This window comes from Helianthus annuus, chromosome 5, assembly GCF_002127325.2.
Source record: "Helianthus annuus cultivar XRQ/B chromosome 5, HanXRQr2.0-SUNRISE, whole genome shotgun sequence".
Taxonomy (NCBI): Eukaryota; Viridiplantae; Streptophyta; class Magnoliopsida; order Asterales; family Asteraceae; genus Helianthus; species Helianthus annuus.
The window spans coordinates 50,257,636-50,329,724 of record NC_035437.2 but is presented as its reverse complement, the minus strand read 5'-3'; the positions used below and the strand labels follow the sequence as shown (position 1 = coordinate 50,329,724).

General features: G+C 37.6%; 5 protein-coding genes across 7 annotated transcripts; 2 read left to right on the top strand and 3 right to left on the bottom strand.

Moving 5' to 3' along the window:
- Nucleotides 1-44,119: 44,119 nt before the first annotated feature.
- LOC110940740 (L10-interacting MYB domain-containing protein) lies at nucleotides 44,120-49,148 on the bottom strand. 3 transcript variants are annotated; one of them, XM_035990488.1, is made up of 5 exons: nucleotides 49,006-49,148; nucleotides 45,356-45,672; nucleotides 45,117-45,259; nucleotides 44,797-45,028; nucleotides 44,120-44,716 (listed from the first exon to the last, which is right to left on the bottom strand). In XM_035990488.1, exons 2-5 carry the CDS (start codon nucleotides 45,669-45,671, stop codon nucleotides 44,217-44,219), a joined length of 1,191 nt encoding a protein of 396 aa, XP_035846381.1. In that variant the 5' UTR covers nucleotide 45,672; nucleotides 49,006-49,148; the 3' UTR covers nucleotides 44,120-44,216. The 3 variants fall into 3 exon arrangements, with proteins under 3 accessions (XP_035846381.1, XP_022040745.2, XP_022037990.1); XM_022185053.2 differs by having other exon boundaries at nucleotides 45,117-45,672; XM_022182298.2 differs by lacking the exons at nucleotides 44,120-44,716; nucleotides 44,797-45,028; nucleotides 45,117-45,259; nucleotides 45,356-45,672 and adding exons at nucleotides 45,752-46,426; nucleotides 46,502-46,864.
- Nucleotides 49,149-49,759: 611 nt separating this feature from the next.
- On the bottom strand, nucleotides 49,760-51,231 carry LOC118492103 (protein ALP1-like). The gene is made up of 2 exons (XM_035989890.1): nucleotides 50,730-51,231; nucleotides 49,760-50,628 (listed from the first exon to the last, which is right to left on the bottom strand). Exons 1-2 carry the CDS (start codon nucleotides 51,229-51,231, stop codon nucleotides 49,760-49,762), a joined length of 1,371 nt encoding a protein of 456 aa, XP_035845783.1.
- Nucleotides 51,232-51,684: 453 nt separating this feature from the next.
- Nucleotides 51,685-58,293, top strand: LOC110940739 (protein S-acyltransferase 24). Its single transcript, XM_022182297.2, has 13 exons — nucleotides 51,685-52,065; nucleotides 53,827-53,967; nucleotides 54,095-54,207; nucleotides 54,297-54,376; nucleotides 55,394-55,557; nucleotides 55,659-55,797; nucleotides 56,556-56,655; nucleotides 56,737-56,794; nucleotides 56,906-56,983; nucleotides 57,076-57,174; nucleotides 57,261-57,339; nucleotides 57,415-57,563; nucleotides 57,685-58,293. The coding sequence occupies exons 1-13, from the start codon at nucleotides 51,814-51,816 to the stop codon at nucleotides 58,102-58,104; spliced, it is 1,872 nt and encodes a 623-aa protein (XP_022037989.1). The 5' UTR covers nucleotides 51,685-51,813; the 3' UTR covers nucleotides 58,105-58,293.
- A 519-nt stretch (nucleotides 58,294-58,812) lies between these two features.
- Nucleotides 58,813-62,540, bottom strand: LOC110940738 (protein PHOX1). The gene is made up of 2 exons (XM_022182296.2): nucleotides 60,069-62,540; nucleotides 58,813-59,295 (listed from the first exon to the last, which is right to left on the bottom strand). The coding sequence occupies exons 1-2, from the start codon at nucleotides 61,993-61,995 to the stop codon at nucleotides 59,147-59,149; spliced, it is 2,076 nt and encodes a 691-aa protein (XP_022037988.1). The 5' UTR covers nucleotides 61,996-62,540; the 3' UTR covers nucleotides 58,813-59,146.
- A 5,548-nt stretch (nucleotides 62,541-68,088) lies between these two features.
- LOC110943302 lies at nucleotides 68,089-68,912 on the top strand. The gene is made up of 3 exons (XM_022185052.1): nucleotides 68,089-68,278; nucleotides 68,369-68,662; nucleotides 68,773-68,912. The coding sequence occupies exons 1-3, from the start codon at nucleotides 68,089-68,091 to the stop codon at nucleotides 68,910-68,912; spliced, it is 624 nt and encodes a 207-aa protein (XP_022040744.1).
- Nucleotides 68,913-72,089: the final 3,177 nt, after the last annotated feature.

Sequence of the window (72,089 nt, the reverse complement as noted above, 5' to 3'; positions counted from 1 at the left end):
GATGCAACCGGTGTGTAATGAGTGACTTGTTTGATCATGTAACTGATGATTGATAGTAAAACTGATGTTGTCAGTAATCATTGTTGGAAACATGAACTTGTAATTATAAACGTGCATAAAATCTAAACGTTAACTATGTGATACGTGATTTGGATATGTGATTGTGAAACTGACTACTCTTGGTAACCACAGTAGGGTTTGGTTGACCAACTGGGAACGGGTAACGTAACGTAACATACCAAGCAAATCTAAGGTGAGTTCACTGCTCTTTTCCCAAGCATGCATCCCGGGGAGGGATATCTGGTAATTGTTCTGGGGCGGAACATAGGGTTATTACACTCATTTCTATCATTAAGACCCCTTACATCTACCGATAGTTGCCGGGGAGGCAACGAGGTTATTAGTTGATAGCACTATTAGGTTTGGCACCCTCACACCGTACCGGGGAGGACGGGCGTGAACTAATTACTATTAGTGGGGTGACTTCATCTTGTTTCGAGTCATGTAATAGAATAGATAAACCAGGACACGTTGTTCGAGAGAAACGGGAAACAGGTCTGAACCAGCCACTTCACACGAAGTGACCAGTTCGTGCGACCTGGCCAGGTCGTGCGACCTGGACCAGATCGTGTGGACTGATTCGTGCGATCTGGATTTCCTATAAATAGGTGAGTCTTGGATTTCATTTGCAACGTTTTGATTCCGGAGATAAAGTGCTGCCGAAGTGTCGAACGATCTGTAAACACTATCAATCAATACAATCGACAGTTAAAGTGATTCTAAGTGCAAATCAAGCTGTTATAACATCAATACGTCTGATTCCGCCTTTCGTATTGATCGAGATCTCTTCTGAACGACTCGTTTGATTGAATCCCCGATCCTACAAGTGGTATCAGAGCTCAGGAGGAAGAGTTCTTACCATTTCAGCTTGATTTCTTCAAAAACAACTTCTTTCTACTCATTTTCTACACTTTTTCTTCAAAATTTCAACGAATTTATGGTTAAAATGATCCGATTTTGGCATATAACACATAAAACTGAGTTTTAATCAATTCGTGAACAAATCAAAACCTAATTCAACCTAAAAATTGATAAAATTGACCATATCGTGCGAAACACTTGTCAGATCGTTCGAGATACTGTCAGGTCGTTTGAAAATATCACCAGGTCGTGTGAAATTGGACTCTAGGTCGCACGAGGTGTTCAGTTCGCTTGAAAGTTCACCAGATCACACGGTTTGATTCACTCAGCTCGCACGAAGTGACTCAGGTCGTTTGGAAGTTGTCAAAATCGTTTGAAAGTGTCTTCAGGTCGTACGGAGTGTCAGGTCGTTTGTGGCTTCCAGTTCGTTTCAAATCGTCAGCTCGTTTAAAATTCTGATTTTGTAAAACTTTTCACCGAAACATGGAAAACGAATTTTACAATGCGTTTGCTACTGCTCCAGTCGCTCCAGTTACAGTTGCTGAAACTGTTGGTATCGAGACTGAAACGGGAACTTTCCAAAAGCCTCCAAAGCTTATGTACATTGAGGATTTTAAAGGGTGGCAAGACCGTTTTGAAAACTGGGTGCAAGCTAATAAGTTTGATGCATGGGTTTCTTTAGAGAAAGATTATACTTTACCGAAAGATGACCTTGGAAATGAAAAACAATTAAGTCAATTTTTACCTGATGAAAAATTAAAATACACTAGTGAAAAAATGATGATTAACATTCTCCAACAAGCGGTAAAAGAAGATATTTTTATTTTGCTTCAACATGAGGGAACTGCTAGATCAATTTGGAAAGTGTTGATTAAAAAGTTTAAGGGTAGTGCACTAGTGCTGATATGATAAAAAATAAACGAGCATTACTAAAAAAATCTTTTGATATGTTTACATCTCTTGAAGGTGAAACAACAAGAATTATTATTGAGAGATATTGTCATCTTGTCATGGAAATGAAAAGATTGGACATCAAGAAATAAGATGATGAATGGGTTGATAAGCTAGCCGATGCGTTACCACATAATGAATGGGGAACATATCTGTTGCCACACCCCGACCACGTGGAACAACAAAACGTGGCGGAAACGTCAGGGAGTGTTGTAACAGAATCATTGTTTCATAACACATGGAAATTGAAATATTGTTTTATTGAATAAAAGAGTTACAATGTCTTGACAATCAAAGAAATATAACATAAATAACTAGTCTTGCATCTTTTAATTGTCACTAAGGCCCAAGTCCGCCTAAATGTATCTTGATAAATCCTATGCATCATATCCTGAAACACATGCGAAAATAGGTACGTCAGCATAAAAAAAATGCCTGTGAGATACATAGGTTTTGTGAAAATAAGATTCATGACTTATGTTTAAGAAAATGTTTAGTCATGAACCTTGTAATTTTCTTTGTCTTGTAAATCATTTGAAAAGTGATAAATAAACCAAATGATATATATGTATAAAAGAATAATACATGGTTAAGTAAATAACCAAGTGAAATGAGTTTGTATTAGATAAGTTGTTTGTAAACAATGTATTGTGAAAAGTATGTTATTTGTAAAAAAAATGTTATATGTCTAAATTGAAATGATTCAAATAACGCTACGATATGTAATACCATACAAGCACTTATATATAGGAAGTACCAGCGGCGTATCCACCATGCTTGTATCATATTACACACGCCTCGTTACTTAAATCACTTACTCAAACCAAACCACCATTGTAAAATGTTTATGTATAATCAAATGTCAAAATGTTTGTGTGAAAACCATGTCTAATGTCTATGTCTAATGTAAATCATGAGTTGTGTATATCAATGTCAAAATGTTTATGTCTAATGTAAATCATGAATTGTGTATATGAATGTCAAAATGTTTATGTCTAATGTAAATCATGTAATGTGTATCCAAAATATAATGTATGCTAAGTGAAATATATCAACTAAACCATATGTAAAATGCACAAAAACAAGGTATTGAAGTAAAACATGGTTTAAATCAAAGTTATGTTTTGTGGAACAAATGCATACTGTACTGATATAAACATCTATGCGGTATTGTGAAAATGCATACATCCAAGCCTTGTGACTATGGCGATAAACCCCTAAACGAATTTAAAGGTCTATCTTGTGTAAATGTATATCGAATTCGGTCATTCCTTCCACCCAAACAAACCTAGGGTTCAGAAACGGGAGTTGTCAAGTCCTATGGTACCACTACCTACTAACGAACGGCGTGATCAATGTTAATGAATGTACATTGTCTTATTTAAACAAACCAAATGTCATACCAAAATGTAAACATGTGATGAATAAATGTACTAAGTATGCACACAATGGGCATACATAGCATAAAATGTAATGTAAAATGATGTACTAAGTATGCACACAATGGGTATACATAGCATAAAATGTAATGTAAAATGATGTACTAAGTATGCACACAATGGGTATACATAGCATAAAATGTAATGTAAAATGATGTACTAAGTATGCACACAATGGGCATACATAGCATAAAAACAATGAAATCATGTACTATAAGTGTACTATTGAACATAACAAGCATATGATATGAAAGCATGAAAGGCACGAAAGTAACAAGTAGGCACATGTGTTTCACCCCAAAATGTTTGGAAAACAGTAAAAGAGGTGTCGATGTACTTACTTGAGATTGCATAGAAGTCCTTGTGTAACAACCAAACAATGCTAGAGGTCACGGATATCAAACGACACCTAATATAGGTAACTATGTTAATATACCGGACCTAAATCGGAGGATTGGATAGAATGAGGGTTCGTAAACCAAACGAGTATGGAGACTCGTGTAATATGGTTTAACAAAGCCTACATACTAAAATGAAACCTAATCTAAGTGCTTACGACCCATTACGACCCGTTTAGGTAGCTTATGCTCCTTTAACACGTTGTTCGCGTAAAACGCGTTCGGAACGCCTAACTAGCCCTATAATAAGTAAAATATGCCTTAACATATCTAATATTGTTGCCAAATCAGTTTAGATATCAAAAGTTATGTTACATATGCTTAATATGAATTTTGGCGTAAAAAGGGCATTTTGGTAATTTACCTAAGGCATATAAACTACCTATCATACAACTAAATAAACATCGTGACCATAAGGTATAACCTCGAAAGGTTATTCCCTATACAACTATGGTCACCTAAAGCATTTAGTCGGATCCTAATGATCGACCAAATGGGTCGGGTTCGAATGTATAAGCGATTGTTTAGATCGCTTACCTTACGACCCTATATAAGCACTAAACTAAAAGTGACGAACTAAGTATGTTAAAACATGCTTAACTAAGTTTAGAAAATAGGTTTGGTATCAAAACAAACGGTTTTGATACCTATGAGTAGTTTATTTACAAAATACGCAAGAATGCGCATTTTGGCCGAAACTACGACTCGTTACTGAGCCTAGATAACGTGGTAATCAGTAGGTATAGTCACTATGGACTATAACCATCGTGATCACGCTCACGTTATGAAGTTCAAACGAACTTCGCATTGACCATAAACTGGTCAATGCAGAAAGTCAAACAAAGTTTGACTTTAGGACTCGAAAAGCGATAAAAGAACGAAAGAACACTTACGAAGGGTCCCCGAAAGCTAATCTTGATCCAGTAGCTCAGGTATGAAGCAACGGCTTCAACTTAGAGCTTTTAGATCAGATTTTGTGGGTTTTGAAAGAATGGGGGGTATTTATAGGATATGCAAGACCGTTAGGATCGTTTATCGATCTACGTGCTTGAATTTTGTCCGTACAAGTGTCGAAATGTTATTGTATCACATTATGACCCCAACCCTAGAGATTTGCAAGAGGCATTGCCCTTTGGAATGTTGAAAGGCTACTAACAGCTGTGAAAACGAATTTCTGCATATCTGGGAAGGCCTCGCGGCCCGCGTAAGGTTCAGACAGGGCTTACGCAGCCCGCCTGGATGTTCTGATCTGCAACCATCTTTGAAAATGACAGTTTCAGTCCCTGTTGGTGTTTAAAGCCTTTTCCGATATATTTAAGGCCTGTTAAGCCAACTTTAAGGTCCTAAAATGATGCTTAAACATTGTGGACATGAAACATGATCAAAAGTATGCCGGATGTCGGTTCGTTTGGTCGTACGATCGTGATGTTCAGTTAATTACGACGGAATGCGCATAAGCGCGAAAAACGATCCAAATTGCGCGACGAATGGATTTTTTTCTTGTGCCAAACACTAAAATAAAATATTTTAGTGCTTACATAAATTTTTGGATGTCCGGATGTATTCAGAACGTAAGTTATGCGCGAAAGTGCAAATTATGCACTTTTTGACACTTTTAGTCCCTGAATTATCCAAAAGTTTATTTTAGCATACCAAACACCTCAAAGCCTATTTCTAAGCTATGTAAAGGATATTTATGGTATGTTTAACTAATGGTCATGTTCCGGAATGTCTGTTACAGTTCAAATTGGCATACTTTCGCAGTTTGTCAAATTTAGTCCCTGTAGGCGAATTAACTTGTTTTTGCCAAACCAAAGCCTTCAAAACTTATTTCTAAGTTATGTAAAGGTTATTTAAGGTATGTTAAGTATATGTTGATGTTCCGGAGTATTTGTCGCATTAAACTGGTTATATTTACGCATCAGTGCGCGTATAACCTTCCAGAAAGCGATTTAGAGCCCAAAATCGAACAAGAATTGATATGTGCAAATGATACACATATTTGTACAAATCCCAAGTATGAAATACAATATTTCATTGGTTTGGTATTTGTTTGATGGTCGCAGTAACCCAGGTATCACAGTCTCCCCTACGTTAGGAAATTTCGTCCCGAAATTTATTCAGAGGAAACTTGTGAGAGCTTGAAACATGAAGTTGAAAAGATCAAACAACACTGGTTAGCGTCCTGAACTTCTAGTAACTTTACAATAACATCATGCTTGTAATGTGAGAGGGACACTTATATACAAGTATATAAAGCGTCATTGGTGCGTCCACCATACCTCTATTACATTGTTCAGATTTCGTTATGGTTGTCACTATCGGTTCTTACACATATTAAGTCTTACTGTGGTTTCCGTACACTGAACTTCGTAATTATGTATGCATCCATAATTACGTAATTCCTTGCATGGTCACGTAGTGCATCTTAAAATGTGTAGGGGAAGAAAAACAATGAACGAGCCTGTGATGATTGTGACTAGACCACCATAGGGTCCCTTTTTATTAAATCAATAAATGATTTTAATAGACAACCCAGGAGTCTTTTCAGCTTATACCATCACATGTCATTCTTAACCAGATTTTTGAATCATCTTTTTGACTAGACCACTAAAAGGGTCTCTTATGAATCGTGGAGTGGTACTATACAATCCAAAGGTCTTAACTATCATGTAGAAGCCCAATAAGGATTTAAGGTAGTACCTTTTTTAATATCCTTCTACGAATCCCTCATATGAAGATACGAAAGGTTCTACAAGGATTTGGATAACGAATATCCAGAGTATACAAAAACACAAAAATGCATAAAAGAAAACACAAAATGCATAAACACATAGTCACATAACCACAAAATTGTTTAACTTGATTTGTTATCATTTTGTTAATTTGTTCTGCTAACTGTGCACATGTATTCAAAGCACACCAGGTATCCAATCAGTGGATTTTGATTGGTGCTTTAAATATTTCTAAGAATCTAACTATAAAGATAGAAAGATTTTAAAGAGAAAATTCGATTTCGATTCTAAGGAACCGAAATGTTCGAATTAAGGTACACAAGGAATCCAATTAAGGACTCTGATTTGTATGATAATCATCCACAAGGGTCTAATTGTGGAGATAAAAAGATCCCATATGGATTTTAGAAGTTGAAGATGTTTCGAAACCTTGCACTGGACGTGTTTAAGTCAAAACATGAAGTAAAATGCTTATGAGGTTGAGATGCTCAATATGCCAAGGCAACATATGAAGCGGAATTTGAAAGTTAAGTCAATGTATGAGGATAAATATTTTTGAAAACTATGCATGGGGTTCTAAAAAAAATGTGTTCAATGTTTTTGAAACCTTATGCATAATACTCTTGAAATCATAAAGTAGATGTACTAGGTAAGTATATTTATAAAAATGTTTTAAAATCATGCGAGATGAATTTTGAAATTATGTATAAGGTTTTTTTTGAAAACATGAATGATGCTTTTGAAATCGTGTACTTGATATATTACTTAAAATTGTTTTCAAACTATATGAAATATTTTGAAATCATGAGGGTTGTTTTTGAAAACATAGACAAATCTTTGTGCATTTGTCATGTTAAGTAAATACACTATATTAAAAATGTTTTCGAACTATATATAGAATGTTTTGAAATCATATCGGTTGTTTTGAAAACTTATGTTATGCATGTTGAAGAAATCAGAACGTAATGGGTATGAGATTTGAGAATATCCTTGGTTATCTAACCAAGGATTCAAAGGCATAGAAGCACGATTACTCATAATGTCACTTTATTTCCTGTACTTCGTTTCTTAGAATAAAACGAGTACTTAGAATTTACCAAGGAAATCATGAGTAAACGCAAAAATGGGAAAAATTTTCACAAAAGTAGTTTGCAAGGAACATAGTTCCTTAATGTAGGCATCATAGGGGAATGCCATACATACATGTAACTATACTTGTATATCAGAATTGCGAACAACAACTTTTATTTATGAACGGGACAGATTGTTTCACATTACAAGTAAATAGAAGAAACAAAAGCATAAGACAACAGCATCTTCTAAACAGCCAACTGCTCATCCGTGGGTTGGATTTGCCTTAGCAAGCTTCGGGCATTTATTCACGAACTGACCCATCTTGCCGTAGTTGTAGCACGATCCAGGCGGGAAGCGAGCTTGAGCAGGATTCGCTTGTGGTTGGGTAGCAGCAATGTTTATAGCAGCTTTGTTTTGGATAGCAAAGCGGCATATGTTAATCAGATGTCCCCACCGTCCACAGTAGGTACATTTGAAGCAGGGTAAGAGGTTTGAATGATGACGGTTGCATCGTTTGCACAAAGGAGCAGTTCCTTTGTATGGCTTCCTAGCAGGGGGTTGAGCTGGTTGGTTGGGGATGGCTTGACCATTGTGAGCAACCACGGCGAAGTTCTAAGAAGCCTTTCGCTTCTTTGACCTCTTAGGGGATCCAGTCTGTTCATCCATGGTCTTTGATTCCTTGATTGGTTTCTTGGCTGGTGGTGCAGGCTTGACTTCTACTTCCTTTGGTGGCCCTTGAGTGGCTTCATTGTTGAGACGAGACATGGCAATGCCTAATTCAACAGTCTTCAGAATTACTTCGCCTATCCGCTGGGCAAATTTGGCAGTCTGCTCGGATATCTGCGCATCGTTGCGATGAAGAGACATTCTGGAGGAAATGAAGGATATAGGAGGAAACAAATGAAATGTTATCGGTAAATAAAACAAAATGACAACGCATAGAAATTGCGATCATTTGTTTGTTACCTAAGGCAAACAAATGAGACGGTGATTAATCAAAGTAAGCGGGTCATATTAATGTATCGCGAAGACATGCTTTAGCCTATAAGTGGACACTCACCCCAAGAGTTCCCAGGTAAGAGTGACTGGTCCGATTATGTGGATTTGTACGAACACTCTAGCCTTAGACAGAAAACTCAGAGTACAGGCATCCACTCTTCTAGATTGCACGTGTTCACACTATAAGACCCAAACTTTGACGAGGTTTTGAAAATTCAAAGGGGTTCAAAACCATATAACAGAGGGTTCAAAACCTAGTAATCAATCATCCTAGAACAGATGATTAGTTTTCAAAGCGGTTTTGAAATTCATGTTCTTGTTGCGGTTGTCACTTAAGGATAGGTGACGGTGTTGTTTTATGTCTAAATGCAAGTAAACTCGCGTTAGGGTCCTAGGAAGGTTATAGACTAGGTCAAAGCATTACTAATAACCTAATTCCCTATAACCATGAGCTCTGATACCAACTTTTCTGTCACACCCCGACCATGTGGAACAACAAAACGTGGCGGAAACGTCGGGGAGTGTTGTAACAGAATCATTGTTTCATAACACATGGAAATTGAAATATTGTTTTATTGAATAAAAGAGTTACAATGTCTTGACAATCAAAGAAATGTAACATAAATAACTAGTCTTGCATCTTTTATTGTCACTAAGGCCCAAGTCCGCCTAAGTGTATCTTGATAAATCCTATGCATCATATCCTGAAACACATGTGAAAATAGGTACGTCAGCATAAAAAAATGCCTGTGAGATACATAGGTTTTGTGAAAATTAGATTCATGACTTATGTTTAAGAAAATGTTTAGTCATGAACCTTGTAATTTGCTTTGTCTTGTAAATCATTTGAAAAGTGATAAATAAACCAAATGATATATATGTATAAAAGAATAATACATGGTTAAGTAATAACCAAGTAAAATGAGTTTGTATTAGATAAGTTGTTTGTAAACAATGTATTGTGAAAAGTATGTTATTTGTAAAAAAAATGTTATATGTCTAAATTGAAATGATTCAGATAACGCTACGATATGTAATACCATACAAGCACTTATATATAGGAAGTACCAGCGGCGTATCCACCATGCTTGTATCATATTACACACGCCTCGTTACTTAAATCACTTACTCAAACCAAACCACCATTGTAAAATGTTTATGTATAATCAAATGTCAAAATGTTTGTGTGAAAACCATGTCTAATGTCTATGTCTAATGTCTATGTCTAATGTAAATCATGAGTTGTGTATATCAAAGTCAAAATGTTTATGTCTAATGTAAATCATGAATTGTGTACATGAATGTCAAAATGTTTATGTCTAATGTAAATCATGTAATGTGTATCCAAAATATCATGTATGGTAAGTAAAATATATCAACTAAACCATACGTAAAATGCACAAAAACAAGGTATTGAAGTAAAACATGGTTTAAATCAAAGTTATGTTTTATGGAACAAATGCATACTGTACTAATATAAACATCTATGCGGTATTGTGAAAATGCATACATCCAAGCCTTGTGACTGTGGCGATAAACCCCTAAACGAATTTAAAGGTCTATCTTGTGTAAATGTATATCGAATTCGGTCATTCCTTCCACCCAAACAAACCTAGGGTTCAGGAACGGGAGTTGTCAAGTCCTATGGTACCACTACCTACTAACGAACGACGTGATCAATGTTAATGAATGTACATTGTCTTATTTAAACAAACCAAATGTCATACCAAAATGTAAGCATGTGATGAATAAATGTACTAAGTATGCACACAATGGGCATACATAGCATAAAATGTAATGTAAAATGATGTACTAAGTATGCACACAATGGGTATACATAGCATAAAATATAATGTAAAATGATGTACTAAGTATGCACACAATGGGTATACATAGCATAAAATGTAATGTAAAATGATGTACTAAGTATGCACACACTGGGCATACATAGCATAAAAACAATGAAATCATGTACTATAAGTGTACTATTGAACATAACAAGCATATGATATGAAAGCATGAAAGGCACGAAAATAACAAGTAGGCACATGTGTTTCACCCCAAAATGTTTGGAAAACAGTAAAAGAGGGGTCTATGTACTCACTTGAGATTGCTTAGAAGTCCTTGTGTAACAACTAAACAATGCTAGAGGTCACGGATATCAAACGGCACCTAATATAGGTAACTATGTTAATATACCGGACCTAGATCGGAGGATTGGATAGAATGAGGGTTCGTAAACCAAACGAGTATGGAGACTCGTGTAATATGGTTTAACAAAGCCTACATACTAAAATGAAACCTAATCTAAGTGCTTACGACCCATTACGACCCGTTTAGGTAGCTTATGCTACTTTAACGCGTCGTTCGCGTAAAACGCGTTCGGAATGCCTAACTAGCCCTATGATAAGTAAAATATGCCTTAACATATCTAATATTGTTGCCAAATCAGTTTAGATATCAAAAGTTATGTTACATATGCTTAATATGAATTTTGGCGTAAAAAGGGCATTTTGGTAATTTACCTAAGGCATATAAACTACCTATCATACAACTAAATAAACGTCGTGGCCATAAGGTATAACCTCGAAAGGTTATTCCCTATACAACTATGGTCACCTAAAGCGTTTAGTCGGATCCTAATAATCGACCAAATGGGTCGGGTTCGAAAGTATAAGCGATTGTTTAGATCGCTTACCTTACGACCCTATATAAGCACTAAACTAAAAGTGACGAGCTAAGCATGTTAAAACATGCTTAACTAAGTTTAGAAAACAGGTTTGGTATCAAAACAAACGGTTTTGATACCTATGAGTAGTTTATTTACAAAATACGCAAGAATGCGCATTTTGGCCGAAACTACGACTCGTTACTGAGCCTAGATAACGTGGTAATCAGTAGGTATAGTCACTATGGACTATAACCATCGTGATCACGCTCACGTTATGAAGTTCAAACGAACTTCGCATTGACCATAAACTGGTCAATGCAGAAAGTCAAACAAAGTTTGACTTTAGGACTCGAAAAGCGATAAAAGAACGAAAGAACACTTACGAAGGGTCCCCGAAAGCTAATCTTGATCCAGTAGCTCAGGTATGAAGCAATGGCTTCAACTTAGAGATTTTAGATCAGATTTTGTGGGTTTTTCAAGAATGGGGGGGTATTTATAGGATATGCAAGACCGTTAGGATCGTTTATCGATCTACGTGCTTGAATCTCATCCGTGCAAGTGTCGAAATGTTATGGTATCACATTATGACCCCAACCCCAGAGATTTGCAAGAGGCATTGCCCTTTGGAGTGTTGAAAGTGTCACACCCCCAAAATCCACACGCGGAGTACCACCGCTTGGGAGCGTGACATGACCAGGATCAAGCCACCAATCATATCGAACATGTAGTTAATGTCAAGCATAATAAATGTAAACCAATTATTCAATACGATTGATGTTCCAACAAAACATAATATAAGTAGCGGAAGCGTAATAATGATATCCAATGTATGTAAATAGTTCAAGTGTTGTAAGTATAACATAACATCCACGATCCAATCTCCACAACGACCTGCTCCTCCCTGTGCAAGCTCCATGTATCTAACAATCCTGCAAGGCATGTAACAGAGGGTCAACAACTAGTTGAGCGAGTTCACAGTTAACTGTTCAGTAATAGTATAGTGAGAGTAGTAGTATGTTCGTTCGTTCTGTCGTGTATCGTATTAGTTTCCATCGCGGCCTCCCAGGCAGGTATGCGAAGATATTAGGGGGATGTTCGTCCCGTGTATTCTAGACTAGGTTTATTTGTATCGCGGCCTACCAGGCAGGTGTGCGAAGATTAGTAGATTATAGTTCGCGGCCTTCCAAAGGCAGGTGTGCGAAGTCAGTCATAATATCGCGGCCAACCCTTGGCAGGTGTGCGAAGATCAGTTCAAAAGTGTTACTAGTCTAGTAGTAGTTCTAACAGTGGAGTATGTATAATAGTTCCTCAAATCACATCACTACGTTCCCGTGTAGATAAGCACCAGTAAATAATCAAATCCCATTCCCACCCTGGGAACCCCATGCCTTGGCTGTGTGAACTCACCTTGGTTTGCTCGGTATGTTATTGCTTCTAGGGTTTATAAATCTCTAAGTCCGTAACACACGACCTAGGATGCGTTGCACATGATACGATGTAAGTGTTTGCATCAAATTAGGGTTTGCAAATCGTTGGCATTCAGACAATTGTGTCATGTGTGTTTATTGTGTACATGATGATATCACATAGAATGTTCACGCATGTAGAATCATACAGTTGCATTCAGTGTCATACAATTATATATAATCATACGTCACACAAACAGTTAATCATACACAGGTAGTTCATGCGTCGCGTCTTTGATTACACAGTTTAATCTAACGTGTATATTAATCCAGTGACCACTATTAACACACTTAATGCATTTAACCGTGTAAATAACTTCACACGTTTAACGAAGTCAGGGAATCAAAGTATCATACACAGCTTAACAGGATTAGCATAACATATCATGCAGTTCGTTGTTTCACTGATCATTACACAACATCAGACAATTTCACATCATCAGGCAATCATGCAACATCAGACAATTTCGCATCATCAGGAAATCATACAACATTAGACAGTTGTGCAACATCAGACAAGTGTGTGTGTGGGGTAAAAGTCGGATAGGGCCACCTCCCCCTTTTCATTCTAAAAACTCGGACATATATGCTAATCAATAAACTCGGTCTACAACCATTCAATAAACTCGGATCCTTGGGGTGGCTTTAAAAGTCGGACAAGGGGGAAACTCCCCTTTTAAACTAACTCGGACATGATCAACCATTTAAACTCGGACCCCTCACTAACTAATTAAACTCGGACCTTGTTTGATCTTGAATAAACTCGGACCCTTATGAGTGAGGGAAACTCGGACAGAAGCATGACAAGAAACTCGGAACAATTGCACCATATAAGAAACTCGGACTTCATGTGGCACTCACAACCTCGGACTCTTGTATGCAATTAAAGTCGGACTAACATTTAAAGGAATCTCGGGCCATATGAATTTGGTATACTCGGCCCAAAGGGAGCTTAATAAACTCGGTCCAAGGGACTTAATAAACTCGGACCTACACATACTCAAACATTCGGACTTCAAGTCATGTATATATACCTCGGACTATTTGCAAGGTTATAAACTCAGACAATGTTCACTTTATAAACTCGGACATATTCAAAAGTCGGGCAAGATTTCATGGTTTAAAACTCAGACTTATCATGAACATTATCATACATTCATATGCACTGACAGTTACCGTTCTTTGGTTTCACGATCTGGAAACCCTAAATCACACATTTAGCAGAGCAGAATTCAATTAACAGTTATATCATACAAAGCATCTTGACCTAAGCATACGATTACACCACTGATCAATATTATTTCACAATATTCATGATTCAATCAACATCCACAGAACTATCATATATGGAGAACTAGGGTTTTTAACATGAATCACATAATCAAGGATCAATAACAATCAAACAATCACAAACAATGATTAAACCATTACCTTGATTCGATTCTAGATGGATTGGCAATCAAACTTGATGCAAAGAACTTGTGAATCCAAGAATGATGAGAAGGTGTTGTAGAGAGGATTAGGGAATGTGGGTGTACGTGTTTTGATTCTTGTGATGATTAGGGAATGATTAGTGAAAGAGGTTAGGGTTAAGTATTACTAGAATTTCACTATTTGTCCTCTACATCCTCAAGTATTATATTTTACAATAGTACACCATCTCATAACAATTTCATAATTTCACCACCAAGTTCATATAGTTATCAATTTCACAATTAACAAACAACCATGCACAATCAAACAATCAAAACATATATAATTCCATGGCAATCAATTGTGCAAATAAACGACTAGATAATACGAGAGCGTGCAATAAATGCGAAATAGAATCTTGGAATTTCGAGTTGTCACATTATCCCCAACTTAAAAGAAATTTCGTCCCGAAATTTGGTATGCACTCACTGAGGAAGCTAGGTAAGGTATATCGTTCACTGGTTTTTCCTGGGGTGTCACAGAAAGGCTGCTAACAGCTGTGAAAACGAGTTTCTGCATATCTGGGAAGGCCTCGCGACCCGCGTAAGGTTCAGACAGGGCTTACGCGGGCCGCCTGGATGTTCTGATCTGCAACCATCTTTGAAAAATGACAGTTTCAGTCCCTGTTGGTGTTTAAAGCCTTTTCCGATATGTTTAAGGCCTGTTATGTCACACCCCCAAAATCCACCTGCGGATAACACCCGCTTCGGGGGCGTGACTGACCAGGATCCAGCCACCAATTATACCGAATACTTAAGTTGATAACAAAAGTAATGCTTACTATTCATAAGCTTAGCAAATATTAAGTTCAGAGTTTAATGTTTTAAGTTCAAAACAGTAATAAGTAGCGGAAGCATAAGTAAGGTAGTTTAAAACAAAGTTCATGATTCAAAATAAGGTAACACCCAACACAAGGGTGAACAGACACTACACGTTCCCAAGCTGCAAGCTCCATCGTCACTGGTTACCTGCAAAGCATGCAGTAAGGGGTCAACAATAATGCTGAGTGAGTTCACTAGTTGTCCAGTTTTAATTACCAAAAACTTTGTTTCACCGGTTAATTTATCCGTTTATACATGCCCTGGGGAGCTACCCCAAAAGTTAGCGACTAAACTGTTTTTCCAATACCGAACACTAGGTAACCGTTGCGTATCCGCAGGATGCCCCGATGTCAATGTTCTATCATCATTGACGAATATCTGAGTACATTAGTTCACGCCCGTCCCAAACCAGGGCACGGTGTGAGGCTGGTAAACACCTAAATAGCGCTATCAACTAATAACCCGCTCGCCTAACCCGGCGACTAATCGGTATCTGTAGTAGGGACTTGAGTGATAGAGTTTCGTTTAGTGCCGTTAGTTGCAATCCGTATAAACAGTAATTAACCAAAAGGTTTCCCAATACCCGGGAAGGAAAAGTAAGTTTTGTTCCCAATGACTAGGGAAGGTATGTAAATGGTATCCCCTTTTACCAGGGGATAGGATTGTTTTAGTCTCGTGTCCCAAACCACCGGGACGCATGCTTTTAAGTTGTGAACTCACCTTGGGTTGCTCGGTAGGTTTAGGTTACTTGTCAATCACGTTGGTCACCACGTCCTAACATGGTTACCGGTATAGGTCAGGTTCGGTGTACAAGCATTCACGTAAAAGCACATATAGGCACGTAACATACATACAGGTAAACAGTCATTGGGTTATTGGGCCGGCCTAAACAATTAAACAGTCAACAGCAACACATAGTCCATTTAACAGATAGCCCAAGTTAACACAAAATGGCCCAATAACCAAAATGGACAGCCCACTCGCAACCAGCTGGTCTCGAGTCGCAACCAGGTGGTCTCGGCCTGTCACGTTATGGTTGCGAGTCGCAATCGTGGTCTCGAGTTGTCACGTGTTGGTTGCGAGTCGCAACCGTCGTAGTCTCGAGTCGAAATCTCGTGGTTTCGACTTGTCATGCTTTGGTTGCGAGTCGCAACCGTGTGGTTTCGAGTCGTAATGCCGTCGTTGCGAGTCGGAATGCTGTCGTTGCGAGTCGGAATGCTGTCGTTGCGAGTCGTAATCTGTCACTTTCATATACACGTGATGATGCAGAAAAGACAGTCCAAATTGTACATATGAAATCAGACCCATATTTGGAAACAGCCAATAAGGTTTCTACAAACACTTTTCCTAATTTTGACCATATACAACAATAGATCAAACATTACCATTTTAAAATCTTCAAACTATCTTCAACAAGTTCATCAAGTTCATAGTTTTTCCTAGGGTTTTCATGTTAACATAATCACACATTTTTGGACCGAAAATCACCTATTTCTAACAAGATTAATATGCAAGAACAAGTAAAACATACACTTAGTGGCATTAACATAACTCGGTTGGCCCTAAACATCCTTAAACCATTATTCCATAACCATTTAAGCATGTTAGCAAGTATCATACATAGGGTTTAACACACATAGTCAAAACTTCACAATCTTCCTAAAAATCATGCATAGTATTTCTAACCAAGCATAATACTTCTAGTTCATTTAACCAACATAAATCTTATACACAAAAGATACACAAAGATAACACTAACCGGTTATGAAAGGAGGAGCCGAAATCAAAGAAAAGAGAACCGAGAAGATGGAGTGTCCGAATTGGTCTTGACCGAGTTTCCTTGTCCGAGATCCTTGAGCTTGAACCGAAAGTTTGGAAGAGTTTGGATGTTGTTGGCTTGGGGTTTTTAGTTGAGAGAAAATAGAAGAGGTGTGTGTTTGTTTGGTGTAACAAATGAAGGAAATGAGGAGGAGGTGGGATATATATATGGGGTGTTTCGGGTTGGGCTTGGGGGTTTCGGCCCAAACCGGTTACGGCCCAAGGGCCACTCGAAACCAAGAGGCCCACTCGCAACCGCCCGGTTGCGAGTCATGGTCTCGGGTCGTGGTTTCGGCTCTCATATAAATATATACATAATACATACATATCACACATATCATGCAAAAATCACGTTTCCATTTAATAATATATATATACACACAAAATATTACAAGGTGATCGTTCGGAAAAACCTCGAGTGTCACATTATCCCCAAGTTTTAAGAACTTTCGTCCCGAAAGTTGAAGCAGCAACTGCCAAGCTAGCGTGTTTCAACGGGGTGTCACATCATCCCCCCGTTAGTTTGGAATTTCGTCCCGAAATTCGGCTGTAGCTTCAGTGCTGGGGTTTTCGTTTGGGAATAACTGGGGATACTTGGACTTCATCTGGTCCTCCCGCTCCCAGGTAAACTCTGGGCCGCGCCGTGAGTTCCAACGAACTCGTACAAGGGGTATCTGGCTACGTTTGAGGGTTTTGATTTCTCGATCCGTGATCTCAATCGGTTCCTCAGTAAAGTGTAGCTGTTCATCAATAGTCAGTTCCTTAAAAGGAATTACAAGTGTTTCATCCGACAAACACTTCTTCAGGTTAGATACGTGAAAAACGTTGTGCACTGCACTCAGCTCTGCAGGCAGGTTTAATCTATAAGCAACCTTACCGATTTTCTCGGTAATTTCGAATGGTCCAACATACCGTGGATTCAGCTTGCCCCGTTTACCGAAACGGACCACACCCTTCCAGGGTGAGACTTTAAGTAGAACCCGGTCCCCGACCTGGAATTCTAAAGGTTTCCTACGCTTATCAGCGTAGCTTTTCTGACGGTCACGAGCTGCCGCCATGCGTTGCCTGATCTGTGAAATCTTTTCAGTTGTATCTACCACTAACTCTGGGCCTGTGAGTTGACTGTCACCGACTTCCGCCCAGCAGAGAGGTGATCGGCATTTACGACCGTACAATGCCTCAAAAGGTGCCGCCTGAATGCTAGTGTGGTAGCTGTTGTTGTAGGAGAATTCCACCAACGGTAGATGCTTCTCCCAGTTCTTGCCAAAATCGATCACACATGCTCTAAGCATGTCTTCCAGGGTTTGGATGGTGCGTTCAGACTGCCCATCCGTTTGCGGATGATAAGCGGTGCTCATGTCCAAACGTGAGCCAAAGGATTTGTGCATAGCTTGCCACAATTCGGAAGTAAAACGAGCGTCTCGATCGGAAATAATAGAAGTTGGCACCCCGTGCCTGGAGACTACTTCCTTTAAATAGATTTCTGCCAAGGTAGAAAACTTGTCTGTTTCCTTAATGGCCAGAAAGTGTGCAGACTTAGTCAAACGATCTACTATCACCCAAATAGTATCATTCCCGCGTTGAGATCTAGGTAGCCCTGTAACAAAATCCATGGAAATCTGTTCCCATTTCCATTTCGGGATTTCGGGTTGCTGTAGTAGGCCTGCTGGTTTCTGATACTCGATCTTGACTCTTGCACAGGTCAAACATTTGCCAACATAGGTTGCTATGTGGGCTTTCATGCCAGGCCACCAGTATGTGGTTTTCAAGTCGTGGTACATCTTATCTGCACCAGGATGTACTGAATAACGGGACTTATGGGCTTCGTCCATCACAAGCTCTCGTAGATCTCCGTAAAGTGGGACCCAAATGCGCCCTGCCACATAGTAGGCGCCGTCCTCTTTCTGTTCTAGCTGTTGTCTTGATCCTCGCAGGGACTCAGCCCTGATGTTTTCCGGTTTCAGAGCTTTAATCTGAGCATTTCGAATCTGGGTAGGGAGACTAGACTGGATGGTAAGTTGTAATGCTCGCACGCGCTTTGGTACAGTGTCTTTCCGGCTGAGGGCGTCCGCCACAACATTGGCCTTGCTCGGATGATACTTGATGGCGCATTCATAATCATTCAGAAGTTCAACCCATCGACGTTGTCGCATGTTTAATTCTTTCTGCTTAAAGATATGCTCGAGACTCCTATGATCGGTGTAAATGGTGCACTTGGTACCGTACAGGTAATGTCTCCATATCTTAAGCGCAAATATCACTGCTCCCAGTTCCAAGTCGTGTGTTGTGTAGTTCCTTTCGTGCGTCTTAAGTTGTCGAGAGGCGTAAGCAATAACTTTCTCGCGTTGCATCAACACGCAACCGAGCCCATGAATAGACGCATCGCAGTAGACCACAAAGTCGTCAGTGCCTTCAGGTAACGAGAGAATAGGAGCACTGCAGAGGTTATCCTTAAGCCTCTGAAAAGCAGATTCCTGTGCTTCATTCCACTTGTAGGTGATGCCTTTCTGAGTGAGCGTAGTGAGGGGTTGTGCAATCTTTGAGAATCCCTGAATGAATCTGCGGTAGTAACCTGCCAATCCCAAAAATTGGCGAACTTCAGTCGGAGTCTTAGGGGTAGGCCAATTCTTTATAGAGTCGATCTTAGCTGGGTCGACGTGGATTCCATCCTTGTTAACCACGTGCCCAAGGAAATGGACTTCCCGAAGCCAGAAGTCGCATTTCGAGAACTTGGCATACAGTTGCTCATTGCGAAGGAGTTCGAGGATGAGGCGTAGGTGTTGCTCATGCTCTTCCTGACTTTTCGAGTAGATCAGGATGTCGTCTATAAACACGATCACAAATTTGTCGAGGTAGGGTTTGCATACTCGGTTCATGAGATCCATGAACACTGCAGGGGCGTTGGTCATTCCAAAGGGCATAACGAGGAATTCATAATGACCATAACGAGTTCTGAATGCAGTTTTGGAAATATCTTCGTTACGGACCCTTAACTGATGGTAGCCTGATCGCAGATCAATCTTAGAATAGTAGCTCGATCCTTGCAGTTGATCAAACAAATCGTCGATTCGCGGGAGAGGGTAACGATTCTTGATGGTAACCTTGTTCAACTCACGGTAGTCAATGCACATTCGGAACGTGCCATCCTTCTTCTTAACAAAGAGTACCGGTGCTCCCCAGGGTGATGAACTAGGGCGGATAAATCCTTTATCCAAAAGTTCCTGTAGTTGAGTAGAGAGTTCCTTCAATTCTGCGGGGGCTAGTCGATAAGGTGCACGAGCTATAGGCGCTGCTCCGGGAGCTAGCTCGATTTGGAATTCGACCAGACGATGGGGAGGGAGTCCAGGTAGTTCCTCAGGAAATACCTCGGGGTAGTCACACACTACTGGAAAGTCTTCAATCCTCATTTCCTTTTCCTGCGTGTTGGTAACAAGTGCTAAGATAGCGGTGTGCCCTTTTCGTAAACACTTCTGGGCCTTCAAGAAGGAGATAACGCCGGAGATTTCTCCACTTTTGCCACCTTGTACAATGAGGGGTTTGCCAGAACGGCGAGGAATACGAACTGCTTTCTCTTGACAGAGGATCTCCGCGCGATGCTTGGATAACCAATCCATACCAATAACGACGTCGAAGCTTCCAAGAGTGACAGGAAAAAGGTCGATGCTAAATGTCTGACCAGACAACTCTAGTTTGCAGCCTTTGACAACATGCGAGGCCTCGATGTTTCTACCATTAGCTAACTCGACGATATGAGGAGAACTTAGTAACGAAAGCGGACGCTTAAGCTTCTTACTAATACGTAGGGATACATAACTAGCATCGGCACCGGAATCAAATAACACAGAAACATAACGATCATCGAGTAGGAACTTACCCGCCACGACATTGGGGTCATTCCTTGCTTCACCAGCTCCAATCACGAAAGCTCTTCCTCTAGCACCATTCCCAGCATTGTTGTTCTGATTGTTGTTCCCAGCTCCCTGATTATTGTTGCGGTTCTGATTCAGTTCAGGGCAATCCTTCTTAAAGTGTCCCTCAGCTCCACACTTAAAACATGCCCGGTTGTTTCCCTGCTGCTGTTGCTGTTGGGGTTGTTGCTGATTCTGTCTAGCTGGGAACTGACTTCTACAATCCTTGGCTTCGTGCCCCATCTTGTGGCATCGCTGACACTGGCCCTTGTTACACGCCCCATGGTGGTGTCTGTTACACTTGTTGCACTTTGGGTAGCTTCCCCGGTAGCCACCCTGTTGCTGGGTGCCTTTGCTGTTTTCAGTTTTCCTTTGCTGTGCTGGGGCCTGAGTGGGGTTAGCATCCTTGCTTTGACTTCCTTCCCACTTACGCTTGCTGTCACTAGAAGTTCCAACAGTGGCACTAATCCTTTTGGGCAACCGGCCCTCTTCTACGGCCTGATCTGTAAGTTTGTGAGCAAGTCGAACAATCGGCTGAATGGTAGTGTGGTTGGCTGAAGTGACATGGCTTCGAATCTCTGGAGCCAAACCCTTGATGTACAGTTCGATCCTTCGGTACATTGGTCGTGACATGTTTGGGCAAAGAGCAGCATAGTCGTTGGACAACTTGGTGTAGGTTTCAATTTCTGACCCAACCATCTTGAGCTCATAGTACTCATTTTCAAGCTTGTGGATGTCATCCCGGTGACAGTATTCATCCTTAATCATATCCTTGAAATCCTCCCATGCCGTAGCATTTGCAGTTTCCAAACCAAACATCTGAATCTGCGCCTTCCACCAAGAAAGCGCGCTTCCTTCAAGCGTAGCAGTAGCAAATTTCACCCAATTTGCAGGCGGACACTCGCAAACAGCAAAAACAGCTTCAATTTTCTCAATCCAATGCAGAAGACCTATGGCACCCTCAGTGCCGTTGAAAGGGAGAGGCTTGCAATCCATGAAAGTTTTGAAAGTACACACTGGTGGTTGCGCAGGTGCATGCTGACCTGTTCGTGAGAAGCGAAGCGTATAGGTTTAGAGGCGAAAAGTCGATGTGGCGGTAGGATCTAAACATCCTAAAACAACGAGCTTACCTAAAGGGTGAGCTGCAAAAGCCGCAGCCACTGTGTTGAGCAGGTTAGTGAACTGAGCCTGCGTCATGTTAATGTTTCCTCTTCCGCGTCCACTCATTGTCTTCATAACCAGAAAACACAGTATGAGTGTGATGCCGTAGTGTAGCGAGAATGAGATAGAAGAGAGAGGTGTATCTATCTAGTTAGGCACACTAGTACGTATAGCATAACAGGAAACATAAAGTAAACAAGTAAACACTGGTCCGAGCTATGAGGTCAAATGTGTCGAGCCTTGCACTTGGAGTGTAGTGTCGTCGCGAGTCACGGGTTATAGTCTGGTTTTCTCCAAAAAAAAATTTTCCCCTTTTTAAAACCAAGTTCACTATAACCAATGGCTCTGATACCAATCTGTCACACCCCCAAAATCCACCTGCGGATAACACCCGCTTCGGGGGCGTGACTGACCAGGATCCAGCCACCAATTATACCGAATACTTAAGTTGATAACAAAAGTAATGCTTACTATTCATAAGCTTAGCAAATATTAAGTTCAGAGTTTAATGTTTTAAGTTCAAAACAGTAATAAGTAGCGGAAGCATAAGTAAGGTAGTTTAAAACAAAGTTCATGATTCAAAATAAGGTAACACCCAACACAAGGGTGAACAGACACTACACGTTCCCAAGCTGCAAGCTCCATCGTCACTGGTTACCTGCAAAGCATGCAGTAAGGGGTCAACAATAATGCTGAGTGAGTTCACTAGTTGTCCAGTTTTAATTACCAAAAACTTTGTTTCACCGGTTAATTTATCCGTTTATACATGCCCTGGGGAGCTACCCCAAAAGTTAGCGACTAAACTGTTTTTCCAATACCGAACACTAGGTAACCGTTGCGTATCCGCAGGATGCCCCGATGTCAATGTTCTATCATCATTGACGAATATCTGAGTACATTAGTTCACGCCCGTCCCAAACCAGGGCACGGTGTGAGGCTGGTAAACACCTAAATAGCGCTATCAACTAATAACCCGCTCGCCTAACCCGGCGACTAATCGGTATCTGTAGTAGGGACTTGAGTGATAGAGTTTCGTTTAGTGCCGTTAGTTGCAATCCGTATAAACAGTAATTAACCAAAAGGTTTCCCAATACCCGGGAAGGAAAAGTAAGTTTTGTTCCCAATGACTAGGGAAGGTATGTAAATGGTATCCCCTTTTACCAGGGGATAGGATTGTTTTAGTCTCGTGTCCCAAACCACCGGGACGCATGCTTTTAAGTTGTGAACTCACCTTGGGTTGCTCGGTAGGTTTAGGTTACTTGTCAATCACGTTGGTCACCACGTCCTAACATGGTTACCGGTATAGGTCAGGTTCGGTGTACAAGCATTCACGTAAAAGCACATATAGGCACGTAACATACATACAGGTAAACAGTCATTGGGTTATTGGGCCGGCCTAAACAATTAAACAGTCAACAGCAACACATAGTCCATTTAACAGATAGCCCAAGTTAACACAAAATGGCCCAATAACCAAAATGGACAGCCCACTCGCAACCAGCTGGTCTCGAGTCGCAACCAGGTGGTCTCGGCCTGTCACGTTATGGTTGCGAGTCGCAATCGTGGTCTCGAGTTGTCACGTGTTGGTTGCGAGTCGCAACCGTCGTAGTCTCGAGTCGAAATCTCGTGGTTTCGACTTGTCATGCTTTGGTTGCGAGTCGCAACCGTGTGGTTTCGAGTCGTAATGCCGTCGTTGCGAGTCGGAATGCTGTCGTTGCGAGTCGGAATGCTGTCGTTGCGAGTCGTAATCTGTCACTTTCATATACACGTGATGATGCAGAAAAGACAGTCCAAATTGTACATATGAAATCAGACCCATATTTGGAAACAGCCAATAAGGTTTCTACAAACACTTTTCCTAATTTTGACCATATACAACAATAGATCAAACATTACCATTTTAAAATCTTCAAACTATCTTCAACAAGTTCATCAAGTTCATAGTTTTTCCTAGGGTTTTCATGTTAACATAATCACACATTTTTGGACCGAAAATCACCTATTTCTAACAAGATTAATATGCAAGAACAAGTAAAACATACACTTAGTGGCATTAACATAACTCGGTTGGCCCTAAACATCCTTAAACCATTATTCCATAACCATTTAAGCATGTTAGCAAGTATCATACATAGGGTTTAACACACATAGTCAAAACTTCACAATCTTCCTAAAAATCATGCATAGTATTTCTAACCAAGCATAATACTTCTAGTTCATTTAACCAACATAAATCTTATACACAAAAGATACACAAAGATAACACTAACCGGTTATGAAAGGAGGAGCCGAAATCAAAGAAAAGAGAACCGAGAAGATGGAGTGTCCGAATTGGTCTTGACCGAGTTTCCTTGTCCGAGATCCTTGAGCTTGAACCGAAAGTTTGGAAGAGTTTGGATGTTGTTGGCTTGGGGTTTTTAGTTGAGAGAAAATAGAAGAGGTGTGTGTTTGTTTGGTGTAACAAATGAAGGAAATGAGGAGGAGGTGGGATATATATATGGGGTGTTTCGGGTTGGGCTTGGGGGTTTCGGCCCAAACCGGTTACGGCCCAAGGGCCACTCGAAACCAAGAGGCCCACTCGCAACCGCCCGGTTGCGAGTCATGGTCTCGGGTCGTGGTTTCGGCTCTCATATAAATATATACATAATACATACATATCACACATATCATGCAAAAATCACGTTTCCATTTAATAATATATATATACACACAAAATATTACAAGGTGATCGTTCGGAAAAACCTCGAGTGTCACATGTTAAGCCAACTTTAAGGTCCTAATATGATGCTTAAACATTGTGGACATGAAATATGATCAAAAATATGCCGGATGTCGTTTCGTTTGGTCGTACGATCGCGATGTTCGGTTAATTACGAAGGAATGCGCATAAGCGCGAAAACGATCCAAATTGCGCGACAAATGGATTTTTTTCTTATGCCAAACACTAAAATAAAATATTTTAGTGCTTACATAAATTTTTGGATGTCCGGATGTATTCAGAACGTAAGTTATGTGCGAAAGTGCAAACTTATGCACTTTTTGACACTTTTAGTCCCTGAATTATTCAAAAGTTTATTTTAGCATACCGAACACCTCAAAGCCTATTTCTAAGCTATGTAAAGGATATTTATGGTATGTTTAACTTATGGTCATGTTCCGGAATGTCTGTTACAGTTCAAATTGGCATACTTTAGCAATTTGTCAAATTTAGTCCCTATAGGCGAATTAACTTGTTTTTGCCATACCAAAGCCTTCAAAACTTATTTCTAAGTTATGTAAAGGTTATTTAAGGTATGTTAGGTATATGTTGATGTTCCGGAGTATTTGTTGCATTAAACTGGTTATATTTACGCATCAGTGCGCGTATAACCTTCCAGAAAGCGATTTAGAGCCCAAAATTGAACAAGAATTGATATGTGCAAATGATACACATATTTGTACAAATCCCAAGTATGAAATACAATATTTCATTGGTTTGGTATTTGTTTGATGGTCGCAGTGACCCAGTTGTCACATTTGTTGATTTTAAAGCATAACCGACAATTTGAAGATATGAATTTGTGTATGTTTATCCAGAAATTGGAAGAACATGAGCTATCAATTCAAAAAACTACTATGATGAGAAGTCCGGGTGCTCAACAAGATGTTAGTCTATACTATAGAGGAAGCAAAGTTGAGACCACTCCGAGTCCAAAGATTCAGACTGTGTTCAGTGCTGATGGTACTTCCGGAACAAATGCAAACAATACAAATCAGAGCAGTGGATATTCTTCGTCTTATTCAAGTTTTGAACCAAATTTCAACACCAAGTTCTCAACAACAAAGTTCGACAAACTTTAATGGTCAAGTTTTGCAATGCAATGCAATGTTACATTAAATATTCAAAATGGTCAAAATTTCTCTCCAGATATTGCGAAGCAACACATGGCATCACTTGTTACTGTGTTAGAGTCGTATGAAAGCTTGGTTGCTGGACGAATTGGCAATCCGATGCTCACTAAAGAGGATTATGATCAGATTGATTCTGAGGAACTTGAGTTGATGGACATCAAGTGGTGTTTAGCTAGCGTTTTGAGAAGAGCAGAAAAGTTCAAACAGATCACCGGAAGAGATGATCTTCGTGAAGCTGCTACATCTCAGCTAGGTTTTGACAAATCGAAGGTTACTTGTTTTCGTTGCCGAGAAAAAGGGCATTTTAAACGAGAGTGTACAAACAGAGAAACAACCAGAAGACAAGATCCTTTTGAAACAACGATTATCATAGAAAAGCAATTTATCATCAGGTTGCTCAACAACCATATCAACAACAATCTTCACACTCACATACTATTTCGATTAAAGAATCAAAGGGTAAATCTTGTTTTGGTCTGTTAGATCAAGAAGATGAAAGGATTCCGAAAGAGTTCAATTGGGATGACTATGATCCTTCTAGACCTTCAATTTCTAAAGCATTTGTTGCTCGATTCTTTTAAGACTCAACCTCGGGAGAAGAATCAGTCAAATCTAAGAACAGTCCTAGAAGACAACCGATTTTTAAGTCTTCAGGAAGTGATGAAGACACTGATGATGAGGAAGAGTATATTAATAAAGCTAGAAAACAATTGGATACTTATAGTTTTAATTTGTTTTTTGCAGATAAAATCGAGATATTGAAAGAGAAAAGGGCTGCTAGACTGAAGAGAGAAATGGAAGCAAGAAGGGTTGCTGAAAAAAAGACTGAAGTTAAGATAGAGGCTGATAAGGCAAAAGTTGAAGAAAAACCGACATAGGAGGTCAAGATTGAAGAGAATGAAGTGAAGATAGAAGTTGGGAAAAAACCAATTGTGATTGAAAAAATAGTTGAAAAAATAGTTGAAGTTGAAAAAATTGTTGAAGTTGAAAAGATTGTAGAGGTTGAAAAACCTTGTGCTAAGTGTTTAGAATCTTGCAAAGATTGTGCTGAAAAAATACAAAATATGCTGAATTGGAGAAGCTCAAAGAAAATATGCTGCACAATGTGAGAAGCATAAAGGAGTCATATGATCTCCTAAGCAGCAAAGTGAACTTGTACAAAGGAGCTAGTGATGAGGATATCCAGATGAAGAATCTTCTGAAAGCAACAGTTCTTCAAAAGCAAACTGCAATCAACAAATACATTGAGATTGTTGCAGGGCTGAAACAAGAATTGGCAGCGATGACGATCGAAACCGAAAGAGTGAATTCTTTACTTCGAAGTTATCAAAGTTCAGATTATGTTATTGATCGCATTTGTCCTACCGTGGCAGCTCATAAGTTTGCAGAAGATGAAGAAAATTCTGGTAAGAAAACTGGTTTGAATTATAACAGAGTACCAAATCCAATGTGGGATGGTTATACCCCCCGACACTTTGAAAAGGTGGCTGAAGCACTCAATCTGAATCTGAAATCCGAGTCTATCAATGGATTACCAGATGATATTGATGTCACCTTCACAGCGTCTGACACTGATCATGAGTCCGAGATAATTAAGAAAGTGGTCGATCAGGTGTTGGATAAGGATGAAGAGTCAAAGTCAGAGCCTAAATCTGAAAATTCGAGTTCATCAGACAAAAGCTCGAATTCACCGGTCAAAAGGGTTTACAATAAAGATTTTCTGATGTCACAAAATAATTTGAATGACGAAACATTCAAAGTAGCATATACTTTGAATGATTCCGACAAATTATATTATGATGAAGAATTTCCAATAAGAGGTGTTAAAACTGAAATGATTAACAAGGTTTTCAAATTAACAGAAATTAATATTTCTGAAATAAAAGATGTAAATCTTACTGAAAAACCTAAAAAAATACACTTCAAGAGTTCAACAAAGATTGAACAAGAAAAAAGGTTACAGTTCTGGTTCGGATTATCAAAAGAAACCAAACCATAACAGTAATTTCAAAAAGAAAGGATTAGGTTTTATTCCAACCGAAAATCATAAAAATGAGAAAATTTATAAATCAAAAACTAAATTTGTTTCAGGAGCAAGTTCTGAAGAGGAGAAGGAGAAACCTTTCTGGAAACAGTCAAACAAGGAATTTCTCGCCGAAAAGCAAAAGAATGTGTTGAAAGAATCTGAACCGAGAGTTGAAAGAAGAACCTGCTTCAAATGTCAAGAGGTTGGACATATTGCTTGGAGTTGCTCAAAGCCCACCAACACAAAACAGGGAGTTTCTTCTAACTCTAAATTGAAAGAAAAATGTGTTGATAAAAAGGAACAACCAACAGAGAAATTTAAGGAGTTCAAAAATTCGACTTTCGAAGTTGGTGAAAATTCGAAACATTTTTACAAAAGAAGAGCAAATCTTAACAAACAAAAATAGGTGGTTAAGAAATCAGAAGTTAGTTCTGGCAATGAATCTGACTCGTCAAAGTCAGAGGAGTCACCTGTTGTGCTAAAATATGAGAATTTCGTTCCAACAATGGATGATGAAAATTTTCCACCATTGTCAAACGGAAACTTGAAATCAAAAGTTGATAAGATTGAGATTTCAGATCAATTCTTCTCTGATAAGAAAGAATTTGATGCTGAAAAAGCATTTAATGGCAAAGTGCTACACATTTTTGGAAAGATGGCTGATAGGAGGGTGAAGGGAATGAAAGAATTTTATGAATCGAAAATTGTTAAACCAAATAATGATGGTTCACCCATGATTGATCAGGCATGGGTGAGATTCTTTAAAAAGTAAAATCCTGACTTGCCGGAGCTCCCAAGTTGGTAATCGTGGAGCATGAATCGGCATCATTCTTGAAAAATGTTTTTGTGAAAAATCTAAAAGTGATAGTTTGTACAAGTGGTTAAAAGAAAAAAAGGGATTCATTCATAAGCTGCTGAAAGAACAAAATGATGAATTAAACCCGATGATGTGTGAAATCAACAAAACTAATTTTCCAGAAAAACCATTTTGATTAAAACAAACATAAGTGTTTTGAAATCATAATGGGAAAATAGTTTGTTGTCAGGGGGAGTTCTGATTGTTTAAGTCAAGAGAATGGAGAATTGAAGCAATTCACATCAGTTTCTCATTTTATTTGAACAGTTTATTGCGTTTATTTTCAAATTTTCCTTGAAAATCAAAAATTGAAACATATTTTTGATTTTAGGGGGAGTAAAATTTTTTTTAGAAATTTTAAAAATCTGAAAAATCCAAAAACATGATAAAACAAGAAAAAAACCAAAAACATTGAAAAATCAAAGATGAGTTTTGTTGTGAAAAAGAGGAAATGATAGTACATCAGTGGACTATCACAGTATGCTAAAGAATTGGAAAGTTAAATATGTGATAGACGGTCTCACTGATGATATTCCAGTAGATTTTAACACGCTTAGTAAATTGCTTTCGAGATATAAACCTAAATATCAAATAGCTTTCTTATCTCGTGGGGAACATCTCTCGGATATATGGGTAACCCTCAAAATCTTGTTTGAAGGGCTTTCTATTTCTGACATACTAGGTCTTTGTGTGTGATGATATCTGGGGTATTATACCGGGACTTCTGATTTTGCGGAAGCAATAGCATAGTCCTCGTATAATACTCTGCACTGCTTTAATCATAAAGCTCACCCCCAGCATAAAAAATGATGAAACATTGAAAAATGCTAATCATGTGCTGTTGAAGAAAAGATCCCCAAACGGGACACACCTAAAAGTCGAGCCATCATCTCTTTGTCTGAACGAAAGTTCTAACCTGAGCTCTCATGGCCTCGCATTACCCATTTACAGATATCATTAGTGTACATTGTTAGTGCATCCATCTGTCGACTTCGTCTTGTATCGTGTCTTAGTCTGAGAATGTTAGATTAGGGCTCATTGTACGAGATTTCCCGGCATGTCCGTATGTGGGAAACTATTAGTTCCGCTTATGTGTACATGTCCGTATGTGGGAAACTATTAGTTCCGCTTATGTGTACATGTCCGTATGTGGGAAACTATTAGTTCCGCTTATGTGTACATGTCCGTATGTGGGAAACTATTAGTTTCACTTATACGTACAATAGGGGGTTTCGCTTTTGTGTACATGTCCATATAAGCGAAACCTAGTCCCTATATATACCACATGAGCGGAATCATTTGTAACGTTCTTGTTTTCCATACCGAGGTGCTGCCGGTGTGAGAATTGGATGTAAACGCTGTTATATCAATCAAAAGTGTGATTTAAGTGAAGATCTAGCTGTTTCTACGTCAGGTACTTGTTTTCCGCACCTGTATCTGATCAAAACTCCTCTGATAGACTCGTTCGGGTCAGAATTCGATCCTACAAGTGGTATCAGAGCTTCAGGAGGAGGAGTTCTACAGAGATTTGCTGGATTTCATCATAAATTCTTATTTCTACACCTTCTTTCATCATTTCAGAAAAATTTACCGGTCGAAATTCGCTCAAAATTTCACAGATTATGTGTTATTGATCATAGATAAATCCCTGAAAGTTTGACCTTAAAATTCACACTAAAAATGGTCCAAATTAACCTCCGATTAGGTTTTGCTGTTATGGACATTGTGTAGTTTCGCTCTTGTGAACATAGGAGTTTCGCTCATACATACAATTTTGACACAAGGTTTCGCTCTTTTGACACAAGGTTTCGCTCATAGACCTTTGTAGTTTCGCTCATAGGTGCAACAAACCTGGTTTCGCTCATATGACCGTTGTGGTTTCGCTCATAGGTGCAACAAACATGGTTTCGCTCATATGACACACCTGGTTTCGCTCTTGTGTACACCATAATCCTAGTTTCGCTCATAAGGTCACATTTTCTATTATCGGTCCAATCAGTGTTTGATTATACTGATTTGCATGTGAAGGATATAAGTGTGTCGACCACTTCTATTGATTAGTCAAATTAAAATCAAGTCATGAAAGATCAAAGGTCCAATCAGTATAAAATAAGCAATCGGCCCAATAGTAATAATATTAGTTTGTCGGACACTTGTTGATAAGTTTGCATGTCCATTAATTGACTTAATGCATGTGATTAATATTTTTGTTCAAGGTTATCGGCCCAATCACAAAGTGCTATCATAAGTGTGGTTGTCAGTTGTCTTCGGTCCAATTAATGTTTTGTTTGTCCATTTAAACGGCCCAATCATCATTGGATGAAAAGGTTTGCGGCCCAATCATTGTTGTCATATTACTGATATTAATGATTTGATATTAATGATTTGATATTGGATGAAAAGTTAGTGGATTGAACGGTGCAATGATATCAATTGAAGTGTTTCATGATGTTGTCGGCTGGATAAATGATATCAAAGTCATTTTGTTTTGGTCCAATCAATTGAGTGCATAAATTCATGTGAAATATTCTCGGGTCATGTGATATATTTCACGTGATTATTCAGTTCAATTTTGAGAATTTTAAATGATATAAAATTGTCGGCCAGTATATGGTTGCATGTGATTTGGAAATGACTAGTATATGCGGCCCAATGAGGATTAGTTGATATATGTTGTTGTCTGCCGTTTGCATGTGAAGAATAGCGGGCCAATCATTGTTTCTACATCATTAACCAGCCCATGTGAACACAAGTTTAATCGGCCCATGTGAAAATTGATTTTGATAAGCCAAATTGTTTTTAAAAGTATTTCAGTCCAAGATTTGAAGGCCCAAACAGGTTATTCACTTCACGCGTATTATTCACGAGGTCGTTTAGTGTGGTCAAGTCACGTGAAAAGTTCCAATTCGATTGAAAGTCATCATTTCGCTTGGAAGTTTGTTCCAGTTCGTACGGTCTGGAGTTCAAAATTTTTAAAAATTTATCACGTTGTCTGAAAGTCCATCAGTTCGCACATAGTGAGTCTGATCGTTTGAAGTTGATCCGGGTCATAGCAGTTCTATCAGTTTGCCAATTTAAAACTCAGTCCGCACAGAATATTCATCAGTTCAAGTGATTCAGTTCGCACAGAGTATCAGTTTGATTCAGTTGCTTTGATAAGTGTTTTAAACTGATTGTGTTTTGTTTGTTTGTGGTACGTCAGGTGATACAGATGTATTACGAGGTGAATCAGTTAGAAACATGGATTCTGAATTCTACAATGCGTTTGCTACAACTCCGACTAGTCCATCCGACATTACTAAGACCATGACAATGGAGATTGAAACTGGAACAATGCAAAAACCTCCAAAACTTATGGGAATTGAGGATTATCACGGATGGAAGAAACGGTTTGAGAATTGGGTTTAGGCGAATCATCTAAAAGCTTGGGAGAGCATCGAAACTGAATATGAGAGGCCAAAGAATTCAATGGGAGTTGGTAAAATCATTTCAGAATTCACGGAGCAAGAGAGAGAAAGTTACAAAGCCGAAAAAATGATGATCAATCTGTTACAACAAGCTGTTAAAGAGGATATTTTTGTGTTGCTTCAACATGATGAAAATGCTTATTCTATCTGGGAAGCTCTTAGAAAGAAAGTTGAGGGAAGTACTGAAATGTTACAGAGTAAAGCAGCTTTGTTGAAAAAGGAGTTTGAACTTTTTACGTGCATGCCTGGTGAAACCACAAAGACACTTATTGAGAGATACTATCATCTTGTACGCACTATGTCACAGTTGAAGATTACAAAAACTCCAGCAGAATGGGTTGAAAAGCTTGCTGATGCGTTACCGCAAAAGGAATGGGGTACATATCTGATGATATTGAAGAATTCCGGACAGTTTAGCAGGCTATCTATTGCACAATTTATCGAGAAGCTGGAGGCACAGGATCTGGAGCAGCAGAAAATTGCTAGAATGAACAGTTCAACTCATCAACAAGATACTAAATTGTACTATAAAGGAAATGTTCAAACTGCTGAAGCCAGTCCAAAGATACAAACTGCATTTAGTGCTGGAAATCAATCTACACCAAGCAGTCAAGGATCAGTCAACACTAGTGGGTTCTCAACGGTGAATCCTCCAAGTGTTCAAAGTGCGTCCGCTGGAATTCGATACAGTGTAATGTAGCTCTACATCTTCAAAATGGTCAAAATTATTCTGAAGAAGTTGTAAAGCATCATATGGGATTACTGGTCACTGCATTAGAGTCTTACGAAGGGTTGATTGCCGGAAAAATTGGCAATCTGATGCTCACGAAGGAAGATTATAACCAAATCGATACAGAGGAGCTGGAATTGATGGATATTAAATGGGCTTTAGCAAGTGTTTTGAGGAGAGCAGAAAAGTTTAGATTGATTACAGGAAGAAATGACTTCTTGGATACAAACCTTTCTAATCTAGGATTTGATAAATCTAAAGTTGTATGTTTTCGTTGCAGGGAGAAAGGCCACTTTAAAAGAGAGTGCAAGAATCAGGAGCTGAGAGGAGCAAAGGAGTCATCTGGGAAAGATGATTATTATAGGAAAACCATCTATCAGCAGATCACTCATCAACCGCATCAACAAAAAGAAGCTCAAACGGCACATGGAAGAATGATCGAGGATGCAAACAGGAAAGCTTATTATGGCATCGTTGATCAAGATGATGAGAAAATGGCTGAAGGTTTTAGCTGGGACAAGTTTATTCCACCTGATTCAAATGTTCAAGCGTTTATTGCACATATTGTTCAAAAGCTAGAAATGTTGAAGGAATGGATGGAAGTGTTATCTGATGAAGAGAAAAGTGAAGATGAAAGATCTGTTTCATCTGAAAACCATTAATCAGAAACAAGTGACAGTGATGAAGAGATGGAACAGATAAATTTGGGAAAAACTCATTTATCTTCTGATACTTTTGAATTTTATTTTGCAGAAAAATTGAAGAAATTGAAAGAGAAGAAAGCTGCAAAAGAATTGAAAGAAGTCAAAGTGATTGAGAAGATTGTGGAAGTTGAAAAGATAGTTGAAGTCGAGAAGATTGTTGAAATCACAAAACCCTGTCTTACATGTTTAGAGTCTTGTAAACAATGTATAGAAAAAGATGAGAGGTTTAGTGAGTTAGAAAAGTTGAAAGAACAATTGTTGTTTGATGTAAAGAATTTGAAAAAGTCGTATGATGTATTGAACAGACATGCGAATAGTCTGGAGAAGACTAACTCAGAAAGGGAGAAAGCTTTGAAGATGATGAATGCTACCATGATGACAAAGCAGAAAGAGATCAACTTGTACATAGAAGAATGTGCAAAGTGGAAGAAAGAGTTGGATAGTGAAGCAGCTGAGAATGAAAGAATCAGAAAATTGCTGCAAAGTTACAAAGGTTGTGACTACATAATCAATAGAATTTATCCAACAGTTGAAGGTTTTGAAGCGTTTAAAGATGAAGAAACAAAGCCGAAGAAGAAAAAGGATACTGGTAAGAAACAGGGTGTCTGTTATAATAAGTGTCCGCCTCCGATTTGGGAAGGGTACTCACCTAGAAAACCTAACGAGGAAGAACTAAAACAGGCAGTCAATATTAAATTAGAATCCGAGCTAACCGATGTTTTACCGGACAATATTGACGTCACGTTCACAGCGTCCGACATAGATCATGAGTCAGAATTGATAAAAAGAGTGGTTGATCAGGTGTTGGATAAGGATGAGGAGTCAGAGTCAAAGTCCGAGTCCGAAAGTTCGTGTCAGTCAGTCAGAAGTTCAAGTTCGTCCGAAAAGAGTTCAAAATCATCGGGAAAACGGGTTTATAGTAAAGAGTTTTTGTTGTCAAAATCTAATTTGAATGACGAAACGTTTGAAGTTGCATATACTTTGAATGATTCTGACAAATTATATTTTGACAAAGAGTTTCCAATAAGAGGTGTTAAACCAAAAATGATCAAAAAGGTTTTCAAATTAACAGAAATTAATATTTCTGAAATAAAAGATGAAAATCTTAAAGTAAAACCTAAACCTTACACCTCAAGATGTAACACCTCGAAATTTTGTGACCAATAAATAAATAACACGTGTCAAATGCGACAAAAATAATATAAACCCGGATTTAATTAAGATATGCGGTAGGATTTTCGAATATGTAGACATGTTAATTTTATACCTCTGAGCGACTTCGTTATTATAAATCCCGAGACCCTAAGCAAAATTAATAAGCATCTAATATATATATCTTAATCCGGTAATTACTAGTAATCAAAAGTGTCCAAATTGCTAATATTGGGTCTTAAAGAAAATAATACAATCTAAATAATTGCTCATGACCCCCATACTTGCCCCAATGAATAATACATGATGGAGTAGACATAACTGGTGCAAGCATGGGATAAAAAGGACCTCCATCTGACTTATTCCGGATTCAAAATCATGTATAACAAGTTGACCATTCAAACCTTGAAAGGTTAAATTTTTTTGCCTCTGCTAAGCGTTTACGGACCGTAAGGGTCCTGCCTTACGGACCGTAAGGGGGTGAAAGGGTAAAACATTTCCCGCTACAGGCTTACGGACCGCAAGGCCCATGCCATACGGTCCGTAAGCGATGCCCAGCGACAGAAAGTTGGCTGTTGGCTGTTGTAAACGGTAAATCATTAATGTTAAGATCTTCCAAGAGATATGGGCGACCCCTAATCATCTCCTAACACTTTAGGACAGTTGTTGATCATCTAGAACCCATTTTAGGCCTTGTTGTCATGATCACAATGGATCAAAGTGCCTATAAAAGGCCTCATTGTGCACCAAGTTTTCCTCACACCTTGTTCTGCCTTCATTGATCATTTCTGGAGCTCAACATTCCTCTCAAGTGTTCTCTAAGCAAGCATAGGACTTCAGTAAGTATTCAAGTCCTTTCTAAATTGAATTTAGCTTAGTTATTTAGCTAGAAATCAAACCGTCGTAATTACGGTTTGACTTCGATATTAGTCTACAATGGCTCAGTCATATCTCGAATTGAAAGTAGTTATAAGTTGGTATCTATGTGGGTAATAAACCCCTAAAAGGGTTCCCTCTGATCACCACTCTAACTAGTTCAAATAACGAGTCAAACATGCTTAGAAAAAGTCAACAGAAAGCTATTTTGCGATTTAACATGTAATCTATAATGTAGACGGTATACAACCCGTTTGAACACTCATAAAACATGATAATAAGTATATTAACACGTCTAAGCTTGTTTGATCCGGCCATTTGCTATATTGACCCGGTTCGGAGCCGAATATCGCAAAAGTTTGACTTTTGCTTTGACTTCAGTTCTGACCCATTAAAGTTCGATTTAGATATGCCTTAGGACTCTCTTAGGACCAGGTTACATGATGGTATAACCCTCTGTGACCGGTTCGTTGTTTGTCCGAGTCTTTTACGCGTTTCCGTAATTGCTTAAAAGTTGACCGTAACGCCCTTTTTAAATTAAAACGAGAATTTCAGACATATGAAAGAATCATAACCTTAGTTACTGATTTCTAAACATGTCCCTAAAATTTCATGTCAATCCGAAGTCCAGAATAAGAGTTATGCTAAATAGCGCAAATTACGGAACTTTAGTAATTTAATATCGCAATTAGCATAACGCCTATCTAAACCCAGATTTCGACACCAAACCTTTTACTCACTGTTGTAAAATAATATTTTGGGATTTTTAAAGATTTTTAATTATTTTTAACCTGCTCATAACCTGCGGTTATGGCTACGGTTCGGTAAATACCGAATATGCCCTTTTCGGCCAAAACTTGAGTTCTACAAGGTCTTTTGACCCGATTCCAATTGCTACTGATTTTAAATAATAAATAAAGTATTTTAGACTTTATAAACTGTTCGGGAAACTCAGATTTCCTGTAGAACTCTAAAAGCCTCTTTTAATCTTTAAAAAGACCGAAATACCCCTACGGGGTATAATATCAACTTGAACTCGTTACGGGCATTATGGAAGGTATCCTACTGATACCACAACCTCTTTAAAGTATATTGGCTTAGGAAAACAGTGTAGGACTCTTACGGTTACCCGTTGCGCCTTTTGCGCGCACGCTTCGGCTTATGTAACTAGTTTACATAAATTAGCCGATACGGGACAAACCATATCGTTTTGACCCCAAAATCCAGAGTGTGAATATTAAACCCATATAAAACAAGCCTTCAAACTTGTTGGGGCAGAATCACATTCCATTCCCGGTTTTCGCCTTTCACGCGATTAAACCGTATCTATCCTTTGAAACTGACCGGTCTAGGCTACGGCTAATATAAAGACCCGTTAGGATTCTAATAGGTTACTTTGAAACCTTCGTTCCAGAATAGGAGCCCAGTAAAAGATATCTGTGATTTAATCAATTAAGGACTATACTTGCAAAGGTAAATACTTTTAACTTATTTTCCGTTATACGGGCTTGGGGTACGGTATCTAAAATACCGCTTGGTCGGGCAATTGACCCCAACTCAATTGTAGTTGGGTATTATCAATGTGACCCGTTTAAAAACTTGTTTTGTTGGCTTAACGCCTTTGGGGGCTTAATGACCATGTCCCGGATATCCTTGGCATCATTTTACGAAATGGCCACGACCTCGACATCCGGGTGTAGGCGTACACCCGGCATTGTGTCTATATTAATTAAAGGTGTAACCGTTGGTTTACCCACCTCGGTTTTACGCTATGTGGTGTGTCTATTAAACTTTAACCCGGCACGACCCGAGCGACCGAACGCATAGCAAGCATGTAATTCTTTACAAGATTTAATTATAAATTATCCCAAGTTATAAAAGAGTTTGTGCCTTGTGCATTCAAATCAATTTTAATAAACATTTTACAAAAGTGTCGGTTGAATGTATTTACCAGTGTAAACTGACGTATTTTCCCAAAAAGATTAACTGCAGGTACTAAACGTAATCGGCTGGCTATAGCTCCTTAGCATCTTAAAGAGTCTCACAAGCTTTTGATTCCGTGTCTGTTGAACAATACTTTTTATTATTTTGATCCCCCTGTGGATACCATTCGACTATTTGTGATACATTCGATATTACAATCAATGGTTGAATTATATTTATCTTTATGCTTCCGCTGTGCATTCATATAATTGTGTGGTTTGACTATATTGTTGCCAACTACGTCACGGTAATCCCCCACCGGGCCCACCGGTGAGACACGTGGAAATCGGGGTGTGACACAAGAGTACAACAACGTTTAAACAAGAAAAAGGGTTACAATTCTGATTCTGGTTTTCAAAAGAAACCAAACCAAAATCATAGCTACAAAAAGAAAGGACTTGGTTTTACTCCACCAGAAAACTATAAAAATGAAAAATTTTCTAAAACAAATACAAAATTTGTTTCATGTACAAGCTCGGAAGAGGAAGCAAAAAGCTCATTCTGGAGACAAACAAACCAAGAATTTCTTGCCGAGAAGAGAAAGAATGGAGCTTATGTGAAGAAAGAGACAAGAACATGTTTCCGATGCAATGAAGTTGGTCACATTGCATGGAACTGTCCGAAAGCGACAAACACAAAACAGGGAGTTTCTGGAAAACTGAAAAAAGTTGTTGTTGATAAAACCGAACCACCAACTGAAAAATTTAAAGTTTTCAAAAATTCAACAATTGAAGTTGGTGAGTGTTCGAAGAGATTTTATAGGCGAAGTGTAAAACTTGACAACTAAAAATGGGTTGTTAAGAAATCTGAGGTAAAATCTGGCGATGAATCTGATTCCACAAAATCAGAGGAGCCACAGTTTGATGAGAGTGATGAAAACTATCCTTCAATGGATGATGAGAACTTTCCACCATTGAGGACTGAGAATTTTAAAAGAAAAGTTGGAAAGACTGAAATCTCAAATCAGGGTTATTCTGAAAAGGATAATTTTGATGTTGAGAAAGCATTTAATGGGAAAGTTAAGAAGATTTTCGGAAAAATGGTCGATGGAAAGGTGAAAGGGGTAAAAGATTTTTATGCTAAAAAGAAAGCAACTTACACCCCAACTAAATCCGAATTGAAATCACCCAAGGCTGGTCAGGCTTGGGTGGACATTTTCTTTGCTTGAAAAACCTGACTTGCCGGAGATCCCAAGTTTGTAATCGTGGATTAGGAATCGGCATCTTTCATGTTTAATAAGGTTGTTTTTGAAAACACTTGAAATTGTTAAAATTTTACAGGTTGAATGACTACGCCGGAGCTTCCAGGTTGGTAAGTGCGAAGCAGGAATCGGCACTTTAATTGATGGCTAAAATGTAGATGATTCATTCCTACAATTGGTATTGATTGGTTATACCTACAAGTGGTTATTCTTACAAGTGGTTTAGAGGTTGCTTGATTGCAAACAGTGAATCAATGACATTAAGTTGTACTTGATTTACTACATTGGATAAAACTGACAGGATGATGAACCATATCCCCGTACTTAAACAAGTGGTAAACTTACAAGTGGTAAAAACAAATTCATTTTCCGGAAAAATCATTTTGATTAAAACAAACTTAAGTGTTTTGAAATCTAAATGAGAAAATGGTTTGTGAAAGGGGGAGTTCAGATTGTTTATGCCTAGTGAATGGCGAATTGATGCGATTCGATGTCAGTTGTCATGTTTCTATACAGTTTGTTTTGAATTTTCTTCAAGTGGGTCTAGAGTTTAGTTTGTTTTCAAATTTCTTTAATGTGTTTGCATTTTAGGGGGAGTAGAAAATTTCAGAAAATCCAAAAACATTAGAAAATTTGAAAAAGCCAAAAACATGATAAAATTCAAAAATGAGTTTCGTTGTGAAAAGAGGAAATGATAGTACATCAGTGGACTGTCACAACATGCTAAAGAATTGGAAAGTTAAAATGTGATAAACAATCTCACTGCGGATATGTCAGTAGGTTTTTACACATTTAATAGATTGTGACGAGATATAAACCTAAAAATTCAAACTTGCTTATTCTGTGGGGAACAACATCTTGGATATATAGGTAACCCCTGAAATCTTGTTTGAAAGGTCCCTTATTCTGAGATACTAGGTCTTTATGCTCAGTGATATCTGGGGTATTATCCTGGGACTTCTGCTGTATGAAAATACTGACCTAGTCCCCGGATAATGCTTTCCGCAAATGCTTGAAACATAGCATCGCCCTCAGCAAGCTGATGAAACAATAAAATTAATAGTCGCTGCTGTTGTAATTCAAAAGATCCTCTAAAGGGGACACACCGAAAAGTCGAAGCCGTCATCTCTCTGTGTATATGGAAGTATCGACCTGAGCTCTCACGGCCCTCGCATCTAACCCCTGAACAGATATCATCTGTGGTATACTCACCTGTAAGACTGAATATTGGGATCTGGATACGGGAGTATATTCAAGTGATGGGACACACGGATAAGTTCAAGTGCTTAAAACATTAATATCGTATCTCGGAACAGTTGAAATTTGTGTGAAAATTTAAGTGGACAAATATACTGACAATCTAGGTGAATTGTTTAAAACTTAAAATGAAATGAAGCTTAACGGTGTTGGTGACGTGTCTCAAAACTGATATGATCCTCTTACACGAACTCACAAAAATATTGTTTGTAAATATTTCTTTATTGCATTTCATATTTCTTTATTACAAAATCCAAAAGGATTTTCAGTGTGTTTTAGCTTAAAGTTTAAAAAAATCCAAAAAGATTTTTGACAACTGATATTGAAAAGCTGATTTTCAAAATTCTGAGTGCTAAACATGATGAGTATAATTTGAGGGGGAGTTTGTCTTTAAAACTGATTATTTTTATCAAACCTTCAAATGGTTCATCAGATTGAAAAAATCATTTTGTTTGAGTTTTGAGAGTGAGTCTGAGTTAGTGCAAGTTTATATGTTTGAAATATGTATGTGAGAGAAATTTACTTTGAGGTAGAGTTTTTGCAGGATAAGATGAGTCAGGTTATTCGTTCCTGAGATCCGAGCTAGATGAGAGTCAGGTTCCAATACCTGAGGACTCTGATTGGAGATAGTCAGGCAACGATCTTGGAACATGAAGAGCGAAGCTGATTGATCCTGAAAAATTGTGAGATGGAAAGCCAGACAACGATCCTAAAGCTGATGATGCTGAACTAAATAAATGCCAGCATATCGCAAGGGGGAGTCTGAAGACTTGCGTGAAAAGATTGAGAGAGAGAAGCCCAGAGACAGATCAAGACTGAAGATGCGAAGACTCGACACTTAAGACTCGTCAACATCTGAGGGGGAGTCTGTTAGTGCATGCATCTGTCGACTTCGTCTTGTATCGTGTCTTAGTCTGAGAATGTTAGATTAGGGCTCATTGTACGAGATTTCCCGACATGTCCGTATGTGGGAAACTATTAGTTCCGCTTATGTGTACATGTCCGTATGTGGGAAACTATTAGTTCCGCTTATGTGTACATGTCCGTATGTAGGAAACTATTAGTTCCGCTTATGTGTACATGTCCGTATGTGGGAAACTATTAGTTTCACTTATACGTACAATAGGGGGTTTCGCTTTTGTGTACATGTCCATATAAGTGAAACCTAGTCCCTATATATACCACATGAGCGAAATCATTTGTAACGTTCTTGTTTTCCATACCGAGGTGCTGCCGGTGTGAGGATTGGATGTAAACGCTGTTATATCAATCAAAAGTGTGATTTAAGTGAAGATCTAGCTGTTTCTACGCCAGGTACTTGTTTTCCGCACCTGTATCTGATCAAAACTCCTCTGATAGACTCGTTCAGGTCAGAATTCGATCCTACATACATTCACCTGTAAGACTAAATATAGGAGTCTGGATACGGGAGTATATTCTGAGGTGGGACACGCGAATAAATTAAGTGCTTAAAACACTAATTCTCGTATCTCGAAACAATTGAACTTTGTGTGAAAATTTAAATGGATCAGTATACTGACAATCTAAGTGAATCGTTTAGAACTTAAAGTGTTTAAAGCTCAACGGTGCTAGTGATTTGTCAAAAACTGATATGATCCTCTTACACAAACTCACAAAAATATTGTGTGTAAATATTTCTTTATTGCATTTTAACACACTGAAAATCTTAGAAAAAAAACCCAAAATAGAATGTGTTTTAGCATAAAATTTTGAAAAATCAAAAAGATTTTATTTTATCTTATTTTCGACAATGATGTTGAAAAGCTGATTTTCAAAATTCCGAGTGCTAAACATGATGAACAACAGTGGATCGGGAGAGTTTGTTTGAAATGGAAAATGAAGTTAGAGTATGAGATAATTTGAAATGTTTTAAGATAATCTTACAAATGATGTTTTGAGAAACTAACAGTAAAATCAGTGTTAGTTAATTAAGATCATTAATTTGAACTTGATATAACTATTGTTGATGTTGAATGATTTCTATAAGTGGTTTCTAAATTTGTTACATTTTAACAATTGTGAAATTTACTTTTGAGTAGAGAATTGTGCAGGTTACCAGGTTTCTGATCCTGTTGCTATGGAGAGCCAGGAGACGTTCTTGAACCTGTGAAAGCTGTAGAGCAAGATCCTCGTGTCTAAGCCTGAGCAAAGTTTGAGCCAGGACACGATCTTAGAACGAGTGCTATGTCAAATTGCGATCTCGGAACAACTTAAGGGGGAGTCTGTTAGCAAAGGGGAGTCTGTTGATTGAAAGATTTCAGATTGCTGATAAGTTTAAGGAATCAAGAGACCTGATAAAGAGAATTAGAGAGAGAATAGAGCCAGGTTGAGATTCTGATAGAAGAAGATAGAGATTGATGAGGATGCTTATAGAGAAAGATACTTTGGAAAGAACGAGAAGACCGATCAAGACTGAAGACTCAAATACACTGAAGACTCGTCAACATCCAAGGGGGAGTTTGTTAGTGCATATGTCTGTTGACTTCGTCTTGTTTCGAGTCATGTAATAGAATAGATAAACCAGGACATGTTGTTCCAGAGAAACGGAAAACAGGTCTGAACCAGCCACTTCACACGAAGTGACCAGTTCGTGCGACCTGGCCAGGTCGTGCGACGTGCGACCTGGACCAGATCGTGTGGACTGATTCGTGCGATCTGGATTTCCTATAAATAGGTGAGTCTTGGATTTCATTTGTAACATTCTGATTCCGGAGACGAAGTGCCGCCGAAGTGTCGAACGATCTGTAAACACTATCAAATCAATACAATCGACAGTTAAAGTGATTCTAAGTGCAAATCAAGCTACTATAACATCAATACGTCTGATTCCGCCTTTCGTATTGATCGAGATCTCTTCTGAACGACTCGTTTGATCGAATCCCCGATCCTACAATTACCTTAACAACTTGACCAATGTTTTGATAGAGACATTAGGGTTGGGTAAATAAATCTAGTAGCCATATGCGGTAATCGAGTTAATAACAACATCAAGTCAAAACGTTGAACTGTTTTATACACATATCCGGAAACTAAACGCGGTAACAAATCTTTGAACTCACCAGCGTCGTCTGACACACTTGTCTGCATGCTTGCAGGTCTATAGGGTTATAGCTTTGGGAACTTGCTGTCTGGAAGGCTGGAGTGGTCATGGGTCGAGATACATGGAATCGTAATGCAAGTCTAATGGTTTTTCGTACATGTGGTTTAGAAACACTTAACAAATGATTTATGCTTCCGCTGTATACAATTAATGATATATAACGTTTTGTAATACTTTATGTTAATAAATGAAAGATTTATTTAAATATATGTATGAGTTCGATGTGATTGGTAGCTAAGATCCTGGTACGTCACTCGCCTGCGGTGTCTCCGCAAGTGGTATTTTTTGGGGTGTGACACTAGTGGGTAAAGGAATCTAGGGTACCTATCCACGCTAGAATACTGCCGCCACCCTCTAGGGTAGAGGAAGCGGGTGGTTGAAGCAAGGATGGATACTCGCGTGAGAGAAGATGTTTGTTCAAGGTGGGGCTGACTTTGAGATTTGGTGGTGACTTGTGATTGGTTGGGGTATATGATTTTATTAGTTTATGACATGGGTAGGATACCCCCTCTACTTTCTAGTAGGGATGAGCACGGTACCCGTTCGGTACCAAACTGATACCGGCACCGAAAGTACCGGTACTGAAAAACGGGAAACGTGGGTACCGGTACTGAATATACCGGTTCGGTACCAATATTTACCGGTGTTTTACCCGTAAATACCGGTACCAAAAAACGGGGAAAGTGAGACAGTACCAGTAACGGATATACTTAGTACGGTTCGATACCAATACTCTATACCAAATACTCATCACTACTTAGGGGGTGTTTGGGATTGCTTTTTCAAAATAGATTATGCGTTTTGAATAATCAGAATCAGATAATCAGCTGTAACAAAACGTGCTGCAGAAAGATTGTGTTTGGATTTGATTATGCTGTTTGATATCACAATAATCAGATAATCACCTATTGAGTGTTTGGCAAATATATATATTTTAAAAAAATAAATAAGTGAAATGACAAAAAAAGACATTAACCATCAAATCAAACAAACAATATCAAGAAGCCAATATCAACAAACTCCAGTTCAATCGCTACGCCATATGATTTCGGTGCAAGGTAAGTAAACAAATTATTCACTATTTTGCATTAGTACCGCAATTGCAACAGATGAACATTCAAATGGATTGCATAATATTTTTTGCAATTCTCTCTCTTACCGAACTCATATACATATCGTCTTGCCTACGACGTGTAGTTATGTCTTCTTGTGCTCCATTAATTCTAATGGATGTATTACCTTCAACATCTCGACTTGGACGATAACTTTCTTGTTGTGCTTTGTTAAATGCTTCATCAAAATGACCTTTCATCCTAATGTAGTTGTGAATTGCCATGGATGCTATCACAATGTCGACCTGTGTTTCATAAGAGTAATTAACATGCATATCTTTTAATATTGCCCACCTTGCCTTCCATACTCCAAATGTCCTTTCGATCACATTTCTTAAAGATGAGTGATAGTAGTTAAATGTCTCTTTTAGTCCTTTCGGAGCGCGTTGGGCAGCTGTTTGACCTCGACGAAAATCAGGTATATGATAACGAACATCATTTCCTTTATATGGAGCAAGATAGCCTCTGGTATTTGGGTACCCGGCATCAACAACATAATACTTATCTGTATAAATTGAACTTGTACTTCAATGCAATGGGTTAATTAAAAAATATAGCATAAAACAAATATAACATAATACTAACCACCCGTTGGACGAGGAAATTTCACCTCTGGCTTACGTAATGCTTCTAAAAATATTCTTGTGTCATGTGCAGTGCCTTCCCATCCCGCCCATGCAAATGTAAAACACATATTAAAATCACATGCTGCCATGATATTTTGGGTTGCATATCCTTTTCTACCAATATATTTTGCTTGTTCATGCTCTCGAACTGATGCCTTAACATGTGTCCCATCAATAGCACCAATGCAATCCTATAGATACAAAAACACTAATTACTAATTCACAATACTGTAGACAAAGTATTCATTCTAAAATTTGAAGTAAAAAGATAGAACACACCTTGAACATGGGGTAATACCGAGAGTTGTTTAAGAGTTGTCGAGGTACTTCATCGTTATAGTTTGCTTTAGGCATGATGATGTCCCCGCTAAGCTTAAGCACCGCTCTTAAAACACGATGGAAATGTCTATGAATAGTTTCCCCTGAATGATTGAAAATTTCTTGAGCTAGTCTATTTCCACATTCGTGTGCTAATATCAACAAAAAAATACCAACAGACTCTTCAATAGATACATTACGTGTCTCCTTTAGGTTGTAGTGCATTCTAAGATCCGAACATAAGCTCTTGAAAACATCAACATGTAACCTGAAATCTTCATAACAACGTCTAGGATGACCATTGAGTATTTCTTGAATAAAAATATTTCCTGTACGACAGGAAGTGTGACAAGGGATACGTGGGATATTCATCATATTATGTACTACCATCACCCCTTTGATGACTAAACCACATAGTAGTAAAAACCGTTTCTCATCATCTAACCAATCTTCCTCATTCGAGTCATTGTTCTCATCTTCACTATCGGAATTCACATATTTGTTTGGTATCTCCATCCTATTGAAGTACACAATAAAAAGACATAAATAGTCAAAATAACTCAAAATGACACATAGTTGAAAGATAGTATCGAAAGTTCTTGTAAAAAACACAATGTCATTTATTCAAACAACGCACACATAGAAATGTCTACAAACGAACATCCAAATAGCAAAGAATAACATCAAATAAATAAAAAGATAACACGTTATCGCTCGTCTATTAGTGAGTAGAGAAAGCTAATCTTGTCAATGGTAGTTGGCGGGTACATAAAGCTTTCCCTTGCCTCCTTTTTCATGAAGATTCGTAGTGCCTTGTTATAATTTATCGAACTTGGCTCAAAACCAGGGAAGTTTGAAACAATATCCATACATTCTACTAGAGTAGGTATTTGAATACTTGGTGTGCTTCGTGAGGCTAGTGCTTCAATAACCGTGTCAAGTTTAACTTCAAGTGAGGAAGCTATTGTACTTTTTCCCCTGCTTGAACGACCATCAGCATTGTTTTGTATTTTCCTCCTCTTGACCAAATTGCTTTCTGGAAATAATACTTCCACATCATCACCTACATTCCCTTCATCGCTATCTGCCTTCCCTTCTACATCCGTAACACCAATATCGTCTTGAGCATCACTTTGACTAATTTCATTTTGCAATTGATGAGGGGTTTTAGTCTTATCCCCAGTAGCAACACAGTCTCGAAACAATGGCTCGTAAAACTCTTGGTACATCTCCAAATTTTTGTCCTTGAATTTTGCAAGTTCTGGATCCGCCTTTAAATTGAAGTAAACAAAAGTTAGTACCTAAACTACGATGAGATTGTGAAGAAATACTTGATCAAACATTACCTGTATTTTTTCATCCCACCACTCACTCGTTGCGTTTATCGTCTTTTTCACAGGATCCCATCCAAGCCCAGATTCAATTCTCATCAAACGATCGTATAACTTCCAATCCCTCTTCATTGAATCCCAATGGTTTTTAAGTTGCAGTTTGGTGTAATCTTTTCCTGTTCGAGTTTTTAGATTATTTGCTAGGTTCGTCCACCCAACCTTATTGAAGTGGCTCGCAGGTCTATTGCCTTTATTTACTTCCTTGAGACACAACTCAACAAATATCATATGGGTACTAAAATCCCAAACTGTTTTTCGAGCACTAGCCTTGGTAGATGAAAGCTTACTTGTGGCATTTTCATGGTTCAAATCCATTCCCTGTTGGATGAAATCTAGCCTTGGTAAAAGAAGTAATATACATAGAAGGCTATAAAAGCCCCAAATAGTTCTAATAACACTAGAAGAAACTTTCCTATAGATATTCTGGAACTCATAATCTAGCAAGTACATAAGAAATATTTTTATTTTTCTTATGTTGTATTGGATAGGGTTTGAATTTGTGTGCAGCTAGATGAAATTACACTATGTGCTTGCTGATACATCTGATCTAAGCAAAACAATGTAATCAGTATAATTCCACTCATAGTAGAGCTGTTAGTAGGGCTTGGGGATGGTGTGAAGGAGGCAAACAGGCTGCTCATGCGAGATCCCCTGGCTTCGGAAACCTTTTTTTAATTATTATGTGTACAGTTTCGAGTATAGTGATCAATATAATATAAAATGGAGTGCAAACAACATACAAAAGTACCAATAATGGAAGTTGTAAACTGTAGAAGCACTAAATCATAAATTAAATTTAATGAGGACGATGTATAGGCATATTTTATGGAAACATCACCTTTGACTTTCAATTTAAGAAGTAATTTAATCATAGTATCATATTTGGAAACTCATATACAACACTACTGGTGTCATTTATTACTTCCATGCCATAATACATATAACCACAATTACAATGCACTCATCGAACACCCATACATACTTATATTTACGTACATGCGGCTACGCACATATATATTTATCATTCACATGGCTGCACATAACTCAGTTTCACACATACATACAGTTGCACCTACGGCTATGATACTACGTATTGGCATACATATACACGGATACACACGGTTCGCTGACTAAGCATACATACCATCGGTCTCAATGAGACCATTCGTACTCGATTCGCGTAACATTATACTGCATATACATTCTTTCATACAGTTTGCACACACACATAACCGCACCTACGGTCAGCGGCGGATCTAGAAAATCCGCCAAGCCGTAACGTTTTATAAATAAGCCGTAACGAAATTGAAAAAACCTCAAATTTTTCCGAAATTTACACTAATTTTTCCAAATTTTTCCGCCCCAAGCCGTAGCGGGTGTTGCCCCCCGGCATAAGGTAGCTCCGCCACTGCCTACGGTTCACCTACGCGACATACACACTGCTCGTTTATCTTACACATATATTGTTCACATACAACTCCACATATACGGTTATGTATATATATACATGCATGCAAATTTAAGACACTAATCCAAGTTTGCAAAAAAAAAAACATATTCAGTTAAACATGGTATCACATAAACAAGAATTCACAACTCGAACCAAAACCGTGACGAAGAAACTGCGACGAAAGTGTTGATTTAACGAGTTACGAACGAGGGAGAGATCTTAATTATTTTCAAAGCATGACATATTTTTTATATATTTTTTTCTCTATGTGCGTTTTTCTTAAAAAAGCCCACGCTTTTTTTGCGCCTTGCGCCTAGGTTCCGGGCGAGGCCGATGCGCCTCGCCTGCGTCTTGCGTCTTTGACAACAAAGGAACCACCAAACCAGCGGTGGACCCACCCAACCTGGCTGGTTTGGTTTGCCGTTTCTCAGTGGTTGGGTCCACTCCTATTGATCCAAACACTATTTTCTTCTACAATCTAATTTATCACAGCTGATGTTATTTATGCAGAGTCACATAATCACTTTCTAAGTTTCCTATAGATGTTTTTTTCTTATGTATACAAAGAAAGAGAATATCTGGTACATGTAACTAGATAGGTGATAAAAGGTAAGCATCAATGTCGATTCTCATCAAATTTGGTTTAACTAGGTTTAATTGATCCCAAACCTACAATCCACTTATATAATTTAACAACCTACCAAAAGCAACAACTGTTTTGGGTGATGACGAGGCTGCTAAATTAATCCCAATAGATGGAATTAATTCCATTCCAAAGTTGAAGTTATAGAATACAAGAACACTAGGGTTTATCTTCATACCCTCGCATTAACCAGACATAATCAGATCAAATTGAACACTTAAATCAGAAACAATCCCGCACAGAATGCCCCCGAATACACACGCATTTAAACCTTAGCTAAATCTGTGTTCTATTTCTTATGAAACGATAATCAATCACAAGTTTCATATAAATGATAAACAGAAAACCAGAAAAATAAAGAGATACCTTGTGTTTGGTTGGGGCGATGGGAAAGAGATACCGGTGTATTTCGTAATTCGTTCTTCTTCTCCGGGAGTTCAAGGGCACCACAGTGTATATGGCGGTAAATTTTGGAGGTAGTTATGAGGAGATAAAATAAGATGGAAAATCCCGTTTCCTGCAGTAGGTGGTGACCTACTTTTGGATTATCACGTTTTGATGTCTACAAAACGCAAAAAATCACTTTTTAATATTTTTTTACCAAACACTTAAAATAGATTTTTTGCGATTTCAAAACACAATAATCACAAAATCAGCTTAAAAAAGCAAATCCCAAACACCCCCTTAGTAGCTAATGAGTATTTTATATAAAATTTGACAATAAAGGGTGCTGATTGGTTGGAGTTATGTAAGTAGCTTGGTGCCGGGCCCTCCTAAGACCATGTGTAGTGGTAGAACCTTATAATGCCCCCACCATGGGGCATTATACGACACGTGGCGTCCTAGTCAGCAAGGGGGCATTATAGCAAAAGTGGTGTAGTGGGTATAATGCCCCATTCAATCATTTTACAATCATTTCCCAATTATTTTTTTTAATTTAAAACATAAAAAAAACTTCATTAATTTAAAAATAAAATTACATTACATGAAAAAAAAATAAAAAAAAATACTGAAAAAAACCCGAAAATAAAAAAAAACAGAAAATAAAAAAAATACTGAAAAAAACCCGAAAATAAAAAAAAACAGAAAATAAAAAAAAATACAATACTAGAAAAAAGAACTAGTTTTCGTCTTCGCTTTCTTTACCCTCGCCAACTTCGTCTTCCTCGTCCTCCGTTTCTTCTTCTCCCTCAGGTGGTACGTACTGAACCGACCATGCGTGGTGTACCAAATCAACCATTAACTGGGAATGGTACGGTTCGTAACGCAACTCTCGCGCATTACTCACTCTTTCTTCCATTGACGCCTGCGGATGCTCCTGGTGAACGGCTTCTGGCACATAATTCTGGCATATCGCCTTTCCTTCGTCTTCCAAAATCATGTTGTGCATGATTATACAAGCGTACATAGCATCTCTCATTTTTTGCTTGCTCCATGCACGACAAGGATTTCTCAAGTATTGCCAGCGTTGTTTTAGAACCACAAAGCATCTCTCAATGTCTTTTCGTGAAGACTCTTGAACCTTTTTAAAGTATGCTCTTTTGTCATCAATAGGATCACTAAACGTCTTCACGAAAATCGAATACCTAGGATAAATTCCGTCGCTCAAATAATATCCATGGGGGTAGTAGTTTCCATTTGCGTAAAACGACGCTTTTGGAGCTTTGCCAGAAATCCACTCCTCTAACAACGACGATTGTTCAAAAACGTTGATATCATTGCATGACCCGACCACGCCAAAGTAAGCCGACCAAACCCAAAGGTCCTGTGAAGCAACCGCCTGAAGAATAATAGTGGGTCCTTTTTGGTCACCACGTGTGTGTTGGCCTCGCCATGCAGTCGGGCAGTTATCCCAACGCCAATGCATGCAATCTATGCTTCCGATCATACCAGGCAAACCATGCTCGACATTATGTACCTCGTAGATCTTTTGAAGGTCCTCCCATGTAGGCATTCTAAGATAACGCACACCGTACACATCAATTATACCTTTATAAAAAATTATAGATAAACATAAGATTCAAAAAAAAAAAAAAATCTAAGCATACTCGTCGTTTTAAAAAAAATAAAGTAAAGTAGAAGAATTATACCGCGACAAAAATGTTCCAAGCTATCTCGTGTAGTTTTCTCCGCCATTTTTAGATACTCGTCGTTGATGTCGGTAGTGTTACCATAAGCAAGGATTCGTAATGCCGACGTACACTTTTGGATACCGGTAAATCCAAGTGCCCCTCTCGCATCCGGTTTTTGTTTAAAATAATCGTAGTTGGCTTCCAAGTCGTTGACTATGCGTAGAAATAACCGCTTACTCATCCGGAAACGACGCCTAAAAACTTCGTTTGAAAATGTCGGCGCCTCGTCAAAATAGTCTTTCATCAAACGCTCGTGTGCCGCGCGTCGGTCTCGTTCAACATAGCCTCTTTTATTTTTTGGTGCTTCGGGCCGACGAGAATGGTTGACATATCGCACCGCTAGTTGACATGCACTCGTAACCGCCTCTTGCTCAAGCTCCTCATCGGTCGAACCATCGCCATCCGCAAAATACTCGTTGTAGTAACAATTTATCATGGATGAAGAACTAGGAGAATCCATCAAGTTTTTTTATAAATTGTGGGATTTTTTAGAGAGGTTTTGAGATTGTTTTTGTTGAAAATGAATGAGTTTTGGTTGTTTATATATATATATATATAATAGGTTTAAAAAAAAATAAGTCAAACTAGCCGTTGGAATATAGCCGTTTGATTGGTGGTTGAATTGTGCATTAGGCGTTTTAATTTAAACGCCGGATTAATTTTTTTTGATTTAAAACGCCCCAAAACGCCCCCCGTAATGGGGATGTGGGCGTTATAGAGCGTTTTGGGGCAAAAAATTTAAAAAGAAACGCCCCATTACGCTTGGTCTAAGAAGGCGTGTGTGACATGACAACCAAAACTCGTATCGAGTTTACGTCCGTAATAGAAGGCCAAATTATACTGCTGTTCAAAAAAAAAAAAAAAAAAAAGAAAAAAAAAGAAGGCCAAATATACTAGAACACTTTGATTTTATAAAAGTCAAATCACAATTTCTAGATGGCAATCAGGGTTGACTCTCCCCCTTCCACGAAAAACCCTAATTCCCAATAAACTCATTTCCATTTGATCTCCATCTTCAATTAACGAATCAAAATCCAGTGCGATGTCATCGGAGATCGAGGTCGTAGAGGAATCCCGAGATCTTAACAATACTGCCGCTGACGGAACACCAATCGATGAAGAAATCCTGCGAGACGATGTTTACACTGCAGCTGCCTACGGTGATCTGGAGAAGCTTCAGCGCTTGGTTGAGTCCGACGGTTGCTCTGTCTCTCAACCGGATAGTTTAGGTTATTACGCTTTGCAATGGGCTGCCTTGAATAATCGAGCTGCTGCTGCTCAGTACATCATTCAGGTTCTTTTTTTATACTTGTTGTTCTGTGTTTAGTTACACGATATAGTTGTTTGTTTGTTTGATAGGTGTAGACAGACTGTAGATGACTTTCTGTGTTAGATGTTAACAGGTTTAAAAGACCAGAATAGAATCGAGGCATTATTCCTAGGTGTAAGCCCGAGGCGGAATTTAAAAATATCTTATAAGAAGTAAAATTATTGATATAGAAAGTCTAAAACACACATAACCCCATGAGGCCCGCGTTTTCTTACTGTCTCGGCCCTCAGAGGCGTACGGGCAAACATAACCTCATGAGGTGCCGCCTCAGACACGTTTTCTTACTGCCTCGACCGTTTTTTAAACCATGGATGTTAATAATGATGAGGGTTGTTGTTTTTGTGTTAAGGGTTTTATTTAGAGGGATTTGGAGTTTGATCCGGGTTTAGGTGTTAAATAAGGTGTTTTGTGTTGGAAATTTTGTGTAGATTAGGAACTGAGGTTGGTTGGTAGTTTGAGAAACGTGATTGTAATATTGGTTGAAAGATGGAGTTGTTGAATGTGTGTTTGGCACGGGTAGTAAAAAGGTTTGGTAATGTTTAAAGTAAGGGAAAGAGTGGCTGGAAAAGCCGCAGTTTGGAAATGGAGGGTGTAATTTGTGCTTATGTAATTTGTTGCTCTTGATAAGGATAACTGGATAAGTAGGAGGTTGCTGTTAGTTGATCACATTGTTTGAGATGGACAAAAGGAAGAGTTTTGTGTGTTAAATTCAGGGAATTATGTGTTTTAATTACTTGACTGGATCTTGAAAATCTAATTTTGTAACTGCTCATTTAGTAGGTAGTTAACTCTCAACAAATATAACGCATGAGGATGCGTTCCAAGATAGGTGGAACATGCTTATAAGCTTTGACGTTATTGTTGCACATCATTGGTTATTTTCAAGATATATGCTTTGATTTGTATTGGATATATTTCTATTGGAAAGATATGTATTTATGTGGAACTCTAGTTAGTCAAAGGCGTAAGGCGTATTTAAGGTGCATAAAAGGGTACGCCCAAGACAAAAAACTTGATATAATGAGAATATAATAGGCATAGATTGTTAATTTAATACCATTCTACAGATATAATATAAAACCTAATACATTATTCCTTTAATTCAAAGTTCATTAAATAAAAAGAAATTTGAATTTTTTCATCCCATGACCCGCAATTGCTACCTCATCTGTGCCTGGACCGACTCACTTGTGCTTGATGAAGAAGCTTGCCTTGTGTCTGTTCGAGGCGCCTAGCTCATCTTTGGTCTACATAGGTGGAACTCAAATGTTTTGATTGACATTGAAAATCATATTGAACTTTGGTAACAAGATAGAATAGTATTGGCAACCAATGTGATATCAAAATATCATTTGCAGAACACTGGTTTACTCAAAAAGTTGGAATGTTCTTATTTCTAGGGAACAGAGTAAGTCAATCTTTTAAATTAAAACCAAAACTTTATAATTATCCCCTGCTAAAGCATATATGGAACTTCATTATGAAGGATAGTTGTCAGATCTCAGTAAGAACAGAATTTGTTTTTTTTTTCTGGTTGTGTAGAAAACGAATGTATGAACATTATATGCTTGGAATATCGTTTTTAAGTATCTACATTTGGACTGCAAAAACTGTTGTCAATCTCGATTGAGATCAGTTGTTTATGGGCTTTAGTATGTCTACATTCTTGTGCTTGCTATTTTGCTAAATCAGCTGGTCGTTATTTTCTGTTAATAAACTTTGCAGCATGGTGGAGATATAAACGCAACAGATCTTACTGGGCAAACAGCATTGCACTGGAGTGCTGTTCGAGGAGCTGTTCAAGTTGCAGATCTCTTGCTGCAAGAAGGCGCTCACATTCATGCTGCTGATGTCTACGGGTATCAGGTTACTTCCCAGTTCCCGCTACTATTAATATTTTATAATTATTTACTAGCCTACATTATATAAACGAAACCCCAGATTCTTATTACTCAAATTACCTGACCATTTATCAAACTTGGCTTTCTTGCAGACAACACATGTTGCTGCCCAATATGGTCAGACAGCCTTGCTTTATCACATCGTAACAAAATGGAATGCAGACCCTGATGTACCCGACAATGACGGAAGAAGCCCTTTGCATTGGTACTTACATGCACAATTGCATCTAAAAACCACATTTTTGCATTAACAATATGTTGTTACTTAGTCGGTTATTGTGTGTCAATTTGTAGGGCTGCATATAAAGGTTTTGCAGACTGCATACGCCTTCTTCTATTCTTGGATGCATATAGAGGTCGCCAGGACAAAGAGGGTATAGATCAATCACACATTCTTGTTGCAATTACTTCAGTTAATATATTTCAAGTAAAATGCCATTTTTGTCCCTGCGTATTTCGTCCAAAGGTTTGTTTTTCCGCATCTGGATCCAAAAGGTTTGAAATCTTGCCATTTTCATTCAGCTCGTTAACTTCATTCATTTTTCACTGTTAAGTCGGGTATTTCGGTCTTTTTGCTAACTTAAAGGGCAATTCGGTCTGTTTCACATTATGTAAAAAGACCAAAAACCTATGTTGTCAAAGACGCAAGGTGCAGGTGAGGCGCATCAGCCTCGCCCGGAGCCTAGGCGCAAGGCGCAAAAAAGCGTGGGCTTTTTTAAGAAAAGCGCACATAGAGAAAAAAAAATATAAAAAATATGTTATGCTTTGAAAATAAATAAGATTCCACATATAAAATTAAAAAAACTATTATATATGCCATTTAAGATCATGTAGCTAATAGTTAGTAGCAAAAGTTTAGTTGAGCTGGAATCTGGTTGAACTCGTGCGTGCCCACACGTCCTGCAGACACGAATGCAGCTCTGTAAACCCGGGCCCGCGTGAGGCACAGTTTTTGCACGCACTCGGTTTCGTTTTTTTGCGTTACCTTTTGTTTTCTGCTTATGCGCTGCACGTCAGCACGTTTTTTGCGCCTAGTCGCGCGCCTTTTTGCGCCTTAGCACCGTTTTTTCAAAAAAAACCCCATTTTTGCGCCTAGGCTACCACCAGGCGCTATAGGTGCGCCTAGGCGCGCGCTTTTTGCGCTTTTGACAACATAGCCAAGAAGGCAAGAACATATGAAAAAGACCGAATTGCCCTTTAAGTTAACAAAAAAGACGTAAATACCCCCGACTTAACTGAGAAGAATGGATGGAGTTAACGAGCCGGATGAAAATGACAAAGATTTCAAACCTTTTGGATCTAGATGCGGAAAAAAAACCTTTGAACGAAAGTCGCAAAACTGGCCAAACCTCAGGGACGAAAATGACTCATAACTCATTTATCTTTGTCAGGCTGTACGCCTCTGCACTGGGCTGCGATTAGAGGAAACTTAGAAGCATGCACCGTACTCGTGCAAGCCGGAAAAAAAGAGGATTTAATGGCAACTGATAACACCGGTCTCACACCGGCACAGCTCGCCTCTGATAAGAATCATCGACAAGTTGCTTTTTTTCTTGTAGGTATTCCTTGACCCTCGTAAAACAAACATTTTTCAAAGTAATACTAGTTACGGCAATTTTAAACCGAAGATCTGTTTTATTGTGTCGGATTCTGCAGGGCAATGCTAGGAGGGTTTTAGATAAACGCTGGGACGGAAACAGTATACTGGGGCGGTTTTCAAAACTAGGCCTGGCACCTGCACTTGTGTGTATAATATTTGTGCTACTTATGACCTATATTAATTCAGTAATTATGGGTATTTTTCTAACCTTTAGATATAGTACAAACCATAGTCACATAAATCGCTCAATAGGCCACGATCTACGATCCGGATCGAGCGTACCGATTCGCGGTACGAACGCGTTCCGTGAACGCTCCAAATCGCGAATTCGACAGTGAAATTAGCATTCCGAACAATTAATTGAGTCATACCTGTTGATATAGGAATCACGAATTCCTAATTTGCAAAACACGTTTCTTGAGTATTCAGACTTCCGACTTCCCTCATTCCCATTTTCAATTCGCAATTCTGATTTTTTATTGAAATGTTGAACCATTGTATTTGGAAAGAAAACCACAAGGTGGAATGAGGAAGACGATGAAAGTGACGGCAGTTGTTTTTTTTAGGGTTTACAATACATCCTATTATTTCCTTTATGTTACAGTTTAATCCTTAATCTTACAGTTTTGGTCAAATTTGACCCTAATATTTTCTAATTTGTTTATTTTCTTCTTTTTTGAGTTTATTTATTGTAGGTTAGTTGTACATTGAATGTATTAAAGAGTTTCCGTGCTTCTTTATGTAGTAATCGTACCACATTATATGGTACATCGTACCAAAGTGATCCGAAATGAGCCTACCCCTCCTCGTACCGAATTTTAGGGACCTAGTGAATTGCGATCCCGTTTTACGTTCCCGTACCGGAGCGTACCGCGAACCATGTGACTATGGTACAAACCACAAACTTGTTTTATAATGCGTAACAAATATCTGTGATTTTTTTTTTGTTATAGCTTCAAATTTGCCAAAGATGACAGCCGGCTCTGCGTTGTTTGCGTGGATTGGTGCATTATTGGCAAGCTCGGGATTGGTACTATTCTACCGGTGTAGCTGGTATGTTTTTTTTTATATTTATATAACTTTGCAGTAATAAACTTATTGTTTTGACTTATGGTGCTCTTTTGGCTTTTGTAGCAAAGATCCAGGTTATGTCAAAACCAACAGCCATGATTCACAAAATATGAAAGATGATGTAAGTCGTGTCTTGCTTCTTTTTTTTTTTTCCTTTTTTTAAGTTAAAAGTAAAGGTTGACAGTTCTCACAGTCGACATTCTCAGTCAGATTTTATTTTTGTACTTAACAGGAGCCTTTACTGAAGATTGAGATAAACGATCCTGCTTTGCTAGCAGGTAATTGGTCACAACTTTGTGCAACCTGTAAGGTAATGTTATAGTTACACTTGTCAAGTTATAATCATGTCATAAATATTCAAATTTACATTTTTTTAATTGCTTGCTTGCCTTTGTTGATTAGATTGTTCGACCTATACGCTCAAAGCATTGTTCCACTTGCGATCGATGTGTTGAACAATTTGACCATCATTGCCCATGGGTGTCTAATTGTATCGGCAAGGTTTGTTTACATTTTCACAATCTTATTATAATCTTATCGACCTAGTCGTAAATTGTAAATAATACCTTTAAAAATCGTTATTGCAGAGGAATAAAAGAGATTTCTTGGGCTTCCTTATTATTGAAGTATTTGCCATGCTGATAACCGGCATAGTTGCACTTACAAGTATTATTCTCTCATCTAAACCTTTAATTCTCACCCGGTTGACTTTTTCATGCTGAAAGAACATGCCTGATGCAGGAATATTGACCGACCCATCCGCTCCATCTTCTTTCGGGGCATGGTTGAACCATGCGGGTAACCAACACACCGGAGCGTTATTATTTTTAATTTCAGATGGTTTTCTCTTCACGGGTGTGGCCGCCTTAACTTCTATGCAGATTTCTCAGGTTCGTCTTCATTTTTTTTATTTTAGTTTTAATAAACAATATATAATTTTTCTTTAACTTCTGCTCTATTTTAGTTTTAATAAACAATAAACAAAATATATATTTTTTTTAATTTCTGCAGGTTGGTCGTAATATAACCACAAACGAAATGGCAAACGTATCACGATATAGCTATCTAAGAGGACCAGGAGGTCGGTTTAGAAACCCATATGACCATGGGTGCAAGAAAAACTGTTCAGATTTGTTTGTAAACGGTTACAATGAAGACATAGAGTTGATTGAAGACGCAGCTCAATCAAGTGAGATAGGTATGATGCCTATGAACAGGAATTTGAACCAGCTTCAAAACGGGCCGAACGGAAACGACACACACGCTATTGATGTGAACAATAATAATATCTCAAAAACACACAACAATCATGTTCATTCTTCGAGTTGTAGCCATGGCCATGGGAATCAAGGCAAGAATAAAACAGAGTCTGCGCCGTTCGGGTTGGGTCTAGGTTTAGGCCGAAATTCACGGTCTGTGGCTACTTCATGATTTATATTGCTCTGAGCTTTAATATGCTTTGAAGACATTATATGTTGTATCATTTTTTTAATGTTTATAAAATACAATCCAGGTTTTGTAGCTTGAACTAATCATATTGATTGTTGGCTCCTATTTTCATGAACTTTTTTTAGCTATCTGTAATTTGTACAGACAAGAATGCCATTTCTTTTTTGTTAAGCTTGTAATTATTTACATTGGTAAAATTCATATATACCCATCAAGTATAATATCACGTGTACCCTAAAAAACATAAGAGTAAATTGCCAAAATCGTCCCAGAGGTTTGCGCATTCTTGCCAGTTTTATCTAAAATAACTTTTTTTGTATCATGTTATCCTTTACTTTTGGGATTTTTTGTCATTTTCATTCAAACGTTTAACTTTTTTTGCCCAAATCGTCCTTAAGATTTAAGTTTTTTTTTTTTTTTTTGGCCATTTTCATCTATATATCTCACAAAAAAATAAAAATAAAGCAAATTATACGTTTGGATGAAAATGAGAAAAAATCCCCAAAGTGAAGAGCAATATGGTGCAAAAGAGTGTTGGATAAATATGCCCAAACCTCAGTAAATATGCCCAAACCTCAGAGACGATTTTGGCAATTTACTCAAAAACATAATAAGCATATTCATTTTTAACAAATAAAATAGAATAAGATAAAACTTGTCATTTTGTCAACAAGTATTTAGATTAATTAATAAATAAAGAACCTATAATTATGGCATTTTGTCCAATTAATCTCAACTTCAAGTCTCCAAATAAACAGAATACAAAACAAGAACTTGCATCACTCAATCTGACAGAAAAAGGATAAAAACACACTTATACAGTTATACAACTAAAAAAAGGGTTAGTTTGTAGAAAAAAAAAACGAAGAGGTAAGTTTTTGCTTCGTTATCTTGTGTCCGAGGAGCTATCGACTATAATCTTTCACCAACAGTAAAAATGTAGAGTAAAGCCTTCTACTTTTCTATAAGTTTGAGGCTGCAACGATCCGTCCCACGAAAATAACAAAAAACACACATTAAATCTTCATGCGTGTTTTAAGGTGTGAAAAATCTTGGGAACTCGTCTTTGAAGCAATGGCTCTAATACAAAAGAAGGAACACCAATTTGCCACATTTTTGCATCAAACATGTCATTCCATGCCTGCACGATCTCATCGATATTGAATCCCACCCCTACACAAACAACAAAATGGACGATCAAGATTCACTTCCAAGATTTCTTCAAGCTATGTATGATAGAAAACTTAAAGTACATGCTGATAGAAACACAAATGGGTCGGTTTGGGTTATGTTGGTATAATGTTGAGTAAATTGCCAAAATCGTCCATGAGGTTTGAACATGTTTGCCATTTTCATCCAAAACACCTTTTTTTGTACCATATAGTCCTTCACTTTTGGAATTTTTTGCCATTTTCATCCAAACATCTGACTTTTTTTGCCAAAATCGTCCCTGAGATTTGAGATTGTTGCCATTTTCATCCAAATGTTTGATAGAAAAAATAAAGCATATTAGATTTTTGGATGAAAATGGCAAAAAATCCCAAAAGTGAAGGACTATATTGTACAAAAAAGTAGTTTTGGATGAAAATGGCAAACATGCCCAAACCTCAGGGACGATTTTGGGAATTTACTCTATATAATGTTGATAGAAAACGAGAGGTGGTCATTTCGACCCGTTTAGTTTTGAAACGGTCGGTTTGGGTTATGCTGCATCATCCTAATGTATCAAATAAAAAATTTAGCCAAACATTAAACGAGTCAAAAGTTGCCCTAACGGATCAGATAAAAAGTTTAGCTAAAAGGAAAATGGGTCAAAAATTGTCCAAATGGTATTTTTAATGCATACAAGCTCCTACATGGCTTTATTTAAAAAAATATAATTATAACTTTAATAAAGCATTTTTTGTAACCACACTTAACATGTTAAAAATTAAAAGTTTGAAAACCTTCTGGTGCAGCATCATTAGAACAATGATTCTTTATCATGACAGCAATATGCGTACGAGAAGCTCCAGCAAGTTCAAACTTTTCAACCGCAATCTCCAAACATTCACGCCAAACAGGAATCCCGAGTTTATACTCCATCATCGATCTTTCATAAAACATCGTACCCCACAAAACATTCACCCGCGACCTCATATTTTCAGCCAGCTCAGCCATTTCATCTTGCGTAAAATCTTTAACATATTTACCCAATTCCGTCTTCTGTAACTCTAATTTCACCTTATTCGGCCTCAAAACTTCACCAACCCTCTTCATTTCTATCTCCTCCCATATTTTAATACCCTTTTCCATATTATCTTCAGCCTCGTTATATAACCGAACCGTTTCGGTTGAATCCCATGTTTCAAGGTTAGTTTTAGTGCCAACCGCATAATACCAAGAAAGTTTCGCCTGTTCAAATCGTTGTTGTCCGAGAGCCAGAAAACCTTCATAGAAATCCGGTTTGATTTTAATTGCTTCTTCATATCGCTCACCCGCTTTCAAATACTCCATTTGTGTCCACTCATATGAATCTTTAATCTGTAAAAGTATAGATTCTCGAGAACCGTTCTCGCTATCGTATACCCTTTTCCGTGCTCTTGACATATGAACATTGCCCCAATTAAAATAAGCCAAAGCTACCATTTCTTGAAAATTATCAGCCGCAAGATGAAAAAACTCTTGAGCTTCATCACTTGTCACGGTTTCCTCCATGGCTTCTGAGTATAGCTTCATACCGAGCTGATGAAGATCCCAATATGAATCCGTGTTGAAACCGACGTAGTTCTTGAAGAGTTGAGCAAACTCTAGAATCCAATCATCGATACACGCAGACGAGTTTAAAAGCTTTTGCCTTTTCTCTCGGTTTCTGATATGGTCGAAGAACGGATCTTGCTCGGGGTTGACTTCAACAATGTACAGCCTTAACGCACCCCGTTGATCAGAAGTTGATGATTCGGCCCATTTTAGTTCTTCGTTTGTGGTGATAGTCACCATATCACCTTCTTCATCTTTGTATTTAATAAGAACAGCCTTCGAAACGGGAAACCGATCACTTACAATCTCTCTTACTTTCAAAATATCACAATCGAAAGGAATTTTCGCCCATCGTATATCTTCCCCGTACACCAGTTTCACAACCCTTTTCGGCTCTTCTTCTTTGATATTACTCACGTTAATTTTTTCCTTCACAACCAACTTATCTTCGGTTTTTTTCTCGTCTTTTTCATAATCTTTTAACTCTGTCGAAACCTGATCAAGTTTTTCACTTTTCTTGTCGCTTTTGTTCTTTTTCTTTTTATGTGCCTTCTCCTTCGATGGATCGGGGATTTGACTTGAACCGATTTCTTGTTGACACTCATTAACTTTTCCTTCCGTCAACTTATCCGCCATTCGGGATCTCACTCTTTCTAGAATCTCGGTTGCCATGAGATTATTCGGCTCTATATCTAACACCACATTAACATCTCTTAAAGCCAAATCAAGCCGATTCAAAGCCTCGTAACACCTGGCTCGTTTCAAGAGCGCTTTACTATATTTCGGTGTGACTTCAAGAGCCAAATTACACTCATGAATAGCCCTAGGAAAATCGGTGATACCCATTTGCATATAACACGCTGCAATGTTGCTATGAAGATACGAAACATCTAAATGGTTCTCAGGAAGCAATTTAAGGGCTTTTTGATATTTCAATATCGCTGCTTCGTAACATTTTGTTTGAAACAACTTATTCCCTTCTTCCTTAAGTTCTTGTGCCATCGAAATGAAAACCGCAGTGTCATTATCGTAAATCTTGATGTTATTACCATCATCATGTTTGTTTTGCTTTAAATTAACATCATCTGTTGATTTTGATCCTACTTTTTTGCTTTTTCTTGATTGTTTCCCCATTTTCTAACCTACACTTAAACAATTTTTTTTTTTTTTTTTAACAATAAATCTGAAATTATCAGAATCTATAAAAAAAATAAATTCAAGAACCCTAAAGATTTAAACTTTTCTTAAAATCTTCTATCCAAGATCTGTAATTTATGCTTCCTTTGATCATAAATCATCAAACCCATAAACAAATTTCAAATTGAACACCTTTACTATGAGTCTTTAATTATTCTAACAAACATTAAAACTAAATCCCCAAATGACCCTGTTCACTGAATCAAAGATTTGATTGAATCAATCAACAATGAGCATAAATAAATCTGTGATTCAGAGAAGAAAGAAGATAACCCTTAAGCAACTACAGGCAATTTTCTCTATGTAACTCAAAATCTTGTGGGAAAATTGAATAAATTTGGAATGGAATTAAGAAAAACTTATCTGGGTTATGAAAAAGATGTGAAGTTTGGTTGGAAAAACCTCAGAATTGCAGACTTTCACCGGGAAAACAATTAGAAAAGATTTAGCTTCTTCTTCATCTTGGATTTGACCCTTGTGTATCCATTTTATTATTATTGTATCGTATTAATTTAATATAATAATGGTAATGGTTAAATTGTCATTTTAAGCTCCTGAGTTTTTATTTAAATTGTCATTTTAGTCTAAATAGTTTTTTTTTTCTTTTTTGGGTCCCTGATTTTTCCTTTTTCTTGCCGTTTTGCTCACGTTGCCTAATTTAGTCTAAAAACCATGTTATAATCAGGGGTATTTTTGGCATTAAATTATTATGAGGTTTATCGCTGGTTATCACTACACAACAGTTATGCCAAAAATACTCCTGGTTATAACCAGATTTTTATACTGAGTTATGCAATGTGATCAAAATAGCAAGAAAATAGAATACTCAGGGACTCAGAGAAAAAAAAATTATTTGGATTAAAATGACAATTAAACCAAACTTTAAGGACTAAAATGGCAATTTACTTTTTTTGTTATTATATGTATGATTTGTTGGGTAATTCTGATTTAATAAAGTATTCTTTAATCTTTTCCTTTTCAGAATAATAACTGCAAAAGTAATTTGAAAAAGCTTTGTGGGGATGGGTAAAGGAATAAAGAGATTACTTATGATAAATATTAATGTTTTCATAACCTACCCTGTTAATAAAACAGATCGGTTTTGAAAACTGAATAACGTTGTAATTAATTCAAAAAAGTATATATAAGAGGCTACCTCTTAATGGAACCATTAAGAATTTTAAAAGTAATAAGATATGAAAAAAGTATATATAAGATATGAAACTAATTTTTCCTTTAAAAAAAAATATATATATATTTTAAAAGGAAAAAAAAATAGAAACTAAAAATTTAGTTTCTTACTTCAACTCAATGCTATAAATAAAGTTGTTTCAAGAGTACTCAACTAATCAAATTGAAAGTTCCTTTAAAATCAGAAAATTATCAAATTGAAAGCTACATGGAATATATTTTTTTTAAAGTTCGTGAATAGTATTTTTTGAGCTGAGTGGGGGACAACAATGAATATTAGGTCGCACGTTCTTGTCTCATGAGTCACGATGTATAAAAATTTCTGCTTTGCACGAGTTTGGTTCAAAAATGAGAACATGAAGCTGTTTCTAAATGTACTAATAAATAGTGAAAACATTTTAATCGTAAACCAAAAATAAAATAAAATAAAGGAGTAAAAATAAATATAAAAGCGGTGATGATTTGGAAATATAAGTATTGGTAAAGTTGTTTGTAGGATTGGAAATAAAATGTGTATTTTTAGTGTATTTATGAAAATCTGATGTACCAACTGACTAGGAACGTTTGTGAATGCATTTATCACCTTGCATTTGTGATGGTCGAATAAACAGTGAAACCATTATAATCCTAAACCAAAAGTAAAATAAAATAAAATAAAGGAGTAGATTTAACCACTCCTAATTTTTTATACATACATATGGGACGTTGAATGAATTTTAGTGAAGTTTTTTTGGGTATTTAACATAGTAGTGTTGAAGAATGTTTTGTTTCTAAAACTTGTACATTGTACGAATAGTGCACGCCACCATTCTCCATACATTTCTTTGACAATTTGCGAAAAAAAAAATCCCTATATGATTAAAGCAACTCCACCTCTATTAAATGAATTGAAGTATCTTCGACCAGTTGAAGGACTTAAGCAATTGATTGTAGCCACTAACCAAACTGTAACCAAAATAAATGAACCGTAACAACCGAAGAATTCGACCCGAAACAAAAACCGACGGTTCGGTTTTCGGATTTTTATTAACCGAAAATTTCGGTTCGGTTTTCGAATAACCATTATCAATAACCGAAATAACCGAACCAAACCGATAAGTTAAAATCAATACATTTTTATATTTAAGTTTAAATTGTTTAAGTGTTTAACCCAATACTAGTAGAAATTATTAATTTTATTCTTAATGTTAAGTGTTTATAATAAAAAAATTACATGTTTATTAGTTACCTACAAGAAATATAAAATTAAATGATCTTCAAATTATTATAAAAGAAAATATCTTAATAAAACCTCTGTAGAAACATAAAAGTAGATTAGAATGTTAGGTGTAGATAAACAATATTAATTTGGCAAATTGGATTTAAATAATCCCAACTCACTGTTATTGGCCAATAATAATCCCAACTCATTTAATCACCAATAATAATCCGAACTATTCACTTTTGTTTGTAAAATACTCCCAGTTAAAAAAACACTAACTGGGTTAAAAAATTGCTGATGTGGCTTGCCACGTCACCTGCCACATCAGCTGCCACGTCATCAAAATATGCCACGTAGACTGCCACATCATCAAAGTGTGCCACGTAGACTGCCACATCAGCTGCTACGTCATCAAAATATGCCACGTGGCAAGCCACATCAGCAATTTTTAAACCTAGTTAGTGTTTTTTTTTAACTGGGAGTATTTTACAAACAAAAGTGAATAGTTCGGATTATTATTGGTGATTAAATGAATTGGGATTATTATTGGCCAACAGTGAGTTGGGATTATTTAAATCCAATTTGCCTATTAATTAAAGAGGTTAACTATAGGGTTGAGTTATTATACAAAGGAGTATAAAAATAAGAAGTGTAATAAGCTACTATAAGTGACAAATGTCCCAAAAGAAATCAAGTGGAAATGGTAATTTTGTCAAAAAGAATAAAAAGATTATGCACATGCAAGTCACATGTTATTTCTCCCTATTTTTTAAACGTCCAAAACTTATTTATACGTCATTTGTTTTTTTTTTAAATTATACCATAAATTCGAGTGTCTTTTTATCTTTAATATGAATACCATATTGTTATATTTAGAAAAAAAAAATTCGAAAACCCAGTTGCGTATTACACAATGGACATAACGTAAAACACAATGAGAAAACCCAATTGCGTATTACACAATGGACATAACATAAAACACAATGAGAAAACCCAGTTGCGTATTACACAATGGACATAACATAAAGCATAATGAGTATCAAACTAAAAACGCAATGAAACGGCCATGAGTTGTAGCCTAGTATCTCTACCAGTGTTAGACTCGCTCTTCGAGGTTTGAGTCTAATACATGCTATAGTCTTTGAGTCTTATGGTTTCTATTGTATCTAAATTGTGAGTGTGGTGATATGTTGATTGCTGTTGTGGTTATGGTGATATTGGATGTTTCTACAACACATGGAATCGCATGTTAAATATATTTTAAAAAAAATATTATTTCTAAGTAAATTAAATTAATTAATAGAACAAAACGTTTTATTTAAAAAGTTGGATCTATTCACCTTTTTACGCATGATGCGGGTACACAAGTAGGAGATATAGTTGAAGGGAAAGGCCTTAGTAATAAATTGGACCTTTGTTCATAACTATTTATCTTTTGAATAATGTATGGTTTATGTTAAATGTTATCTATGATTATGTGTGACAAATTTAATTTGATGACTTTAAATATCTAAACCTATAATAGTGTCAAAGCTATGGGCAATCATCATGTCACATACCATATCCGCTACGGGTCTAGGTGTACCATAAAACATTTCTCATGTCATTATACTTTCTCTATTCCTTTTTTGTTGTTGAGTAATCGTAGAAGACAAAATAGAGGACTAACGGCTACTGTTATTGTTTTTAGATAAAGGTTTTAGGTTTTGTTTTGTGAAGATAATAATTAGCGACAGTTGATGAGGTTTTGAGATAAAGAGAGAATAGAGTTAATACAAAGAAAAAGAGAAGAGTTATGTCTTTTTCGAAAGATATGGATGGATGTTTGATAGTAGGTATTATATGGCTACGACTTCTTTGTCTTTTTCGAAAGATATGGATGGATGTTTCATAGTAGGTATTATTTGGCTGCGACTTCATAAGACCACTATACTTGTGATATGGATGGATGTTTAATGCATTAAATAAAAATTAGAATTGATGGTATTTGTGAAAGAGAAAGGAGTATAGTTCATGGGAGGTAGCGAAGACAAGTATTAAAATTGTTTGAAAATCCCCACCCGTCCAACCCCGACCGACGTTCCAAACACCATGCCCCCCCCCCACCCCCCCTCCGTCCTCACCATCGAGTGTTGGACGTTGGAGACGATGCAGCAAAAGACAAAAGGGGTGTGCTATCCGATAGTTTGTGACAGTTAAAAAAAATTAATTTCCAATTTCTAATATTTATTCAAACGGTTATATTTCAAATATTTACCAAATTCCAACTAAATATTATAAATATTCACCACTTTTACACCATTTTTCACACCTTTTCATCCACTACAATCTCATATCTCTCTCACATTTTATAAAACATTCTTCCCTTTTTATATACACCCAACATTTTTATACCATTTTTTACCCACTACCACTCCATCTCTCTCTCAAAATTAAGAGTAAATTACAAGTTTTGTCCTTTATGTTTACATCAAATTTCAGGTACTGTCCTTTAGGCCAAAACTTGACAGGCGGTGTCCTTTACGTTTCAAAATCTTGCACGTTTCGTCCTTTAGGCCAAACCCAGTTAGATTTTTTAGTTAAATCTGGTCATGTGCCTTGCAAATGAGGGCACTTTTGTCATTTTATCTCCTCAAGGACTATTGTGTAAAACATCTTATATTCAGGGGCTAGTTTCTAAAAACTAAAAAGATTATAAAGAAGCCCTCTCTCTCTCTTTCTATCAGACGTGCTCTCTCTCTCTCTTCTGCTATCTAGGGTTTTGAATTTAAGCAGATAAAAATCTCTAAAACCCCCCAAATTTCAACTCTCAATTTCCTTCAAATCCTTACACAAAGCGTTCTCAAATCCTTCAATCGGCTCGCAACTGTGTGCGCGTAATCCAAACGCAGGTAAATCCACCTCCAATTTCATCAATTAATTGATTTGTAACCAATCGTTCTTCAAATCGAGCAGTTTGTAATTTATGTTCGATTTTAGGTTAAAGTTTGTTGCTTTAATTAGAATTCATGGGGAAATCTGGTGGTAGGAAGAAGAAGAAGGGCGCGGGCTTTTGAGGCGGTGGGGAAGTATGAAATGGCTATGTTGGATGTGCAGACACTGTTGGCTACTGACCCGAGTCATCGAGATGCTTTGGAGATCGCTCGGAGGTTACGCGGTCCAATTGTTGGGGCCCGTCAGGAGGCACAACAGGATCTTCAGGGTAGTTGATTTAGAGAATGTGGTGATGGTGGTTGTAGATGACGAAGGGTGGTGGCGGTGGTGATGACGGCTGTTGTTGGTTTGGAGATGGTGGTGGTGGTGGAATGGTGGGTTGAGAGAGATTTGGTCTTAGATTACAGAGAAAGAGAGTTTAGAATTTTTTTTTTATATTTTTTCAGTTTTGTAGATATAGTCCCTTAATAATAAGTGTTTACAAAATAACCCCTGTGAAGGTGAAATGACATGTATGCCCTCATGTGCAAGGCACATGACCAATACTTAATCAAAAAATCTGACTGAGTTTGGCCTAAAGGACAAAACGTCAAAGATTTTGAAAGGTAAAGGACACCGCGTGTCAACTTTTGGCTTAAAGGACAGCGCCTGAAATTTGATGTAAACATAAAGGACAAAACTTGTAATTTACTCCAAAATTAATAATGTCTTCACCTTCTTTACTTTCTTCATCTTCTTCGTCGACGTGGTATTCGTCATCTTCGGGCGAGAATGACGCATTTTTCGAAAAAATGATTATGTACGCGGCTCAGATCTTCATGGCGGATGATGAAAACTCTGAAGCGTCGTCCCAATGGCAAACTAGACGAGCAAAATTAAACCGAGACAAAGAAGGTACTTTACTTTTTTTTTACCGTGTGTTTATTTAAATTTTAAAATGAATTTTATAACGAATTTGATATATTTTTCGTTTAAAATATATAGCCGCCCACGATAAACTAGTGGCCGATTATTTTGCCGACGAACCCGTGTACACAGACGAGATGTTTCGACATCGGTTCCGAATGAGTCGACGACTTTTTTTACGTATCGCAGACGACATGGCCCAGTCTAATCCGTTTTTCACACTGCGAAACGACGCTAGGGGGCAAAGGGGTTTCACTACTTTACAAAAATGTACGTCGGCTATTCGCCAACTGGCATATGGGTACGCACCCGATGCATTAGACAAGTATTTAAGGATGTCCGAAAGAACCGCACGTCTATATGTTTGCACAGGTTTTGCGAATGGGTTGTCAAATTATATAGCAAGAGATACCTGCGGAAACCAAACGCAAACGACGTTCAAAAATTATATCAAGCACACGAACAAAGACATGGTTTTTCAGGAATGCTCGGGAGCATTGATTGCATGCACTGGCCGTGGCAGAACTGCCCTACTGCCTGGCAAGTTCAGTATACTCGAGGAGATCATGGTCATCCCACTATTATTCTAGAGGCTGTTGCGTCACAGGATCTCTGGACCTGACATGCTTTTTTTGCTCTACCTAGCTCGCTTAATGACCTTAACATCATATACCAGTCACAGATATTTGACGATGGAGTGGCGGGGATGTCACACCCTGGCTTTGCGGAAGCGTGGTTAATTTGGTGTGACTTCTTAATACCATAGCTTAATCATAACAAAGCTATATGAAAATAAAACCATGCAAGATCATCCATTTTAGTTTTAAAACATAAGTAACACAACATTGTCTTAAGGCGTTGACTCATGCAACGGACACTACAACCTGATAACATAAAAACATTGTTTGAAAGACACAACACCAACATGAAATAAACGCAGTTTAAGGACTGTGACTCGTCCAGGTAAAAGTCACATCCCCTAAACTTGGATGACCTCAAAACTCTTATGCAGCGGGAAAACGTAGCATACCGCGCTAGATCTTTAGTTCCCTGAAATACATGTAAGTTGGAAAAATCAACAAAAATTGTTGAGCGAGTTCATGTGTAAGTGAGTAGGGCTGTAAACGAACCGAACGAACACGAACGAGACCTTGTTCGTGTTCGTTCGTTAAGGAAATAAATGTGTTCACGAACGGTTCATGAACACTTACCGAACGAGATTTTATGTCCGTGTTCGTTCATTAAGGAAATGAGCCTGTTCACGAACGGTTCACGAACACAAGCGAACACAAATAAATTTGGCGAACGCGATGAAGGATAAATGTGGATGGCCCAGAGAGTAGCACTAGAACTTGAATCCCTTATTGTGGAACGGAGGTAGATCATATTCGTCGATGTAAATAATGAGAAAAGAAAGGGAAATGGTGCATAAACAAAGTGAAAGAGGGTTTCCTAGTTTAATTGTTAGGGTAATGAAATAAATAAAAGTTTAATAGTATAAAAAATATAGATAAAATATATGAAAGTATAAAAATATTTAATTAAAACACGAACATACAAACATAAACGAATGCAAATGAACGAATGTTCACGAACACCTTACCGAACGTTCACGAACACAATTGAACGAATGAGACCTTTGTTCATGTTCGTTCATTTAACTAATCGAACGGAATTTCTTGTTCATGTTCGTTCGTTTATTAAATGAACGAACATAAACGAACTTCCCGCCAAACGGTTCACGAACTGTTCGCTGAACGTTCGGTTCGTTTACAGCCCTATAAGTGAGTAATAAAACCTTTGTATGTAGAAAATCCTGGTATGTAGCAAATAAGGAAAAAGAGATCACCAATGGTTTGCAAGGCCATTGATATGTGTGAAGTGCAAGTAGGAAGACTCAAACCTAGCGGATTTTGCGTTGGGTACAAAGTCACCCCGAGGTCCGTTATGCTGGGCCTGGGGCTGGGCTCGCTACACCCAGATAGATCTACCGCTACTGTCCCTCGGTCCTACAATGAGGATTAATGGCCTCAAGTTGCGCCTACCCACTCACATGATCTAAGTAGTAACCCTCCTTACGCTAATCATACCATGTATAAAAGTACTCGTAATCATAGTAACATGTATTTCACCCCCGCAGTTTAGAAAACTGAAAACAGTTAAGAGAAAAGGGGGACATGAACTCACAGTGGTGCGTCTCTATCAAGAAAATCTCCTGATCAATCTGCTGTGCGACGACCTACACGTACTAACTTCTATTAGACGGACGGCCGTGCCTTAGCTTAAGGTTTAATGTCTTTGGGAAATAGTTAGACAACTATTTCGTGTTTACACTTTGCAAATATTTGGTAAATATTTTCCTTCCCAAGGATGGGGGCTTCAATACATGTGCGTTTGTAAATTTTCGAAATATATTATTAAGTCTCACTTAAAAATATATGTTAATCCTTTCTCCAAAATATAAATATTTTTCCCAAAAATATTATATTTTATTACATATAATTTTCCCAAAAATAATACCTTTGTCAAAATACGCGTTCACTAGTATTTTTCCGAAAATGCGTAAGTTACGTTTAAAGATCGAGTGGTATTAATAATACCGTTGTAACTTAATATTTATTGTGAAGGCGTTCGTATTATTTTGGAATCATTAACATTCGGTAATATTATTTTTACCCTAAAAATAATATTTGCGTAGTTCACAAAATAATCATAAAAATTTCACAAGTGTTGTTATGAAAAATATATACTAAATATATATTTATCAAGTTTTATTTTGTGAAAATCCCACCTCCGACACTTAGAAATTTTGTAATAAGAATCGTGACGAAATTTACATTTTTGCAAACAAGTTAGAAACTTATTTATAACACTTGTGGTGAAAATATTTCCAAGTGTTAGATTTTTGGAAAAATTTCGCCAGAGTTTCTCCTGTAACTGGAGGTGGCCACGCTTTCAAGCGTATCATTTTCTTTTAAAATTCAATTCAACAATTTTCTCAATCAACAATAAACAATATTCAAACCATCAAACTAGTCAAAATAGATATAAATCGCAAAAATACATGAACTTGTGGTTTATCCAAAATAGGTAGTAACTTTCCATTACTTTTAGTGGATCTTTGTATAAATCAACTCGGTTTCTTGAGAGTCCCGTCTTTAAAGAAAATAAATTTCCACAACTTCTTGTAAAAAATTTACAAAATTAGTTCTTTTGTCAAAACTTTGTGTTACACAAGTGTCTGCACACTTGTGTGTTTACAAAAATCACTCTTGTTCATGGTAAAACTTGGTTTAGAAAATATGATTTCTTTTGACGCTTGGTCCTTTGAAAATACCACTTGTAGATCCGTAGATCTACTAGTTTACAAGTCTATTTCATAAGAAAGATTGTTTTTTTTTTTACACAAGTTCATGTTTGATATATTCTAGGTCACGTTTCATGGACATGACTTAGCCGGGTTAGATGACGATCCGAGCTACTACTAACATAGATCAACACTAAATAATCACCATAAAACAAGTCTTACAAGTTTCACACAACTCTATTGCTTTTATCCAACATGTTTATCATTTTTGTAAACTTTTAGCAAGTAATCTTGTATGTTCATGACTTTTAACGGACAAAGTTCATTTTAACCACTTTAGAATAGATCAAGAAGGCGTTTAGAGTCACTTACTACTAGCTCGAGGCTAGGGAAGAAACTAGTCGGAAATCGAGTGGATAAAAGCAATGTACTGAGGTCCTTCGCAATCCGAGTGCACCGAGGTTCCTTATACGCAATCCTTAACCCTTGTAT

Bases quoted from the DNA above. Each gene is read 5' to 3' on its own strand.
- LOC110940739 (XM_022182297.2), top strand. From the start codon at position 51,814: ATGTCATCGGAGATCGAGGTCGTAGAGGAATCCCGAGATCTTAACAAT. The intron at 52,066-53,826 runs GTTCTTTTTTTA...TAAACTTTGCAG, and splicing joins CTGCTCAGTACATCATTCAG to CATGGTGGAGATATAAACGC. The intron at 57,340-57,414 runs GTATTATTCTCT...TGCCTGATGCAG, and splicing joins CGGCATAGTTGCACTTACAA to GAATATTGACCGACCCATCC.
- LOC110940738 (XM_022182296.2), bottom strand. From the start codon at position 61,995: ATGGGGAAACAATCAAGAAAAAGCAAAAAAGTAGGATCAAAATCAACA. The intron at 59,296-60,068 runs GTTTTCAAACTT...TTGTTTGTGTAG, and splicing joins TAATGATGCTGCACCAGAAG to GGGTGGGATTCAATATCGAT.
- LOC118492103 (XM_035989890.1), bottom strand. From the start codon at position 51,231: ATGGATTCTCCTAGTTCTTCATCCATGATAAATTGTTACTACAACGAG. The intron at 50,629-50,729 runs GTATAATTCTTC...TTTTTTATAAAG, and splicing joins CTTGGAACATTTTTGTCGCG to GTATAATTGATGTGTACGGT.
- LOC110940740 (XM_022185053.2), bottom strand. From the start codon at position 45,671: ATGGAGATACCAAACAAATATGTGAATTCCGATAGTGAAGATGAGAAC. The intron at 45,029-45,116 runs GTGTGTTCTATC...TTGTATCTATAG, and splicing joins GGTATTACCCCATGTTCAAG to GATTGCATTGGTGCTATTGA. The intron at 44,717-44,796 runs GTTAGTATTATG...CAATTTATACAG, and splicing joins ATTTCCTCGTCCAACGGGTG to ATAAGTATTATGTTGTTGAT.
- LOC110943302 (XM_022185052.1), top strand. From the start codon at position 68,089: ATGTCTTCACCTTCTTTACTTTCTTCATCTTCTTCGTCGACGTGGTAT. The intron at 68,279-68,368 runs GTACTTTACTTT...TAAAATATATAG, and splicing joins ATTAAACCGAGACAAAGAAG to CCGCCCACGATAAACTAGTG. The intron at 68,663-68,772 runs GTTTTGCGAATG...ATGGTTTTTCAG, and splicing joins ACGTCTATATGTTTGCACAG to GAATGCTCGGGAGCATTGAT.